A 72089-nucleotide genomic window follows, 5' to 3' on the forward strand; every position below is an offset into this window, starting at 1 on the left:
CGGATGCTTGCAACATGGGTTAATCATAAGTGGGATGCTTGTCCAAGGAAGGGCAGTACCCAAGCACCGGTCCACCCACATATCAAATTATCAAAGTACCGAACGCTAATCATATGAACGTGATGAAAACTAGCTTGACGATTATTCCCATGTGTCCTCGGGAGCGCTTTCCTTTATGTAAGAGTTTGTCCAGACTTGTCCTTTGCTACAAAAAGGATTGGGCCATCTTGTTGCACCTTATTTACTTTTATTACTTGTTACCCCATCTTGCTGCATCTTGCTGCCACATGTCGACGTATCATAGGCGCTTTGGGTCCAATGAGTGGATGACATCTATCTCAAAGGTGAGCCGACACGTGTTTCCTCCAGCCAATGATGATTTTACACGTGGAAAATCCCCATTGGTCGGGGCTGTTAACGGGTTATCGGATCCAAAACCGGACCCGATAGCTTAACGGCATTCCGTTACGGTGGATGCCACGTGTCGGTCACCCTTGACGAAAGCACTTCTCTGACGTGCGATTTATCGTCATGGAAGTGGACACTTCTGTGATGATAATTTTGGTAATGTCATGGAACACTTTTACGACAGCACAGGTATGACTATCTTTATTCTATCATAAATTTGTCATGGATGTACATGCATGACAGAAAACGTGACCTACTGTGACAAACAGGTATCATCACGGAAGTGTATTTTTTGTAGTGTATGGCCCCCGGGTCTCTTACTTATTATATTGCATCTCTTTTATTATCGCATCTCATTTACTATTTTGTAATCTTTACTTTTCGAATCTATACAACAAAAATACCAAAAATATTTATCTTATTATCTTTATTAGATCTCATTTTCATAAGTGACCGTGAAGGGATTGACAACCCCTTTATCGCATTGGCTGCAAGGTTCTTGATTGTTTATGCAGGTACTAGGTGACTTGCGTGTTATCTCCTACTGGATTGATACCTTGGTTCTAAAAAACCTGAGGAAAATACTTACACTACTTTGCTGCATCACCCTTTCCTCTTCAAGGGGAAAACCAACACATGCTCAAGAGGTAGCACATAACACTAACACCGGCTCCAAGATCACATAAAGCAGCTTTAATATAGTTTCTTTTAATGGAGCATGGTATAGTTGGTACTCCTGGATCTCCTAGTTTCTTAAGTATTCCACCTTTAAAAGTATAATTGGCAAGCATGGTGGAAATTTCAGCTTCCGGTATCTTTCTTTTATTTGTAACAATATCTTTCATATACTTAGCATAAGGATTCATTTTAAGCATATCAGTTAAACGCATACGCAAAAAGATAGGTCTAATCATTTCAGCAAAGTGCTCAAAATCCTCAACATCCTTTTTCTTAGATGTCTTAGGAGGAAAAGGCATGGGTTTCTGAACCCATGGTTCTCTTTCTTTATCGTGCTTCCTAGCAACAAAGTCTCTCTTATCATAACGTTGATTCTTTGATTGTGGGTTATCAAGATCAACAGCAGGTTCAATCTCTACATCATTGCTATTGCTAGGTTGAGCATCAACATGAACATCATCATTAACATTATCACAAGGTTCATGTTCATTACCAGATTGTGTTTCAGCATCAAACATAGACATATCATTGGGATTCTCAGGTGTATCAACAATAGGTTCACTAGAAGCATGCAAAGTCCTATCATTTTTCTTTTTCGTCTTCTTAGAAGGACTAGGTGCATCAACACTAGTTCTCTGAGAATCTTGCTCAACTCTCTTAGGGTGGCCCTCAGGATACAAAGGTTCCTGAGTCATTTACCCCCTCTAGTCACAACTCTAACAGCATTATCATTTTTCTTACTATTTAATTCAATAAGAAAATCATCTTGTGCTTTAAGCACTTGTTCTACTTGAGTGGTAACCATAGAAGCATGTTTACTGATAAGTTTAAGGTCGCCTTTAACTCTGGACATATAATCACTCAAGTGTTCAATCATATAAGCATTACGTTTCAATTGTCTACCAACATAAGCATTGAAGTTTTCTTGTTTAACAATAAAATTATCAAACTCATCCAAGCATTAGCTAGCAGACTTATTACGAGGAATATCACCTTCATCAAATCTATAGAGAGAATTTACCTTTATTACATGTGTCGGGATATTAAGACCATGTATTTTTTCAATAGGTGGTAAATTATTAACATCTTCAACTTTAATACCCTTTTCTTTCATAGATTTCTTTGCCTCTTGTATATCTTCGGGGCTGAGAAATAGAATACCCCTTTCTTCGGAGTTGGTTCAGGAAGTGTCCAATCATTATCATTACTCAATATATTATTCAATAGCAATTCAGCTTGCTCAACAGTTCTTTCCCTGAAAACACAACCAGCACAACTATCCAGGTGGTCTCTGGAAGCATCGATTAGTCCATTATAAAAGATATCAAGTATTTCATTTTTCTTGAGAGGATGATCAGGCAAAGCATTAAGTAATCGGAGAAGCCTCCCCAAGCTTGTGGGAGACTCTCTTCTTCATTTTGCACAAAGTTATATATTTCCCTTAAGGCAACTTGTTTCTTATGAGCAGGGAAATATTTAGCAGAGAAGTAATAAATCATACCCTGGGGACTACACACACAACCAGGAGCAAGAGAATTAAACCATGTTTTAGCATCACCCTTTAATGAGAACAGAAATAACTTAAGGATATAGTAGTAACGAGTTTTTTCCTCGTGAGTGGATAGGGTGGCTATATCATTCAATTTAGTAAGATGTGCCACAACAGTTTCAGATTCATAGCCATAAAAAGGATCAGATTCAACCAAAGTAATTAACTCAGGATCAACAGAGAAATCATAATCCTTATCAAAAATACAGATAGGTGAAGTAGCAAAAGTAGGGTCATATTTCATTCTTGCATTCAACGACTTTTCTTTCAGCTTAGCTAACAGTTTCTTAAGATCATATCTATCTTTGTAAGCAAAAAGGTCTCTAGTAGTTTCTTCATCCATAACATAACCCTCAGGCACATCAGGCAATTCATATCTAAGGGGAGAATATTCATCATCACTTTCATCAATATTATCTGTTTCAATAATTTCATTTTCTCTAACCCTAGCAAGTTGTTCATTAAGAAATTCACCTAATGGCACAATATTATCAAGCATAGAAGTAGTTTCGTCATAAGCATCATGCATAGCAGAAGTGGCATCATCAATAACATGCGACATATCAGAATCAATAACAGGTGTAGGTGTCGCAAATTTACTCACAACAGAAGGTGAATCAAGTGCAGAGCTAGATGACAATTCCTTACCTCCCCTCGTAGTTGAGGGAAAAATCTTGGTTCTTTCATCTTTCAAGTTCCTCATAGTGATCAACAGATATAAATCCCAAGTGACTCAAAGAATAGAGCTATGCTCCCCGGCAACGGCGCCAGAAAATGGTCTTGACAACCCACAAGTATAGGGGATCGCAACCGTTTTCGAGGGTAGAGTATTCAACCCAAATTTATTGATTCGACACAAGGGGAGCCAAAGAATATTATCAAGTGTTAGCAGTTGAGTTGTCAATTCAACCACACATGAAAGATTTAATATCTGCAGCAAAGTATTTAGTAGCAAAGTGGTATGGAAGTAATGGTAACAGCGGCAAAAGTAACAGTAGTAGTTTTGGTAGCAATTGTAAAAGTGGCAACGGAAAAGTAACTAAGCAAAGATCAATATGTGAAAAGCTCGTAGGCAATGGATCAATGATGGATAATTATGTCGGATGCGATTCCTCATGCAACAGTTATAACATAGGATGACACAGAACTAGCTCCAGTTCATCAATGTAATGTAGGCATGTATTCCGAATATAGTCATACGTGCTTATGGAAAAGAACTTGCATGACATCTTTTGTCCTACCCTCCCGTGGCAACGGGGTCCTATTGGAAACTAAGGGATATTAAGGCCTCCTTTTAATAGAGTACCGGACCAAAGCATTAACACTTAATGAATACATCAACTCCTCAAACTACGGTCATCACCGGGAGTGGTCCGGATTATTGTCACTTCAGGATTGCCGGATCATAACACATAGTAGGTGACTATTGACTTGCAAGATAGGGTCAATAAATCACATATATTCATGAAAACATAATAGGTTCAGATCTGAAATCATGACACTCGGGCCCTAGTGACAAGCATTAAGCATAGCAAAGTCATAGCAACATCAATCTTAGAACATAATAGATACTAGGGATCAAACCCTAACAAAACTAACTCGATTACATGGTAAATTTCATCCAACCCATCACCGTCCAGCAAGCCTATGACGAGATTACTCACGCACGACGATGAGCGTCATGAAATTGGTGATGGAGGAAGGTTGATGATGACGATGGCGACGGATTCCCCTCTCTGGAGCCCCGAAGGGACTCCAGATCAGCCCTCCCGATGAAGATTAGGGCTTGGCGGCGGCTTCGTATCGTAAAATGCGATGAATCCTTCTCTCTGATTTTTTTTCTCCCGAACGTGAATATATAGAGTTGGAGTTGAGGTCGGTGGAGTCCCAGGGGCCCACGAGGCAGGGGGCGCCCTGCACCCTCGTGGACAGGGTGTGGGCCCCCTGATATTGATTATTTCACCAGTATTCTTTATTAATTCCAAAACATGTCTCTGTGGATTTTCAGGTCATTCTAAGAACTTTTATTTCTGCACAAAAATAACACCATGGCAATTCTGCTGAAAATAGCGTCAGTCCGGGTTAGTTCCATTCAAATCATTCAAGTTAGAGTCCAAAACAGGGGCAAAAGTGTTTGGAAAAGTAGATACGTTAGAGACGTATCAGTCGCATACCTCTCAACACGGGCATGAGCCTGAAATACCAATTTCAGCTCTTGGAACATCTCATATGTTCCATGGCGTTCAAAACGTCTTTGAAACCCTGATTCTAAAGCGTAAAGCATGGCACACTAAACTATTAAGTATTCATCATATCGAGCTTGTCAAATGTTCATAACGTCTCTATCTGCTCCTGCAATAGGTCTGTCACCTAGCGGTGCATCAAGGACATAATTCTTCTCTGCAACAATGAAGATAATTCTCAGATCACGGACCCAATCCGCATTATTGCTACTAATATCTTTCAACTTAGTTTTCTCTAGGAACATAGCAAAAATAGGGGAGCTAAATCACGAGCTATTGATCTACAACATAGATATGCAAAAACTATTAAGACTAAGTTCATGATAAATTAAGTTCAATTAATCAAATTACTAATGAACTCCCACTTAAATTAACATCCCTCAAGTTATCTAAGTGATACATGATACAAATCAACTAACCCACGTCCGATCATCACGTGAGATGGGGTAGTCATCAATGGTGAACATCTCTATGTTGATCATATCACTACTACAGGATGCTGCTAACGCGACACTATGATCAGAGACCCTTTGACGAAACTGTGTGAGATGCATTAATCGCAAATGGTGATGTAAAAAACCGTCAAAAAAGGCTCACAACATTTGCAATGAATGATACCTCAAGCACGGTTCAGATTTTAGATGCGTGTGCGATGCTGGGCATACGGTTGATCCATACGAACCGTTTGTGATGAGACAGAACAACAGAAACGGGCATCCAGATCAAGGTGTGTGCGATATATGGCATACAGTTCGCTCCGATGAACCATTTGCGATGATCAAGGTGAACACAAATGATTCGGCATAACAAGATGTGTGTGGTCATTATAGACAACCCATATGGTCTTTTTTTTGAATTGTGTGCTCGTCAGGACACACAGTTCAACAAACTGATAACCCACAGGTATAGGGTATCGCAACAGTTTTCGATAAGTAAGAGTGTCGAACCCATGAGGAGCTAAAGGTAGAACAAATATCCCTCAAGTTCTATCGACCACCGATACAACTCTACGCACGCTTGACGTTCGCTTTACCTAGAACAAGTATGAAGCTAGAAGTACTTTGTAGGTGTTGTTGGATAGGTTTGCAAGATAATAAAGATTACTGTCGGAACCCCGATTCCGAGTCACATTGATCTAGCCGGTAACACCTCATATCACTTTGCGGCCTCACGCACGGTATTCCCACGGGTGTCGCCTTACCCTGGCCCGGGACCGTTTGCGCCTTTTGGCTCACGTATATGGTTGTGTCGCTAGCATCCATATGACAGAGAACCCGGGCCGACATGGCTAGTCGTGAACCCAGAGCGGCACTAACCTATGGGGACAGGCATACATGATTCACATCGAGCGTGTCGGTCAGCAGGGTGTGAATCCGGGCTGTAGCACTGGGCTAACAGGTCTCCAGGGAACCCGGGCTGTAGCGGGCTAGGCAGGACTCCAGATGTCACCGCATGACATTTCCCCAAAGGGACAGACACAGGAACGAAGTGAAACACATGCCGGCCAGTCAAGTGTCCTGAGCAGTAGTGTTGCGCTAGCAGGACTCTGGTGAACCGGGCTATAGCGGACTACTATGGCTCAAGGAAGCACTAGACTACATTTCCCCATAAGAGAGGCTGCCAAGGATAAACAACTAGATTGTCGGATCCCACACATAGCAATACACGTCACACGTACGCATAACATGCAAGTATGTGTTGTACAACATGGCATCACAACATAACGCAAACTCATATAGACAAAGGCCCAAAAGAGCCACATAGCATTAAATACAAATAGGGGTCACATGACCCATCATTCAGAGCATACAAGCAACGGAAGCATTACATGTCTGAGTATAGACAACTACAAAAGGAAAAGGGCTCAGAAGCCTGACTATCTACAAGACCCTCCCAAGGGTACAAGATCGTAGCTGAGGTAACAAGTTACTCGTCGAAGTCCAAGCGGTACTACTAGTGAGACAGATGTCTCACCTGCAAAACATAAATAAAGCAAACGTGAGTACAAGGTACTCAGCAAGACTTACATCAGATCCTACCATACATGCATTTGTATCAAGAAGGTAATGTGGGGTTTAGTTGCAGCAAGTCAGCTTTGACTCAGTGGCTATCCTATTCTACGACAACGAGAAACTTCTTTGAGATGAGGCAGCGCACACGAGTCCACTAATCACCACATCAATACACTACTATGGATTCATCCTCGTCTCCTTACGAGAAAGCCATCCATAGCACTCACACTTGTCTTGAGCATTTTAGAGTATCCACTTTAAGTTGTCTATGTACCATGTAAGCATCCAAGAAGTCCATAACCGAGGACACGGCTATTCGAATAGATCATGATAACCCTAGAGGGGTGTACTTCTTCACACACGCTCTCACCACTTATCACCATGTACGCGTCATGTATCTCGGCAACCTTCAAGCGGAAGCCTGGCGAGGGTGTCGGCCACGACCTGACTAACCACGCAAGACTCTAGTCCAGGTTTATCGCCTATTCGGGTTCCATCCGCAAGGAGATCCGGCCGGGGTTTCGCTCACGGCCCCAAACGATGTGTACAGGGTTCCCGAGCCCACCATCCGGGTGTCACTCGGTACACCAGGCCACATGTGCCTAGTCTGTCCCAAGTCCACCCTGCCGGGTGCCACTCGGTAGAAAAATAGCACTACCTATAAACACCAAAAACTATTTGCAACTCCTGGACAGAGATCAAGTTGGCTAATAAGACGAGAGGGGTCGAGTTACCGGAACCCAACGTGTGGTAGTAGCTAGTCCTTGGACAACATACACAGAACTCAGTTCTAAGGGACGGTTCCACTGAGACAACCCACCATGTACTCCTACATGGCCTCTCACCGCTACCTTTACCAAATCGTGTTCACACGCTTAACTCTCAACATCAGAACATAGCACTGTACTCTAATTCATTCCCAATGAATCAGACCCGACATACTCTAAGCAATAGCAGGCATGGCATGGCAAGACACAACACGGCTCAAGCAACTCCTACACATGCTAGTGGGTTTTAACTATTTACTGTGGCAATGACAGGTCATGCAGAGGAATGGGTTCATGTTGGAAATATGCCCTAGAGGCAATAATAAAAGTATTATTATTATATTTATTTGTTCATGATAATTGTCTTTATTCATGCTATAACTGTATTATCCGGAAATCGTAATACATGTGTGAATAATAGACACCAACATGTCCCTAGTAAGCCTCTAGTTGACTAGCTCGTTGATCAACAGATAGTCATGGTTTCCTGACTATGGACATTGGATGTCATTGGTAACGAGATCACATCATTAGGAGAATGATGTGATGGACAAGACCCAATCCTAAACATAGCACAAGATCGTATAGTTCGTTTGCTAGAGTTTTCCAATGTCAAGTATCTTTTCCTTAGACCATGAGATCGTGTAACTCCCGGATACCGTAGGAGTGCTTTGGGTGTGCCAAATGTCACAACGTAACTGGGTGACTATAAAGGTATACTACGGGTATCTCCGAAAGTGTCTGTTGGGTTGACATGGATCAAGACGGGGATTTGTCACTCCGTATGACGGAGAGGTATCACTTGGCCCACTCAGTAATGCATCATCATAATGAGCTCAAAGTGACCAAGTGTTTGGTCACGGGATCATGCATTACGGTACGAGTAAAGTGACTTGCTGGTAACGAGATTGAACGAGGTATTGGGATACCGACGATCGGATCTCGAGCAAGTAACATACCGACTGACAAAGGGAATTGTATACGGGGTTGTTTGAATCCTCGACATCGTGGTTCATCCGATGAGATCATCGAGGAGCATGTGGGATCCAACATGGGTATCCAGATCCCGCTATTGGTTATTGACCGGAGAGCGATCTCGGTCATGTCTACACGTCTCCCGAACCCGTAGGGTCTACACACTTAAGGTTCGATGATGCTAGGGTTGTAGGGATATGTATATGCAGTAACCCGAATGTTGTTCGGAGTCCCGGATGAGATCCCGGACGTCACGAGGAGTTCCGGAATGGTCCGGAGGTAAAGAATTATATATAGGAAGTACTATTTCGGCCATCGGGACAAGTTTCGGGGTTATCGGTATTGTACTGGGACCACCGGAAGGGTCCCGGGGGCCCACCGGGTGGGGCCACCTGTCCCGGGGGGCCACATGGGCTGTAGGGGGTGCGCCTTGGCCTACATGGTCCAAGGGCACCAGCCCCAAGAGGCCCATGCGCCTAGGGTTTCAAGGAGGAAGAGTCCTAGGAGGGGAAGGCACCTCCTAGGTGCCTTGGGGAGGAGGGATTCCTCCCCCTTGGCCGCACCCCCTAGGAGATTGGATCTCCTAGGGCCGGCGCCCCCCCCCCTTGGCCCTCCTATATATAGTGGGGGAAGGAGGGCTTTCATCCCACGCCTTTGGTTGCCTCCTTCTCCCTCTCCAACACCTCCTCCTCCTCCATAGCGCTTGGCGAAGCCCTGACGGAGTACTGCAGCTCCATCATCACCACGCCGTCGTGCTGCTGCTGGTGCCATCTCCCTCAACCTCTCCTTCCCCCTTGCTGGATCAAGAAGAAGGAGACGTGGCTGTTCCGTACGTGTGTTGAACACGGAGGTGCCGTCCGTTCGGTGCTAGGATCTTCGGTGATTCGAATCACGTCGAGTATGACTCCCTCATCCACGTTCTTTGAACGCTTCCGCTCGCGATCTACAAGGTACGTAGATGCATCTAATCACTTGTTGCTAGATGAACTCCTAGATGGATCTTGGTGAAACCGTAGAAAAAAAATTTGTTTTCTGCAACGTTCCCCAACAGTTCAACTACCGCAGCATAAAGTAGCAGCTGTATCAATGTTGTCCTAATGCAATAAATGAGAGCAGGAGCGAGAGATTAGGATTGTATCGGAATGAACAAAGGGGGGTTTCTTGCCTGGTAGATCAACACGGGGGCACTGCTCCTCAGACAGGTACTCTCGAACACTCTCCGGAGCAGGACCTATCGAGAAGGAACGGTGTCGGAAATCAAAACACAAGCATATGCAACATTATGATGCATGAACATGGTAATGATGTTATGATTGCAATAATGCATCTAGCAACCATTTAAATGAAGTCCATATGGACCAAGGGTTCATATGCAAACTCCACATTTAGCATTTAAAATGCCATTATCATGTTTTCACTTATACAGTGGTATAAGTTGGTTGAACATGCATGAAAGTGGTACAGATGGATAGATTGAATTTTTCTGATAATTTTTCATATATAAATTATTTCAATCTGAGCTACGGTTGAATTTCTATGAATTTTTGAAGTTTTGAATATATTCTGGAATTTCCTGATTAATTTAAACCAGAAAATGAAATATTGCGTCAGCATTGCGTCATGCCCGTGTCAACGGGTCAACGGAGCTGACCAGGTCAAACCTGATGTGTGGGGTCCACACGTCAGTGACTTAGTTAGTTAACAGAGGAGTTATTCCTAATCTAATTTAGATTAGTGGCTCTGGGGCCCACTGTCAGTGTCAGCGGGTTAGCAAAAATGGTGATTAGCCTTAAGCTAATCACCTGGCAGGTCGGGCCCGCACGTCAGGCCGGCGAGGTCATCGCCGGCGACCTCTGGACGCGGCGGCGTCCACGCTGCAGGGCACGGGGGCGGCGGCTGGGAGCACCGGGGCGTAGCCCGTGCTCTCGCGCATCCAGTGGGGTAGGTAGGTAGGAGGAGGGGTGGCCGGAGCTCACCGGAGCGAAGCTCGAGGCGGTGGCCGGAGCACGGCCAAGTGCGGGCGAGGGCTGCAGTGCATGGGGAAGCGAGCGGAGAGGCTCTACGGCCTCCTGGCGTCACCAGGAGTAGGGTGACGCGCTCGGCTGTGGGCTGCGATGGCCAGGGCAATGGCGGCGACATGGACGGTGGCGGGGCGCTTCAGCCGTGATGGGGAATGAAGCTACGATGCGGGAACGAGGGGGAGAAGAGAGGGGAAACGGGGAGATGCTCACGGCGATCACGCGGAGCAGCACAGCGGGCTCGGGGAAGACCTGGTGACGGCGAATCGACGGCGGCGGACGGCGGAGCCCGAGGAGGAAGACGACGTCGAGGGCAGCTCTGCAGGGCGTCCCGGCTTGCGTGAGTCGTCGGAGAGGTCGAGGAGGACGGCGCGGAGCGTCTGGGCACGGAACGAGGGCGAGGCCGTGACGGTGGGCGCGGCAACGGCGAGCCGTGGCGATGGAGCCGTTCGGGGGGGTGAGAGAGAGGGACCCAGGGGAGGAGGGAGAGCGAGAGGGAGTGAGAGAGGCGGAGGGGAGTGCGTGGCGTCGTCGGGGGCCTCCAGCAGCGAGCGGGGAAGCAGGAGGTGGCCGGTGCGTGCTCGCGCGCGGCGAGCGCGTGCCCCTGTCCTCCTGGCGCGAGGAAGGGGATGACTGGCAGTGCCAGTCGGCTGGGCCGGCCTGCTGGGCCGCTGAGCCAAGCCGGCTGCACAGTGCCAGGCTGCAGGTAAGCACAGATAGGCTTTCCCTTGTTGTTTTCTTTTCTAATTTTCTGACATTTGTTTGGTTTAAAAAAATACTAAACCATTTTATTTTCTTATGCCAATTTTTGCAGGGGCTAATGGTATTATTTTAGAGCTCCTCAACAACTGGCATAATTTTTGGACAATATCTTATATATATAAAAATATTTATCCAATGCAAATAAATACTGGATTAATTCCAAATGCTCAAAATAAATATTTATGAGCTCCTGAAAATATTGATTTGATTTTTACCTCTGACCAATATTTTCAGAGAGTAACATGAACATTTTCTTGGACCTTTTTGGAGAAATTTTTATCTGAATTATTTCCAGAAATGATTTATGAGGGTTTCACGAATCCCCATTTCAAATTTATATGGAATTTAAACATGATGCAAACATGAAGGGCTAGCCTAGGTCATACCAGAAATAGGGATGTGACAATTACGTAAATAAAAACTAAGGGTTGTTGTAAGTAAAGAAGCAATAAAGTAAATATAGCGAGTGTGGAAAAGTGGTGGTAGGAGTTGTGAAATTGCCCCTAAGCAATTGACTACTTTACTAGACCGATAGCAAGTATTATGTGGGAGAGGCCACTGCTAGCATGTCATCCTTGACTTGGAATTCTATGCACTTATGATTGGAACTATTAGCAGGTTTCCGCAACTACTAATGTTCATTAAGGTAAAACCCAACCATAGCATTAAGATATATTGGTCCCCCTTCAATCCCGTATGCATCAATTTCTATGCTAGGTTGAAGCTTCTGTCACTCTTGCCCTCCAATACATAGTCCTATCAACATACAACTAACCCTAGGGTGTGATCCACGTGCGCAATCATATGATGAGCACCAAAGGACAGCAACATAACCACAAGCAAATTAAATCAATCATAGCAATTCATCAACCACCGATAGGACAACGAAAATCTACTCAGACATCATAGGATGGCAACACATCATTGGATAATAATATGAAGCATAAAGCATCATGTTCAAGTAGAGAGTACAGCGGGTTGCGGGAGAGTGGACCGCTGTAGATAGAGGGGGAAAGGTGATGGAGATGTTGGTGAAGATGGCGGAGGTGTTGGTGTAGATCGCGGTGATGATGATGGCCCCCGTGGCACTCTGGTGCCACCGGAAGCGAGGGGGAGAGAGCCCCCCTCCTTCTTCTTCTTCCTTGACCTCCTCCCTAGATGGGAGAAGGGTTTCCCCTCTGGTCCATGGCCTCCATGCCACGGGAGGGGCGAGAGCCCCTCCGAGATTGGATTTGTCTCTCTGTCTCTCTCTGTTTCTACGTTCTCAGATTCTTCCCTTTCACCGTTTCTTATATTCCCGGAGATCCGTAACTCCGATTGGAATGAAACCTTCACCATGATTTTTTTTCGAAAATTAGCTTTCTTGCGGCCGAAGAAGGGCGTCAACCACCTTACAGGTGGGTCACGAGGGTCAGGGGCGCGCCCTAGGGGGGGCGCGCCCCCTAACTCGTGCCCACCTTGGACACTGGTTCACGTTGATTTTTCTTCCAGATTTTCCAAATATTCCGAAAAGTATCTCCGTCCATTTTTATCCCGTTTGGACTCCGTTTGATATGGATATTCTACGAAACCAAAAACATGCAACAGACAGGAACTGGCACTGGGCACTGGATCAATATGTTAGTCCCAAAAATAGTATAAAAGGTTGCCAAAAGTATATGAAAGTTGAATAATATTGGCATGGAACAATAAAAAATTATAGATACGACGGAGACGTATCACAAACCAATCCGTGGGCGATATGTATTACTAACCGTCTGCGATGAGATTCACAGGATAAACAAAGATAACAAATTAATATGAGCGAACGGAAACACAGATATATACAGTCTGCTTAATTTAGTCCTTCTTCTTATTGTTGTTGTTGGATGGCCCCGCGACATCGTCTTGGCGAGGACGCTTCTTGCCGCTGACTGTTGGCTTTTCATCACCGCCGCCATCGTCATCGTCGTTGCTGTCATCGTCGTCCTCCTCCTCTTTCGACCATTCCTCCTCATCATCATCGTCGTCCTCTTCTTCGTCCTCCAATGGTCCTCGTCCATCTGGTTGTCGACTGACGACTCCGAAGACAACGTCCCTTCCATGACCCAGATATAATCGAGGTCTGGGCTCGACGCCGGACTCATGGAAGACGAGCCGGATGATTCCGGTGTTGACCTATCATCGGGCACCAGACTGCTGGCCGAGCTATCGTCCTCGCTGTCGCTCGACATGGCTGCAGAGTGTGTGCTAGTGTGTAGCGCGGCCTGCCAGGGACGATGAAGATGGTGGACACTTAAGCGGGGTATGTAGAGAAGAGGAAATGCCACTTAAAGCAGGGGCAGATGTACTATCCAACCGCTGATATAATCACCCGCAATTATTTGTACCCAGTCGCTTCAAATTTTCGGGGTTGTGCAGGACTCCTATTGGCTGGTTTCTTTTTTCAGGACAAAAACAAAGGAACGAGTTTTGGGATTATGCACCAGTACCAGTAAGAACGAAGTAGGGCAGTTGGCAAGCAATACATTGAGCTCTTCTTATTGAGAAAGCTAGTAATAATCAAACTACAAAGGAAAAGAAAAAAGACAAAGAAAAATATCTGCACGAATCTTCGCGTAACATCAATGGCATAAGACCTAGATGTGCATTACTTAGAGCACATCTAGATGTGCTTTAGCAATACTGTCAAACAAAACCCCTAATCATCTTGCAAACAGGGCATAGAACATGGCTAATGCGACAACCGCAACTACACATGCTAGTTCCTTCTTGTCTCTTGCTTTCATTTGTTGCCTGTGATTGATTCTTTCTTGCTTCATCATACTGATTGTACATTCCTGATACGTCTCCAACGTATCTATAATTTTTGATTGTTCCATGCTATTATATCATCTATTTTGGATGTTTTATATGCATTATTATGCTATTTTATATTATTTTTGGGACTAACCTATTAACCTAGAGCCCAGTGTCAGTTCCTGTTTTTTTTCTTGTTTTTGAGTTTCGCAAAAAAGGAATAGCAAACGGAGTCCAAACGAAATAAAACCGTCGCGATGATTTTTCTTGGACCAGAAGACAACCAGGAGACTTGGAGATGAAGTCGGAGGAGCCACGAGGCGGCCACAAGGTCGGAGGGCGCGCCCCCACCCTTGTGGGCCCGTCGTGCACCTCCTGACCTAATTTCTGCGCCTATATATTCCCACATATCCCCAAACCAACAAAGGCATCCACGAAAACACTTTTCCACCGTCCAAGGAGGAAGACATCGGCGCTGCGCACCCTCCTAGGGAGGTAATGAAGTTTTATTTGTTCTATGTCCGGATGTTTGTACTTCCACAGGAGATCTAACCCTTACTCTCTCACCTCCACAGGGCTGGCTTGAGAAGGCCAAGCAGATCAACGGTCCAGCCCCGCTGCCCGAAGACCCTAGGCCGGCCCTGCTAGGGGAAATGCTGACCGTGGCGCCAGAGAAAAAAGAGAAAAAGAAGCAGAGTTGAGGGAGGCCCGAGAAGGCCTCCTCCCCAAGGAACTGTTGGACAACAAGTCTGGGGATACCCACGCCTCCTCTACTCAGGGGAAGGAGCAAGAAGAGGACGGGGAAGAGATCAGGGGAACAATAGTGCCGCCTGAGCGGTACTACCGCGCCCTCCAGCGGTACTACCGCGTGGAGATGAATAGTAGACAATACCTGCGGTAGTAGAGGAAGGTAGGGCGGTAGTGCTGCCCTAGGCGGTACTACTGCTAGGTACGGCCGCCCTATTGCCGCTCGTGGAACAGACCGCACCAGAACGAGGCAAATAAGCGGTACTCCCCGCGATACTCTCTAGCGGTAGTTCCGCTTAAGTGGTACTACCATGGAGAGCAACGGTACTTCTGCTTAGCTCATCGAAGTCCTATAAATTCGCGGTAGTATAGAGACATTTAGCCCCGTAGTACCGCATGAGCGGTACTACCGTGGCGAACTGCCTCTCTGCTACCGCTCATTTACAGAACCCACGAAAATAGGTGGGAGTAGGAGCCGTACTACACAGCAGCAGTGTCGCTGGAGCGGTACTATCGTTGTGAGAAGCGGTACTACCGCTTAGCCTGTTTTGCCAAGGTTCAAACATAAGGATGAACAAGCTCAAATGCGGGGAAAGGAAACAGGGGGCAAGGAAAGTGCACGTGAAGATTCCACCCAAACCTTTCCGAAGCGGAACCCCTCTTAATAGTACGGTGTTTCTACGACTCAACCACCAAAAAAGAAACGCAAGAAAACATCGTCTTTATAAATCTCCAGAGGGGTTCAAATCGTCTTGTGCCATAAGATAGATGTATGTGAAATGTTCAACGCACACGATTAGACAACAAAAGCATTATCATCAATCATCAAAACCATTAAAAAAGAAATATGCCCTAAACAGTATTTCAATGAAGAAACATGACCCTGCCCCATTGAACTTCATGTGCTACACCCAAGATGGAGACTTTGTTCTCTTTTCATCTGGGCTGTTACATAGAAGAAATTGCAGCATTGCGGTACCAAATAATTATTCACTCATTGGTCAATGAAATTGCTGAAGTGTATGATAGATCTGTGATTTGAAGTATGCATTGTAGCTCGTAACAACGCACGAGCGTTTTACTAGTGGGATATGTGAAGGCCAGATATGATGAAGTTGTACCGTAGGACCAATGACAAAAACCCGGTTGAAAGTCAGGACGGTACTGGCGAAAAAAAAATCGAGACTAGATCAATTTTCGTGACTTTGTTTAATGGGCCTTCGAAAAAGGCCCAACAGGTAAGAAAACAGTCCGGTTCCACCGCGGGCCGGACCGACGCGCACAGAGCCTGAATCGGTGTCCTCCTCGGAAAGCAATCCACGTCCACGAAGGCGACACCGCAAATAAGAACTCCACCCCCCTCCCCACCTTGGATCAGCTTGTTCCCCAACCCGAACCCAACCCTCGACCGCAGCGACTCACAGCGGCGCAACCATGGTGCTCGAGGTCAGTACATCCCGCCGGCCTTCCAGATCGCCTCCGCCAAGCTTCGATTCCTAGCGATTTCTCACCGTTTGTTTGGTTTCCCCTCCTTCTGCAGTCGACGATGATCTGCATAGACAACTCGGAGTGGATGCGGAACGGCGACTACTCGCCGTCCCGCTTCCAGGCGCAGGCCGACGCCGTCAACCTCATCTGCGGCGCCAAGACCCAGGTACCGCGCCCCCTCCGACCCGATGGATCGACCCGGTCCCGTCTCGCTGTGTGTGGGCTAGGGTTTTGTGTTCCGGATCTGACTCGTTTGTCGGTGGCCTCTTGCAGTCGAACCCGGAGAATACGGTGGGCGTCATGACGATGGCCGGCAAGGGCGTGCGCGTGCTTGTCACCCCCACCAGCGACCTCGGCAAGATCCTCGCCTGTATGCACGGTAAGCTCCCGTCAGTACCCCAATTTCCGCCGTTACCCCGTGCTGGCGCAGAAGTTTAGGGTTTCAATGTAACTGTGTAAGCTCGTCGGGCTTGGTGTAGCCTTTTGGATGCCGTTTGTTGGCAGTACGACCCTTAGTAGGCCTTTGTTTCACAAAATATGCTAGCAAAGTAGGAATTGTAGTTCTAATTGATATCCAACAATTCAATGCACAGGGCTGGAAGTTGGAGCTGAAGCAAACTTGGCCGCGGCTATTCAGGTTGCTCAGCTGGCGCTAAAGCATCGCCAGAATAAGAGGCAACAGCAGAGAATTATTGTTTTCATTGGAAGGTATGTTGAGCAAATATGAGCAAGATAACATCCATGGACCCTATTTTGTCTGAATTATAGCTAATTTTGTTGCCCTCATATCTCAGCCCTGTGACATACGACAAGAAGGTCTTGGAGACAATAGGGAAGAAGCTGAAGAAGAATAATGTTGCCCTTGACGTTGTTGATTTTGGTGAAACTGATGATGAAAAGCCTGAGAAACTGGAAGCGCTGATCGCTGCTGTGAACAGCAGTGATAGCAGCCACATCGTCCATGTCCCTCCGGGTGACCATGCCCTTTCTGATGTTCTTATAAGGTAACTAACTTTCTTTCATATCCTTAGGGCTCTAGGTTGATATGACAATGTACTTTGGCTGACCACCTTATAACCCCTACCTGTTTCACAGCACTCCTATCTTTACTGGCGAAGAAGGTGGAAGTGGCTTTGCTGCTTCTGCAGCAGCTGCTGCAGCCACCGGAGCTACTGGATATGATTTTGGCGTGGACCCAAATGTGGACCCAGAGTTGGCACTTGCCCTACGGTTGTCTATGGAGGAAGAGCGAGCTAGGCAAGAGGCTATCGCGAAAAAGGCTGCAGAAGACAACAAGGATCAGCCCTCAAGCTCTACCGATGCTATTATGGCTGAAGCGGAACTTACCTTAAATGCTCCTGCTGATGTTGACGCAGATCTACTCAAGGTATTTTCATCATCCAATGCCTAATTCCAAGTTGGAGTAATACTATATCATAATAAACTAGATCTGTTTTAGCTTCACCATGCTTATGGACTGCCTAGTACAATATTTTATCTGCTAGTAATGGTGCTTCTGTATTTCCTAGTGATCCTACATGTATAACACTATCGCGTAACTTTTTATAGAGAAGCAAAAAAAGTTGATTTGTTTGTTTGTCATTGCACTCATAATCGTAAATACACGTCCAAGTTTTGATTACACATCCATTTAACAATATGCTTTGAAAATGAAGTATCGTTGATGCAACTTCTTACCTAGTTCTTTCTTGGTTTGTAACTACTATAGAACTAGGTTACAACTGTTAATCGCCCCAAAAGAAAATATAGCAATCATTTGGTTTGCTGATAAATCTTGTGGGTGGTATTATTCTGTTTTCAGCTGTATCTTATTCTATTGATATCAGATTGATAATATTGTAACCCACAGGATGATGATGATGCTCAGCTACTACAGCAAGCACTTGCTATGTCAATGGATGAGGGTGCTTCAGGAGCTGCAGCCGTGGCTGATGCTGCTATGGCAGAAGCTGCTGCAGATGACCAGGATTTGGCATTGGGTAGGTCCTTCTATTTCTTATGCCAATTTTGATTATTAAATTTGAAGTTTATTTCATCAGATTTAGGAGAAGAGAAATTACCAATCTCTAGTTTAGAGACATCAGCTTGTCCCATATTTATCCTTCTGTAGGAAAATATTTGCTTATAATGCAATTTCACTGAAACTCATAGACCACACCCTCTGCCTGGCTATTTGCTTGTTTGATGATCGCCAACCAAACTGTACCGAAAAGTTGCACCTGAGCTGAAAGAAAAGAAAAGAACAATTCTTTTGTGAAGAAACCTTGAAGATTAGCATTAACTAACCTTAGCAGTATGCGCTCACGTAAAATATCAGCAAATATTCAAAAGATAAATTTCAGAGATTCCTGCTGCTGTCATATCATCTTTAAAAATGTCCACATATTTCACGTTGAATTTCTCCTGTCCCTTATGTACATATGTATAAATTATGTATAATTATGTCTTTTTCTTAGTTGTTATATAATGCAGACTTGCAGAACTTCTGTCTTAGCCTCAGATCGAAATGTTTACATGTTCTGATGTGTATTTTTCTATGCTGCATGCAGCTCTTCAAATGTCTGTCCAGGACGCTGAGGCTGCTGGTCAATCTGATATGAGCAAAGTGTTTGAAGACAGATCATTTGTGACATCCATCCTTAATTCGGTAAGCCTTCTCATAGAAGTTAAAACTTAAAACCAGTGTCATGTAAACATGAATTTAGCAGTTTCAGTTGCTTATAATTGGTTCCCCATCGCCTCTTATTTCAGCTTCCTGGTGTTGACCCCAATGACCCATCTGTGAAAGATCTACTGGCATCTTTGCATGGCCAAGGAGAGGTAAAGATCTTTACCTCTCTCCTATCCTTATGAGTTCCCCTTTTGTTCTTCTAGTCCAGTGATGGCATGATGTAACACAGTAACAGTGTTCTTGTCCACAGTTTTGAATGCTAGAGTTGTACCCTCGTCATTTGGTTCATGCCATCTTTCATTTGGTATGCCCAAAGGATCTAGTTCTTATGGTGACTGGCAAACAAAACTACCTCCAAAATTCAATAAATAAGTAACAGTTTGTATCATGTCATCTTCAGACAAGGGAAATGCTGAACTTGTTAAAGAGTACAGCTATAGTCATGTCCATAAAAATGGTATCACCGCAATATTTATTAAGCAGCTTAGTAGTAAAATATTGGTTAGTTGATAGATTTATTATGCAATGTGATTTATGTAGTAATCATGATTTCTTTACCATGCATCTATATCTTTTATTGTTTTCTGCACAATCTTTACCAAGTCTGACTAACATTTGTCTGGCAGCAGGAGGAGAAGAAAGATAAGGAGGACAAGCCAGACATTTCTGAAGATGGGAAGAACTGAAGGCAATGAACATCTATTTTCTCGGAAAAGTGCAGGCGCATGAAGTGAAGAAGATTGCCTGCATTAGCTGCTTTTACACTCGGGCTCTATGAATTTACTTAATCCTCTTGTAACTGCGTTGATGATAACTCAAATGCCGAGAGAACTTGTATTATGTCTGCTCTCACGAATGCTCCTTCATGTTTGTCTTAAGTGATTACATGTTGCAAATTCATTTGTACACTTTATGTCTGTTGAAGGTGAAGTTGAACACATTGACAGCTTGTAGCTAGCACCTAGCATCGTTGAAGTAGGGCATTGTTGTATCTGCCCCACTGGTCCCGGTCAGTAGGTTGGGACATGCTAGCTTAGAGCATCTACAACCACAGTGGCCCTGTTTGGATTCATAAGTTAGAGTTAGATTGGACTCAACTAACCCAAAAATATCCAAACAGGAGGGTTAGTTTGGGTTAGATGCATCTAACCCATTCAAAAAATCTAACCCACTCAAGAGGTGCTTATTTGGGTTAGTTTTTTTCGGGATCAACATTTTTTTCTCTTGCTTTCACCACAGCAAATCCCTCTTCAGTTCCTTCCTCTCGCACTGTTCGTGAAGGCGTCTCTAACTGAGTTAGAGTATCCAAACAGGGCCAGTGTCTTATGTTCGTGTCCAGTCTCTCGTTTGCAAACCCTTGAATCCCTCAAAAAGCTTGATTCTACTTCCTCGGTTCCAAATTACTCGCTGCAAAAACGAATGTATCTGAAACTAAAATACATTTAGATACATTCATACCTGCGACAAGTAATTTGGAACGGAAGGAGTAGATTGAAATAATCAATATGTAAAATCGGAACAAGTAATTGAGGAGATTCGTGCCTGAATGTACATGTGCTCTAATCCTTTGAGCTCAGCGGTCTCTATTGGATCTCTTCCTGGATCCATGCAAAACGATCAAGAAGTTCAAAATATGCCCCAAGGGAACATATGGGTGCAAGAACTCCTCGTTCGTGCAGGGGACGGGGTCCTAGTCGACGGATCCGGAGTTGCCAAACTCAGACCGTTGCCCACCATGTCAAAAATGATCAACAATCACCAGAGGAGCTGGGTGGAGTGGACTGGAAGTGGAATGTAATGGTACTCCAAATATGTCTAAGATTTGGTCAGGGGTACAAATATGGACATGATATATGTGGGGTCGAAGTGGGACGGTCTGACGTGGTGGACACCGCCCAGACATCCAAAATCCATCGAATGTATGGACAGGTTTTAGAGGTGTCGGACAATCCATACGTCATACGTTTGGGTTGACTTTGAGGAATCCGATTAGGTGATTTTTTGATCAGACTATTCTAAATGTTTAAAAACAATTTGAGGGGTCAGCTTGTAGATGCCCTTAGTAAACGGGTATATTTTCTTAGAGCATCCAGGGCCTATTGTCGGGCAATATTCCAAAGACATCCCCCTTTGTGGTTTAATTACTAAAACTTAATAATACAAATTCCGTTGTACTATAATTTGTAGGCAGTACTTCCTTCGTTTTAAAATAAATGTCTTAACTTTAATACAATTTGTACTCTCTCTAATCCTTATTACTTGTCGCGGCTTTCAAAAAGTCACTTTGGAGAACAGCTGCATTGGAGCCCTATATGTTGAATAGTGCCAAAATGCTTCTTTGAAGTTTCAAAAAAAAATCTGAAAATGTATCAACACATTTATATGGACATGTATTACACATGTGCAATTTTTTATGCTGAAATATGTAACCATGTGAGTTACACAAAAAAGACAAAATGATGAATTTAGAAAGATGAACAATGCATGCATTATTCACTATTTGGAAATCACCATTTTGTCATTTTTGTATAGCTCACATGTGTACTTATTTCTTCACCAAACTTTACACAGGTGTAATATACATCCATATGATCACGTAGAATTATTTTCGGAATTTTTTTGAAACTTCAAATGTGATTTGTAAAGTAATTAAAATAAGGTCCTCCAATACACCCCGGCTTCAAAAATCCACTCTCTCGCGGCTTTAGCCTATTTGCCTGTATAGTTCCACCGATTGATTGACGAGTCACATCGCCATTTCCAGCACCAATCCATGCAGTCACTGACGCGTCCGCGCCTAATTACAGCACTGCATTTGGACGCTAACCACACGAAGCCAAGCGGGTGCTTCTCCGGCCTTCCCGTCCTCTGATTCCTGTTAGACAAAGCCCCCAAAGCGTCCGCTAGCGACTCTCCGTAGGCAATCACCCTAGGACCCTCTAGCCGGTGCCCCGCCTTTGGCCAGCAAGCGGGTACAGCACTGACAGGAGACCCTCGTCGCGTTTCTCTTGTTCTTCTTCTTCTTCCACTGCGGACCGACGGCGAGACGACGACCCGTCGCTCTCCGGCCCCTTTTCCAGCCAGCGCTGGCGTCCTTTCCGTTCGTCGTCGTCGGCGGCGGCTCGCGCGTGCAGAACCGGCGAGCGTGTCGCGCACTCGCGCCCATGAAGATGAGATTTTCCTGGCCCAGGTAAGCTGTCAGCGTTTGGCCGAGTCTCCTCGTCGGCGAGCGTTGATCCGATCCCCATCTTCATGCCCTCCACGTCACCGGAGCCCTTCTGTCCAGATACTGTGTGCAGACGCAATACCGCATCCGTGTCGGTTTGTATTTGACCCGCGCGTCGGGTGTCTCTGTCGTCCTTCTGTCACCGGGGGTCCTACCGCTGCACGTCTGCATTTATTTAGGGGACGCGGCGTTCTGATCGCGTCCGAATAATAAGTGCGCGCCGTGGTTCAGTCGTTGACGCAACTAAAAATGATTAATTATTACGCAATACGAAATCCTTTTTTTTTGCGAGTGTACGCAATACAAAATCAATTGAATCGTGGGCACAAGTCACAGGAGAAATTGAGAGAAGAAGAAAAGAATTGCGTACAAGCAAAGTAAAATGCGACGGGATCGTGAGACTTTGCTGGGTTAAATTGATTTTGAACCTGAAAATCGTAACTGGCGCTTATTTTCAGTCTGAGAAAACATGATTCCATCTTTTACCCGCGTGGTCTGTGGTGTTTCACATTGACGCGGAATCAACTGAAACGAAAGGAAACATCAGCACTGGAGAGCCGCCTACGACCCGATGGCTCATGAGTGAGCACTCGCGCACGTCAGAGCGCCAAAAGATGATGATTACTCGGAGCAGACATAATAGCAAAGCAGGCTCATCATTTTCAGCCCTGCCTACCTGACTCTAGCGATTCTAGAAAAGGCTGGCTGGCTGGCTGGCTTTAACGAGATTCGTGGTTATCTTCAAAGGAAAATGAAAAACCGGGCTCCATTTAGTTGGCGCAATCCGTATTTACGCAAACAGATTTCCGAGGATCTTCACAACTACGTACTCGTACTCCGTACTGTTTGGCCCGCCGGCCCGCCAGAAAGTAATGCCACCGGTGACCATGCGGCGGTACCACTTCTGCACCTCATAAATCGGCCATCAATCGGGAGGTTGGAGAAACGCAGCCCCGCACGGCCGGTGCGCGACCGCGAGCAGCTTTCAATCTCGCGCCAGCGGGTCTCCTCGTCCCACCTAGAAATAATAATAATAAAAGAGAAAAAAGGGCTCTGTCCTGCGCACCAGCAAATGTGTGAGGTCACCGACGCACACGTGAAACCGAGGAAAAACGGAAAAAGCATCGAGGAGAGGAGTCCCCGTCCCCAGCTGCCGCCGCTTTCTCTTCTTTTCTCGCGGCAAATGGCGAATTGGTTCTCCTCTTTCACCTTTGCCCCCTTCTTCTTCTTCCCTTGGAAGCAAAGAATGGGCACGCACGGGTCATGACGACGAGCCTGCGTAGATGCTAGGCGGGGCGTGCGGTAGCTTCTTCCATGCCCCGCGGTCGCGTACGCCGGTGACCAGCGCGAATCTTGGTGCAGGATCGTCTTGCCGACGGCACCATCATTGATCATTGGTGGTAATTCAGATCGCCATGACGATGATTGCACGCCACTGCGTGCTACTGCTCCTCGCTGTGGCGTGTCACATCTTCGTCATATTAACGGGTGAATGTGATTATGTAAAAGGCGCGCTCATTGGATAAGAACCGATGATTAACGACGACGGTGGAGCAATCTAGGCAGCCAGACTGTTATCTTGAAGGGATATCCATTCACTTGTTCAGATATCTATCCAGTACAAAGTAACAAGAATTCCTTATTTGTAAAAGGGGATAATAATTCTTCTGTATCACAAAAAGTTATCCCTATTTTTTTATTGTTGAGATGAGAAATGGACAGGCAACGCAGCACAAGGAAGGCATGTGTGGGAGGGACGCCCGTACCCCCAGTTGCATTTGCATCCTCGCCTTTTCATTTTGTTTTTTTATATATAATAAAAGGAGGCGAATGGAATTTTGGGCTGCTCGCCACACTTCTTTTGTATAAAGCCGACCCTGCCCCGCCTCACCTAATTGTCAAGAGACAGGCGGACCAAACCCACACCCATACAAGGCCAAGGGGCAGGCAACCCTCCTCAAGCCTCAAGCAACCAACGCGGCGCCAAGGAAGAACCCCTCCCTTCTTCCACCCACCGATCCTTCCCTCCGTTCCTCGTCCTCGCCGGCGACGACCTGCAGCCATGGCAATGGCTTACAAGATGGTAAGGACCCATCCAGGCCTTGGCCGCCGCCGCTTTCCTTCACGTGTCTGAAACGACCGATGGTGCGTGCAGGCGACGGAGGGGATGAACATCAAGGAGGAGTGCAAGCGGTGGTTCACGGAGATGAAGTGGAAGAAGGTGCACCGCTTCGTGGTGTACAAGATCGACGAGCGGACGCGCGCCGTGCTGGTGGACAAGGTGGGTGGCCCCGGGGAGGGGTACGAGGAGCTCGTCGCCGCGCTGCCCGGCGACGACTGCCGCTACGCCGTCTTCGACTTCGACTTCGTCTCCGTCGACAACTGCCAGAAGAGCAAGATCTTCTTCATCGCATGGTAATTCTTCGCCTGGATCCCTCCCTTAATTCCACTCACTCCCTTCTTCTCGTTTGTTCACCGCCGAATCGAGTAAAATCATGGCGGCTGATCTCGGTTATTAGCCATACTGATTACGAATTATAATTATTGATGCGGATACTGCGATGCTGGATGGTTTCTTGGTTCTGGCGGCTAAGCATTCCTTGTAAACAGCTTTGATTGTCCGAACCGTAGGTTTTACATCAATTTCTTGCAAGACATGCAAGTCAAGCCATTCATAAACCACGGCAGCTGCCAGCAAGAAACTAGCCAAGATACCAAATCCTCTTTGGTCCTCTGCACTATATAACGCACTAACGCCAAGTTGGTAGTAATTACATGACGCAGGTGCAAATTACTAGTACATCAATTGACCATAGTCCTACCAACTACTACCAAACAAAATCGCAATCAAGCAACCACACATTGCATCGTCACTGAGACAGAAGCCCAGAATTAAAATTAAGATGATATGGGGGGCATCTCCTCTCAATATGCTCACACCAGACGACCAAGGTAGCCAGAGAAATTGACAGGAAATCTGCAGACCAAATGACTCTGCAATCAGCCCCGTATCCTTATCGCAAAGGAGGAACGCCGAACACGCATCAAGCTTTTTCCATTTTCCACAAAGGTTGGTTGTCTGGCCCATACCCTCCGCTGCCTTGTCAAACTCAAACGCAGGTCTGGTCGAGATCATGACGGGGGCCAAACTTTCTTGGCAGGGCCATCATCATGCTTCTCTTTCTTGCTTTGCTTTGTCCTTGCCGCGGCATCTTTGTTACTGTTGTCTTTAGTACTCTTCGCTGCATTATTTTTCTCTTAACCCCCACAGCTAGGGCGGGCGGGCTCTTTAATCAGATCAGATCTGGAGACCTGTATCCATCTGTTGTGCAGATCTGCCTGTCCTTGTATATTAGATTTATCGCCCCTCATCGAAAGCAGGCACCGCCCATACGAGTAACCTTTTACGATTGTCTTTCAGTCAACATTTCACTGGGAGCGCTTAATCGAAAGTGGGCAGTTTGATCAATCAGTTCCTCCTGTCCTCCTTGGATTATCTTATCAAAAGCAAGCACGATTAAAGCACTTGACAGCAGAACTGGCTATTTAAGTAGTGTTAGGTTAGCAAGCCTGTCGAGTGTCCATTCTCCATTGTCCACCAGCAGCCGGTCTCCTTTTGTTAAAGCGCTCTGGCTTTGTTCGATGGCAACTGCTGCTGGTGCATCGGCCTCACACGAGTACATACAAAGTAGTCTCGTCATAATTCAGTGGGATTAGGATGCATGCATGCATTACTCGATTGGTTGATGACGATGATTTGTTGCTTTGTTTTTCTCTTCATTCAGGTCGCCGGCGGCGTCGAGGATAAGGGCCAAGATCCTGTACGCGACGTCGAAGCAAGGCCTGCGGCGGGTGCTGGAGGGGGTCCACTACGAGGTGCAGGCCACCGAGCGCTCCGAGATGGGCTTCGACGTCATCAGAGAGCGCGCGCAATGAGCGAGCCGCCGCCCAGAGCGAGCTTTACTATGTTGGTGTGCCTGTCGCCGACGATCGCCGGTGTACTATAATCGAACGGACGCTGATTGGGGCTGGCTGGTTGGTTGGCTCGTGTGCTCTGCCAGCAGCCTCGCTCGACGCGATCTGACGAGGGTTTGGGCTTTGATTCAGTAGAAATTACCGATCCGTGGCTTGAGATTGTGCCGTACGTGCGTGTGATGTATAGGGGGAGCTGAGAGAGCGGCAGCGGATTAATGAAACGTCCCATCTCTGCGTGCGACGTGGAAATTCCACTGATGCTGGGGATGCCCCGACTTGGTTTGCTATTGTGCTTCAACCGCTCTTCAAGATGGTACTACAACGGTTGATTGCTCTGGGTTGTCTCTTTGTCTGGTGAAATTGTTCCAGGCGTTCTTCGCCTCTGTTACGCCCAACTCAAAGCAGAACTTGTAAGGACACGAGCGACTCTTCTTCAGATTTTTGTAAGGAACTAGAAGGAGGAGCTGCGCCGTTTTCCCGTGGCAGCGTGTGTTTTTCATGCGCCTCGCTGCGCCAAATCTAAAACATGGGCATCATAGAAACAACATAATGTAACATCCCGATTCTCGGAATGTTTAAGATTTTTTTCCAAAAATCAAGGCGAGAAAATTTCATCTGTTTTTTTAGAAAGCTTAAATTGGACTTTTATAATTTAAAGGATTTAATTTGACTAATACCAACCTAAATTAAAATTGCAGTTTTGTTCTTCTCTTGTAGTTGGGTTTATTTTATTGCCTCTGGCATATTAAATTATGCGTCACTATTTTTTTAAAGTTGTTTGCTATTGCTCCAACTTTAATCCCTTTCTAGATTTTCATTTTCTAAAAGGAAAATCAATTTCTGATTACTTATTCTCTCTATCAAATCCTTCTCTATCAAACCCTGGCCATAATTTTTCAAGGTACAATCTGATTTCTTTCTTTTCTCATTTTCTTTCGCCCGATTGGGCCATGCCCATTTTTATTTTCTTGCTAACTATGTTGGGCTGTGGCAACCCATCCCTCTACCTTATGGGCTGGCCAAACTGGCCCATCTCTCCCGAGCGAACCCCTCTTTTCCTTTCTTTGTAAGTTCAGAGGAAACATCAACATGTAGAAAAGGAAAGGACACAAGGAATTTGCTGCCCTCCTTAATTCCATAAACCCATCGGTTTCTAAAACGGAGAGGCTTACCATGCACCTCCACTTCTTCCACCGCAAGGGCTTCTTCTTCCTCCACCCACATGTACTCGCACGCACACATTACAGAGAAGAAGAAACGTTCAGCCACTCTCATGCCCTCCCCTCAACTCCCATAAATCTCAATCCTTTTCACTTTTGAAGATACCTAGACGTCCACCACGATCTCCTTTCTCATTCCTATGAGTCCTCATGCCCTCTCTATTCCTCCTCTGCCCAAGAACCCTCACTGAACTTTTGAAGCTCCATGGACGCAAGGTTTCGATCCCGGTGACTCAGACCATCTCCATCCATGCCCTTGCGCCAGAAGGTTCCCCTGCACACCATGGTTCCATTCAGGAAAGAAGGAACATGTCCCGTCGATCACACACGAAGAATTCAGCATGTTCGTCTACACTGTTCATCGAGTTCGTCGGATCGATTCGTCGCGCTCGGTGAGCTTCTATCCAATTCCTTTTGTGCGACTTCAAAACATCATTCAAATTATCTCCTAGACATCATAGTTCCTCCTATTTTTATAGTTGGGCGCGTGGATGCTATCCGTCGCATAAATCGTAGGTCATGGTCACATTTCCATCGTTTTTGTTCATCGTTTGATCTCCCAAGAAACGTTTCATATGGCTGTAGCAATCCCGTAGCGGAGTTAGGTTACTTGTTTGGTTAATCGAGTTTTATTATAGATTTTTGGTTGTTTATCGGACTATTTATTAATATGTTATTTTCTTGTGTTCTTGATAGGCGTAGGAGTGTGTGCTAGCTATCTCATAATTTGTGTGTCTCGTATATATATGATTGCTTGATTTATTTATTTTACCAATTATAGTTATTTGATATTTCTTTCATGGGGTATGTAGTCGTATGATTTTACTATGTACAAGTTTCGGCAAATTATTATTATGTGTGGTAGTTGATCAGTAAACTTTTGTGTTGGTTTGATATTTTTTTATATGTTCATGACATGCCTAGGAGTCGCTCATAATTATTTCATAATTTTAGTTGTTAGATGTGGCTGACTAGATTTATTGTAAGGATTTCTTTTACTTACCTATTATATATTTGTAAATTGTCTCATGTGATATTGTTGCATAGCATGTAGCGCTATCTTATGCATGTGTACAATTTTTGTTGAATGTTCGCCATGCTTAAATTCTATAGATTATTCTAGGCTTTGCTTTGTTCATTGAATCATTAATTACTTCATGTCTTGATTAATTTTAATTGTTGCTTAGAATTGGTATATCTTAGATATGGTTCACATGTTCATTTTCATCCATGTCACGTGTTGTTTTATTGGTTTGAAATCATGTCATGCCTATGATAGTTGTTTAGGTATTTATCGTGTGTGATTTTGCATAGTTTTCTTTATGCTAGGTTCTAGATGTTAAATGAAGTGATATGTTAATTTAGAACAATTCCATAATAGTACCTTATGGCATAACACATTTTGTGTAGTTGTTCCTATATGTCACCATTCTAGATTCATGGTTGGTTGCTTTATGACATGGTTCATATTTGTATTGCTATATAGAATTTACTCTTATGGCATATAACCTTTATCATTACTTTTGATAATTGTTTGATGTGTGTTTATTTATCTTAGTTCATTGCCACGCCATGTTAACAATTGCTTCAAGTAGAATGCTTGTTTATTTGTCTCCTACCATGTGTTATAGCACTACTAGTATGGACTACCGTGTGATTGCACATATGGTTAGCCTTCATTGAGACGATTCACATGATACTAGTTTGTTGATTTCGTACTTTTTTTTATCAAATAACTTCTTGCTTGTTCAATACTGTGCCATGTTGTTGTGATTGCATAATTAGATAGCATCATGTGTGTGTACCAATTTTTATGTCGTATGGTGCCTAGTTGTGTACTTTAGGTACTTGCTAGTGTTGGATGAGCTAAATATAGATACATGCCACTTTCTTACTCATGCGAGTATAACACATGTTGAATTGGTAGATGCCATGATCTAGTTATTTACTTGCCTAAATGCAGTATGGTATGCCCATATGCTTATATGACATAACTAGTATGTGTGCTCTTGCCATTTTGGATATTCATGGTAGTTGATATCAACTAAGTTATCCCATTGATGTGGGTTGTATTCTATATATTGGTATCATATTTTGGTATCTCGTGTGATGATCATCCATGCTTAGCATCATATCTGGTCTATCTTACTGTTGCATTTGTGGTATGCGAAATTCTAGACATCAAGTCATGCTAGTCATCTTTCATGTGTTATTATATTCCATGTGGCATAGTTGTACTTGTGTTTCTCATATATGCTTGACTTGTCTCATGTTAGTGTTATGAGTGTTTGGTACATGTTGCATTAGCTCATCACATGATTAGGATAGTTTACCTTTCAATAGTTGAGTTGTGTCTTTCTCATATGCTTAGTGCACATTGTTGCTTTGTTATTAATCATGTTGTGGTAATGTTTTTGCTAGAGGTCATTTGGATATTATTTCTTTCCTTTATTATAAAGAGTGTCCTAGTTTAGTATCTTCTCATGGTCATTCATATGTTTAATGCTTGTGTTATTAGATAAGACCTCTTCATGATTCTATACTCACATGCCTTGTATGATGTGTCTGATTATTTAATTTTTCAATTAGTTTTGTGATAGCATTGGTTTTTCTTTTGTTATAGAAATGCTTGCTAATAGTTGTTATGATTGGTGTTTAGTCTTTGCTTATTGTTAACCATTATAGATATTTGGATACATCCAAGTATTTACTTGTGGTTGATCATTAATCTTAATCATATCATGTATGGATACTTGGATAGTAGTTCACTCTTTTGATCCAGGTCTTGTATAGTTTCTTGTTAATTGTTTGACAAATAAATTGGTTTGTTATAATAGAGTTGATCCTATTTTTTAATAATGTTTTATCGCTAGACCGAGATCAATTCACATGTTGTTGAATGATGTCTTGCTCGTTTAACTATTATGTTTTATAATGTTGCTTTGATTGTCGTATAGAACACTTGTTTGGAGTTATTATAGAGTTAACGTATATGTTTGGATTCTATTGACCATTATAAATATTTAGATTCTATCTAAATATCTAATTGTGGTTAACTATTACCTTTATCATGTCATGTTGTGATTGTGTTGTTAAAATGCATACGTCGGTTCCATTCCATGTGTGTTGATGTTATTGTGTTTGTTATATAGTAGTTCCTTAAGTCGTGATGTGTGGTGGGCACTATTAGTTAATATTAGAACGTTGGTCTTGATCTCCAAGCCTTCCATAGTTGTGTCAACCTAAACCTTGTCACTTCGTTGAATCCTCTCTACTTACCTCCCTATCATGCTATCTCATTTCAGAATCTCCATCTGATCAATATCTCGCTATCCATCCACTCTTAATTTGTTTTGGGATGTTATTTGGATATATTATTGTTTTGGTATTTATTCGTTTTCCATTTGCTATCGTTACGACGAGTAGGGAGTGGCGAGGTTGGACAAGGACAGAAACAGGTTACCGAAGAAGGACTCAACAACGAAGGCATGCCTCCTTCTTTGATCATACTTATCCTATGTTTACAAATTTTCATTGTGTTTTATGGTTACTATATGAATGCTATTTTAATTCTCGTAGCTAGTGTGTCGATTGACACATTACCCTGATCCGCTTGTCGTCTATTCACTTGACACCCGAGTAGAATTATATAGTAATCTGGTAGAGTAGAAATGCTTAGCCATGCTTATTACCCTATAGGTGCTTTGTTGAATGGCCTTTTAGTCATTGACACTTGAAACTTATTTATTGAGCTCGCTAAGCTAGGCAAGTTGGCCTTGTTGATCTCCTCTACTCTCTTCTACTATGGGTGAAACTTACCATCTGAATACTGGCGCGGGCGACAGCTGAATCAAGGATTGAGGGAGCGATTGGCTGCCCTTCACAGGTTGAAGGGGGCAATCAGTCGTCCGTGCCGCTTAAGGCCTAATAAGTCTTGGATTTGAAGATTGTGATAACAGTACAACCACATGCTATATGGGCACTGGCTTGGTCAAGTAAGCTAGTCAGCCTTAGGTGTCGATGTCGCCATACCGTAGATGGGATAGCTGCCCTGCGGGGAGTATCCTCGGCACAGATGGGGGGACCGGTTTGAGGACATACTCTCAGTTCCATGCGCCAGACCCGGTGGGCATGTCACATCTTTGGGGGATCTAGTCCAAAGACCTTGTCACAATCTCCCTGCCGGTATACCAGATGGTGTACTACGCTAGCGACGGCTAGTGGCAACAAGTCAGGATTGTGTCGTGTGGGTAAAGTGTACAACCTCTGCAGAGTGTAAAACTATTCGAATAGCCGTGTCCACGGTCAAGGACAGCACATGAATCTTTCTTGACATACAGGACCTGTCTTGCTTATTCCCTCTTTACCCCTATTCTTGGAACCTATGAAGAGTGTGAGTTGATCGAGGATCCTCACTTTGATGAAAGTTATTCTGGAGATAAAACACATTCTCATCAAAAACAGCTTTTATCCAACTGCTTTATTTGTCAAACAAAATTAGCTTTATGCAAATGAGTCATACAGCCTTCCTTTGAAGCCACATGTAGCTATTAGGTCCTCCCCCGTGGGAGGCATGTTGAGTACGTAATGTACTCATGGCAATAATTTTGTTGACAACAGAGTTGCATGAAGATGAAGGTGATGACTACGATTACTATGGTGATCTATAGAAGTGAGGTCACGTGGACTACATCGACTGCCTGTGGCTGAGATGGAGTCACTATGCATTTTACTTTCCGCTGTTTTCTGATTGTAAATGTCATGAGACATCTCACTAGGTATGTCTTGTGACAAATATACTACTTGTAATGCTTTTACGTATTCTGCAATGATATCATTTCACTGTGTTGTCAACAATGATCCTGGGGCTGACAAATATACACAGGAGGATCTGGAAGTTAATTCCGGGTTCTCACACATAATTTTCTCTCTTGAAGATCTCACGATACATTTATTCGAGGGACAAGGTTTTTCAGACGGAGGGAGTATTTCGAGAAAAATTACAGCGCATTCCTAGGAAAAAAGCATATATCTTTTTTTTTACCCTATAGGTAGATCAACTTCAACACATTTTAGTTGGCGGGAAGAGAAGTTCTGACATTTATCATATTTACTCTAGCATCAAGCAACTTACTGTATCTTAGTAGCTGCAACTCTAGCATACCATTTTTCTTTTTAAAGATCCAGCAGCTGGCTGGCTTGTATTGATCATAGCAGGAAGCACATGGGAAATACAAAAGGTGGATTCTGATCAAGAGATCAAGGAGAAATATATATAAAAAAACTTTGCCACCCGTGCCCAACAAGGTCGTTTTGTTAGGCAGATGACCGAAAAACCTGGCTATCTAGCTGATATCTCTCGGTAAAACCCCAAAGGGTGGCTCAATGTGCTTTGCTCCTGCTTGACACCAAAGATCAAGATCCTTGTTGACGGCCTGAAGTACGTCAACATCCGAAGCAATTTTTACGCTGAAGGTGCACTCGTTTCTTTCCCGCCAAATCCTCCATAAGATGATCATAGTTAGTGTCTCGAGGGCCTTTTTGTGGGAAGGTTGGGCAACTGTGTTTCATGGCCGACAGAATATCCAACAATGATTTCTAGGAGTACCAGTTTTGCTCAGTGAATGAGCTGCATCCAACCCAAAGAGTTGCCTTATTCTAGAAAACTTTGGCAATCTTGCACTCCCAGAACAAGTGGTATGAGGATTCAAGGTTGCGAAGGCAGCATTGGCAAAGATATCCGTTGGGCCAACCTCTTCGTTGTAATCTATCATTGCACCAAAGCCTGTTCTTCTTTTTGAAAGGAACACTCAGCATTCCATTATTAAGCAGTGCTGGCATAATCGCCAGCTACACAGTTTGATACAAAGGATGGAAATTTGTCAAGCCAGATTTCCCATGTACTCCTACTCATGGTTGTGCCATGTGCAGCTAGAGTGTGTGCAGCATGGTTACATTCCCGGTTACAATGTTTAACAGATACATCAGATAAACCAACTCTAAGTTGATATTCGATATCTCTAAAAATAGCACCTAGCTGTGAAAGATCATAAATATTTGTAGCGACCCGATCCCAATGGACCGTAGTCTCTGTGCTTATGTGTCATCCCTGGATCGGTATTGCTGACACACACAGTACTCGAGGATTTATGACAGAGTTCAATCACACACTTATTACATCGAGTGTCTCATAAAGAGTACTTATTACAATAATATGGCTGAATGCCATCTAAATAAGATAACTGCGGAATCTTCGAAGATAAATGAGTCCATCCAATTCCGCGACAAAAACTGAGTGCATGACAACAACCTATCGCACCTTACTCTTCGTCTGAAAATTCTGCAACATAATATGTTCCAGCCGTGTAGGTCAGCACATGGAATATGCTGGCAACATAACACCATAGAGCAATGAACAGATAACATCTATCACTACATCCATATTTGGCTGGTGGAGGCTCTACGGTTATCATTTGCATAAAACTAATTTTTACCTACAACAAAGGATCATATTCTATTTAACTACAAAGTTTATGTCATTATTGAGAAGGTTCCTCCAACTCAATCCCAAAATAGTAATCAATAACCCAACAAATTCATTAAGTAAAGTGATGAGATCAATCAATAATTCAAATACCAGATACTCAAGATGTCCATAACCGGGGACACGACTAACCATGATTAGTTTGTACACTCTGCAGAGGTTTGCACATTTTCCACACAATACTCGACCACATCCATGATCGGATGATCGAGACATAGTCGTTCTGAAGCATTAACTCTTTACTCTGGGTAGACAGTACCACCTACTTTCCCCTACATCTGCTAGCCTACCACTGAAAGAGGTCACACACCTTACTCAACTATGCTAGAGACCATAATGGCTTATGGCTGCACACGGAAGTTTCTGAGCATGAATAACATTATGATCCCTTTGAGCCTGGGTGGCATTCCATAGGATGATCACATGGATACTCCGGGATATCCTAGGACAATACTGGATTGCTCCAGGTGCCTGCAGCCAATCCACCCAGATGTGTGTTAAAGTATCCACCTTAAGTTTCCCTTAGTTAAATATTAACTCTCACATCTTTCATGAATCTCACATACCAATCCATGTCTACGAGCATAGCCAAGTAGTATAAGCATAACGTTTAATACCCGGGGTTTGATATAAGACAATAGGTTCCTACCTCATCAACTACTTCCCAATACCCACATGTTATCAAAACCTACTCATGCAATGTTTGAGGGTTGAGACTAATGCATAAAAACTGGGTAGTAAAAGGATATGATCAAAGTGTTACTTGCCTTCCTGACGATCGGAAAACCCTAGAGATTCGTAGTAGCAAGCTTCGCACTCTGGAAACTCTATCATGAACAAACAATAGCATAATAAGCACTCAAGCATACGATGCAAAGATAAAACCAAAATAAAAGATCTAAATAGAAAGTTCAAGTGAAGAGCTTTGATTTGCAAAAAGAATCAACCGATTCGGAGTTACGAAACACAAACTACCATCAAAAGAAATTTGAATTCAAATCTGCTTGATACCAAATTTTAAATTTTCAAAATCATGTTCAAGTTTATTATCTGGATAGAGGGGAACAAGATGAAGAGTTTGGCGTTGGTTTCACTAGATTTGGATAAACGAGGAAAAAGTAGTGAGAGTCTGAAGATCAGGGACTAATCTATAAGAAAAAATAACCGTGGATAGGTCCCTGGCCGAAAATAAAACTAAAAAGAAAAATCTAAAGAATGAACGTTCGCTAACAGAAACTAACAAACGAATTCATTCGTTAAGAGAACTAAACGGGTGAACTCTCACTAAATAACTTAACCTAAATAATAAACCGATTTAATAAAATAAAATCAAACTAAATAAAAAACCAGGCGGGTTTTAGTGGTTTATACCAGTTCGAAAAAAACCCGGCGGCGACGGCGGCTACTCCGGCGAGGCGAGGCGAGGCGGTGCGACAGCGGCGGTGGGCGGCGACGACGACATTGGCGGGAGGCGGCGAAGCGAGGCGGCGGTGCGGCGCCGGCAGCTGCGAGAGGCGGCGCGGTGTGGTGCGGCTCGGGGCGGCGGCGACTTTGGGACGAGAGGGGGCGAGGTGGGCTATATAAAGGGGGAGATGGTGGCTTGGGGGAGGGGGCGCCGAGGCGGTGGCGGAGTCCGGCCGTACTCGGCGGCAGCGCGCTCGTGCGGGAGCCGGACTCCCGCGGCTTGGGGTCGGTGGCGATGGCCTGGGCCGGCTGGGCTTCGGCCCAGTCGGTCCGAAGTTTTTTTAAATAAATCCGCCACGGAGAAAAATCAAAATCAAAATCAAATAAAAATCCTAAAATTCCAGAAATATTTTTCACGGTTCTCTCCTAATATTTAGGACCAAGTGAACATTTTTCTAGGCTAAAATTAATTTAAAAATGTAATTTTCTCTAATTTAACCGAATACAAATCTCAAATAAAATTCAAATAAAAAATATTTTTATTAAAAATTAAATTTCCATTATTTACTTGCTGTTTTGAAGAAGTCATATTATCTTCTCTCATTATTTTATTCATTTCAAAAAAATTGGAAAAATAATTTCAAAGAAAAAAATCACCTCGATCCAAATTACCAATTTTGAAAATTTAAAAATAGATTTTTGTGAAAACCTCCAACTCTCTCAAATGGTCCTTGAGTTGCTTAAGGTCTCTTGGATCAATATGTCCAAATAAAACAACTTCAAAAATGCTCAAAACATGGATGCATATGATGACCTAATGATTAACATCCAAATAGAAAATTGGGATGTTACAAACCTACCCCCCTTAAGATGAATCTCGCCCTCAAGATTCGGGTTGGCTAGCAAAAAGGTGTGAGTGGTCTTTCCGTAGGTCTTCTTCTCGCTCCCAGGTGGCTTCTTCCTCAGTATGGTGGCTTCACTGAACTTTGCAAAACTTGATGACCTTGCTGTGTGTAACTCGGCTGGCAAACTCGAGAATCTTGACGGGTTTCTCCTTGTAGGTTAGGCCAATCTCCAACTGAATTGCTTTCAGGGGCACTGTATCTCTCAGAGGAATATCGACCATCCCTGCATGGCACTTCTTCTGCTGGGTAACGTGAAACACATCGTGAACTCCTCACTAACCTTTAGGTAACTCCAATTTGTAGGCAACTTCTCCCATACGTTCCAAAACTCGGTATGGTCCTACAAATCTTGGGGCTAACTTTCCCTTGACTCCAAATCGTTTAACTCCTCGAAGTGGTGACACACGAAGATATGCTCTATCTCCGACTTCATAGGCTACCTCCTTGCATTTAGTATCTGCATAACTCTTCTATTTGGACTGAGCTACCTTCAGTCTATCGCGGATAAACTTGACCATCTCTCCAGACACTCTGATTAAATCTGGCCTGAACAATTGTCGGTCTCCAACTTCATCGCACATCAACGGTGTCCTGCACCTTCTTCCATACAAAGCTTTGAAAGGGCCCATCTTCAAATTAGCATGGTAGCTGTTGTTGTACGAGAACTCTGCGTAAGGCAAATTATCATCCCAACTACATTCATAATCTAGCACATAAGCTCTTAACATGTCTTTCAGAATCTGGTTGACTCTCTCGGTCTGTCCATCTGCCTGCAGATGAAAGGTTGTAATGAACTCTAGCCTGGTACCCAAAGTCTGGTGTAATTGATTCCAGAACTTCGAGGTAAACTGTGTTCCTCTATCTGATACGATGGTCCTCGGAACTCCATGCAGACATACGATCCTGGTCATATATATCTTGGCCAACGTCGTGCTTGTATAAGTGGTTTTCACGGGGATAAAGTCAGCCACTTTGGTCAAGCGATCTACTACTACCCAAATGGAATTATATCCTGATCGTGTCCAGGGTAATCCGTGATGAAATCCATGCCAAGCTTATCCCACTTCCATTCGGGTATCGACAAAGGCTAAAGTAATCCTGCTGGCTTCTGGTGTTCTACCTTAACTCTCTGACATACATCGCATACGGCTACATACTCGGCAATATCCTTCTTCATACCTGTCCACCAGAAACGTTCCTTCAAATCCACATACATCTTTGTGTTTCCTGGGTGAATCGAGTATGGAAAGTCATGAGCTTCCTAACATATTAACTTCCTGATCTCTGGGTCATTGGGCACATAAATACGATCCTCAAACCATAAAGTTTTGTGTTCATCCTCACGAAAACCTTTGGCTTTTCCTTTACTCATCTTTTCCTTTATCTCCACAATCTCCTTATCAGTCTTCTGGGCTTCTCGAATCTTTCCCAACAATGTGGACTGAACCTCCAATGCCGCAACAAAACCTCTCGGAACTATCTCTATTCGAAGTTTCCTAAGATCTTCGGCTAACTCCTGAGGTAATCCTCCGGTTATGAGGGTGTTAGCATAAATCTTGCGGCTCAAAGCGTCTGCTACAACATTGGTCTTTCCTGGATGATAAGGCAGCTTCATATCATAATCCTTTATGAGCTCCAACCATCTCCTCTGCCCGAGATTCAACTCCTTCTATGTGAAGATGTATTTCAAACTCTTATGATCCGTGTATACATCACAATGGTTTCCAATAAGAAAATGTCTCCAGGTCTTGAGCGCATGCACTACGGCCGCTAACTTCAAATCACGCGTGGCATAATTCAACTCATGAGGTCGAAGCTGACGTGAGGCATATGAAACAACTCTTCCGTCTTGCATAAGTATGCCTCCAAGTCCCTGGCGAGAAGCATCGCAATAAACTTGGAAATCCTTGCGTATATCTGGAAGAATTAGCACTGGGGCTGTAAGTAAACGTTTATTCAACTCCTGAAAACTGGCCTCACATTCTTCTGTCCATTTGAACTTGGTATCCTTCTTCAATAACTCCGTCATGGGCTTCGCGATCTTGGAAAAATTCTAAATGAATCTTCGATAATATCCTGCGAGTCCAAGAAAACTGTGTATCTCTCCAATTGAGGTGGGTGCCAACCACTCAGTGAGACTGAACCTTGGTAGGGTCTATTGCTATACCTTCTTTAGATATAACATGTCCGAGAAATCCGACTTCCTTCAACCAAAACTCACATTTGCTGAACCTGGCATATAATTGATGTTCCCTGAGCTTCTCGAGAACCAAGCGCAAATATTCTTTGTGTTCTTCTTCATTCTTCAAGTACACCAATATGTCATCAATGAACACGACGACAAACTTATCCAAGAACTCCATGAACACCTTATTCATCATACTCATAAAGTAGGCAGGGGCGTTAGTCAAACCAAAAGACATGACCATGTACTCATATAGCCCATACATTATGGTAAAAGCTGTCTTAGGTATATCCTGTTCTCGAATCTTTAGCTGGTGGTATCCTGATCGAAGATCGATCTTGGACAATACTTTAGCTCCCTGCAGCTGGTCAAACAAATCATTGATCATTGGCAGTGGGTATTTGTTCTTGATCCTCACCTCATTCAATGCACGATAATCAACATCCATTCTCTGATCCATCCTTCTTCTCAAATAAGAGCACTGGGCTCCCCATGGTGATGAACTTGGTCGAATATAACCTTTATCCAATAACTCCTTAATATGCTTCTTAATCTCCTGTAGATCATTTGCGGGCATTCAATACGGTCTCTTAGATATTGGTCCGGTGCCTGGTAACAGCTTGATAAAAAACTCTATGTCTCGGTTTGGTGGCATGCCTGGTAATTCCTTCGGGAATACATTTGGATAATCCTTCACCACTGGCACTTCCTCTTGAACAACCCTTGAGAGTGAATTTACTCGAGTCCTCCTTGGCGCATGCCTAGACACATACTTGATCCGTTTACGTTTTGGGTGGTGAGGAGAATTGACTTACTAGCACAATCGATGTTTCCTCCATACTTCGATAGCCAATCCATGCCTAGTATTATATCCAATCCTTGTGACTCCAAAATAATAAGGTCCGAGGGGAAAACATGCTTACCAATGGTTAATGGCAACTGATCACACCATCGGCTGGCCATATACTCCGCTCCTGGTGAGCTTACTAACATGGGTGACCTAAGGGCTAAGGTTGGCAATTTAAACTTGTCCACAAATCCCCTTGATATGTATGAATGCGATGCACCAGCGTCAAAAAGTACAAGGGCGGTAAATGACTTAATCAAAGACTTACCAATCACTACATCAGGCTGCTCTTCAACTTCCTCCACGTTGATGTGGTTCACCTGACCTCTGGTGAAGGGATTTGGCTTCTTCCCTGAGCTTCCATTGCCATTTCCATTCTTTGCTTCAGGACACTCGGTGGCATAGTGTCCAGTCTTCCCGCACTTCAAACAAGTGATGTGGCTTAGATCCTTCTTGGCGGGTGTAGCGGGATTGGAACGGTTCTGACTGGTGTTTCCTCCATTCCCATTCCCATTCTTAGGGCCACTGTGGTTGTGTGAACTTCCTCCATTGTGGGAATGGCTTGCATGGTTATGATGGGTGTGTCCTCCCGAGTACGGGCTAAAACGAGGCTTCTGTTGGGATCTAGAGTTGTACTTCCCCTGTCCATACTTTCGTTTGCGGTTCTCTATCTGCTGCTGCTTGCCTTCAATCATGAGAGCCCCATTACACAACTACACCAGGACCAAGTTTCACATGCAACATCTACAACCTGTCGAAATTAGCATCATAAACGGTACATAGACAAATGTATCTCATCTGGAAAACTGCTAAAGCAGAAGGCGAATATTGAGCCTTCATTGATGTTGAAGGTCTTTGTAATTTTAGGCCAGTGCCTGTGGATGATTGACCGTCTATCCTTCGTCCTCTTCAGGAACATTTCAATATTGAACCGTGGGTATTGTATGAATACCTTTCTTGCCTCCTGACCATACAGGTGGTTTGAGAGGTAATCATCTGTGAACTGCTTTGGAAAGGCCTGAAAACAAGGATGTGCATAAATATCTTCTCTATATTGGAAATGGGGCAAAGGAATAAAAAAAGGCAAGGTATAATAGTTAGTACCATCCTGTAGTGAACTGATGTCTTCTCCATTGTGCAGACAAAGACCTTGTTGTTTTTTGTCGCTAATTTCTTTATCCTAACAATCTTTCTGAGTTTCTTGACTTGACTGATATTCATTGACAACTCATTTCCCCAGATGCAAAAAGGGTCGAACAGTGGGTCAAAACCTCTAACAGCAGGACCTACATGTGCAAGACCAAATTGTTAAAAACCTAAATATTAGAATGGTTCCTGCAATTGCACAATAATGTGCTATTAAACAACGGGCCATGCATGTGCTAACCTCGATTGTAAACCTCAGTGCTTCCCATTGTTTCCCCGCAACACATATAAGGTAGTTAGTCATCAGGTTAAGTAAGGGTTCGCATGCTATTAGTAAAATATGTTGATGAAAAGTAAGCACATTGCAGATTCATCAGATTAATTGAAGCCACACGGAAAACCCATTTATCCAAACCAAGCATGATTAAGAACTAGGAAATATAACACTTGTATATGTTTCTCATGTATTAAGTGCAGCCAAATTCGATTTATTCCTCACATGCACAACAATACAAAATTCTACCCACGGCAATTGGACATCGCATTGCAGAATTGAACCAAGCAGTTAACTAAACACCACAACAAATTAATCAAAATTAACTGAGTACCACATTGCACAATATAACATACTCCTAATAGAAGATCAGACAGTTAACCAAACAGTTAACTACAGCCAATTGTAGAAATTGTATTTGTTTCTCATGTATTTATTACAGCCAAATTCAATTTATTCCTCACATGGTATACAATAACAGAATGCACCCACAACTATTGAACATCGCATTCCAGAATTGAACCAAACAGTTAACTAAACACCACAATACAAAAGAACCAAACGTTAAGTGAGCACCACATTGCACAATGTATAACCAAACCAAGCATGCTCGACAACTTGGAAATATAGCAATTGTATTTGTTTCTCATGTATTTTGTAAAGATAAATTCGATTTATTTCTCACATGGAAGACAATAAAAAATTGCATCCTGAAGAATTGAACATCACATTTGTAGAATTGAGCCAAACAGTTAACTGAAGACGACAACTAATTAACAAAACATTTAATAAGTGAGCACCACACCGCACGACATATAGAACATATACACTAGAGCAACAGATTGCATGGTGAAATTAGATAGCACAATTCACTAGAATTTGTGAAGGAAAGGTAGGAGCATCATACACAACGGGTAAACCGAGCATGCTTAACCGGCGTAGCTAGGAAATGGCAAGGTGCTCCTTCAAGATCTGGGGGTCGACATGAATGGCAGCCATCGCAACCTCATCCACGTGTGCGGCCGCGATTTGATTCTCCGCTGCCAAATGCTCCTTGAGGTCCTGGCTATACTGCGTGCACCATGGCTTAGGCCGGCGCTTATTTGGTGGAGGGGTCAGTGATTTGGGTGAAAGGTGTCGCGCTCGCGCCGGTGGTCGGGGCATGTGGGATGTGTAAGGAAGAGGAGGATGGGGGTCGGGTGTGGATTACCTGTCTGGATAGGCGAGGCCGAGCAGCGTGAAGGAGGGTCGCCGACGAGGAGGCGGCGGCGCTGCAAGCAAGGAGTGAAGGTTTCAACTTGGAAAAGAAGGCAGAAATAGGGGAAATGTGGCTTTTGGTAAGGGGGAGGGATTGGGGAGGTAGATATTTCCGCGGAAGCCGAAAATTTGGAATCGCTTCAGCCAAAAAACTGGTGTGCAAAGTGTCATCAGATACGCTCCCTTATTCAAAAATGGTTCAAAGATATTTTGTGCTGCATCTCACACGGTTGGTTATAATAAACTGTGTGAGATCTACTTGATTTTTCGTCTTGATTTGAATTACATAATGGGGTCACAGCGGCCATGGACGGTGTCTCAATTGCTAGAACTTTTATCTGCAGTGAGCATGCAACTATAGGTGTGTGGTCAAAAAATTGGAATTATTCAGGGCTCGTTTGGACATTTTTATATATTAACTGGGTTATCTAGGCATTTTATGCGCATAATTCAAATTTGAACTACATGCACATGCTCCAGTGCATATAAACTGGTTGAAAAATCAAATATGTGTCCTTGGTTGCATGCTTAGGTCCCATGCAAGAAATAGGAATGAATTTCAAACACCCTACCACCGTCAGTCGGCCGCACATATTGAGATACCTGGTTTTCAAATTCTAGTAAATCCAAAACTCGTCTGAAATTCATGAAACTTGGCATGCTATCATGAAGCGACATCAACATGTCGTGGTAAATTTTTTATCCCATTTGGGGCATGTTTGGGTATAAGCTTCTCACAAACCAGCGCTTCTCACAACAAGCATCATGATTTCGGTAGGGAACGTGCCACGTTTTGGGACGAGACGATATCCGTTGCCTCTTATTGCTTTCAAATTTTTTCTAGTGTCAACATAGAACGACAAGAGTGCTGTGTTTAATTTTGGAATTTTTTGGGGTTCGTTTGGACAATTTTATACATTAACTGGGTTTTCCAGGCATTTTTGTGCATAATTAAAATTTGAACTACATGCACATTCTCCAGTGCATATAAACTGGTGGAAAAAATCAAATATGTGTCTGATACGTCTCCAACGTATCTATAATTTTTGATTGCTCCATGCTATATTATCTACTATTTTGGGCAATATTGGGCTTTATTATCCACTTTTATATTACTTTTGGGACTAACCTATTAACCGGAGGCCCAGCCCAGATTTGCTGTTTTATGCCTATTTCAGTGTTTTGAAGAAAATGAATATCAGACGGAGTCGAAACGGAACGAAATCAACTGGAGAAGTTAATTTTGGAAGGAAACACACCTGATGGACTTGGACCCCACGTCAGAAAATATGGGAGCTGCCCACGAGGGTGGGGGGCGCCCCCCCTAGGGCGCGCCCCTACCTCATGGGGCCCCCGTGGCTCCTCTGACGTGCTTCTTCTGCCTATATAACTCCGTATACCCTAAAACTTCCAGAACGCAGATTAAATCGGGAGTTCCGCCGCCAGAAGCCTCCGTAGCCACCGAAACCCAATCTAGACCCGTTCCGGCACCCTGCTGGAGGGGGCAATCCTTCTCCGGTGGCCATCTTCATCATCCCGGTGCTCTCCATGACGAGGAGGGAGTAGTTCTCCCTCGGGGTTGAGGGTATGTACCAGTAGCCATGTGTTTGATCTCTGTCTCTCGTGTTCTTGATTTGGCACGATCTTCATGTATTGCGAGCTTTGCTATTATAGTTGGATCCTATGTTTCTCCTCCCCCTCTTCTCTCTTGTAATGAATTGAGTTTCCCCTTTGAAGTAATCTTATCGAATTGAGTCTTTAAAGACTTGAGAACACTTGATGTATGTCTTGCCATGGATATCTGTGGTGACAATGGGATACCACGTGCCACTTGATGTATGTTAAGGTGATCAACTTGCGGGTTTCGTGACATTGGGAACCTATGCATAGGGGTTGGCACACGTTTTCGTCGTGATTCTCTGGTAGAACTTTGGGGCACTCTTTGAGGTCCTTTGTGTTGGTTGAACAGATGAATCTAAGATTGTGTGATGCATATCGTATAATCATACCCACGGATACTTGAGGTGACATTGGAGTATCTAGGTGACATTAGGGTTTTGGTTGATTTGTGTCTTAAGGTGTTATTCTAGTACGAACTCTAGGGCTGTTTGTGACACTTATAGGAATAGCCCAACGGATTGATTGGGAAGAATAACTTTGAGGTGGTTTCGTACCCTACCATAATCTCTTCGTTTGTTTTCCACTATTAGTGACTTTGGAGTGACTCTTTGTTGCATGTTGAGGGATAGTTATGTGATCCAATTATGTTAGTATTGTTGAGAGGACTTACATTAGTGAAAGTATGAACCCTAGGCCTTGTTTCCTAGCATTGCAATACCATTTACGCTCACTTTTATCACTTGCTACCTTGCTGTTTTTATTATTTCAGATTACAAATACCATTATCTACCATCCATATACCACTTGTATCACCATCTCTTCGCCGAACTAGTGCACCTATACAATTTACCATTGTATTGGGTGTGTTGGGGACACAAGAGACTCTTTGTTATTTGGTTGCAGGGTTGGTTGAGAGAGACCATCTTCATCCTACGCCTCCTACGGATTGATAAACCTTAGGTCATCCACTTGAGGGAAATTTGCTACTGTCCTACAAACCTCTGCATTTGGAGGCCCAACAACGTCTACAAGAAGAAGGTTGTGTAGTAGACATCAGGCTCTTTTCTGGTGCCGTTGCCGGGGAGGTTAGCGCTTGAAGGTATATCTTTAGATCTTGCAATCGAATCTTTTAGTTTCTTGTTTTATCACTAGTTTAGTTTATAAAAGAAAACTATAAAAAATGGAATTAAGTTTGTCTCAAACACTTCACCTTTTTAATATATTTTGTGAGTATGATGGAAAGGATAATTGTGCTCAAGTGCTAGAAGAAGAAATCTATAAAATGTTAGGCACTAAATATTTGAATGATGAGCATGATTGCAATGTTGTTAGTATGAATTCCTTGAATATCCATGATGCTAATGATATGCAAAGCCACAAGCTTGGGGAAGCTATGTTTGATGAAGATGATAATTTTTGTCCCCCAAGCTTTGATGAGCAAATTTACTATGATGAAAGCATGCCTCCTATTTATGATGATTATATTGATGAAAGTGGAACTGGAGAGGTCATGACTTTATTTTGTGATGAATCCAATATTCCGGAAGAGGTTCCAATTGATTATGAGAACAAAGTTGCTATCTATGATGATTATTGTGATGACTTGTATGCTATAAATAATAATGATATCCATGAAACTTGTCATCATGATTTTAGTTTTTGATTGGATTATGCCTCACATGATAATTATTTTGTTGAGTTTGCTCCCACTATTATTCATGAGAAGAATTTTGCTTGTGTGGAGAGTAATAAAATTTCTATGCTTGTAGATCATGTAAAGAATGCTTTAGGTGCTGGCTATATTGTTGAATTCATTCATGATGCTACTGGAAATTATTATGAGGGAGGAATATATGCTTGTAGGAATTGCAATAATATCAAGTTTCCTACCTATGTGCTTAAAGTTTTGAAGTTATGCTTGTTTTACCTCCCTATGCTAGTTGATTATTGTTCCCATAAGTTGTTTGCTCACAAAATCCCTATGCATAGGAAATATGTTAGAATTAAATGTGCTGGTCATATTCTTCATGATGCTCTTTTTATGTTACAATTCTTATCTTTTATGTGAGCATCATTGAAATCATCATGCCTAGCTAGGGGCGTTAAACGATAGCGCTTGTTGGGAGGCAACCCAATTTTATTTTGTTCCTTGCTTTTTGTTCCTGTGTAGTAATAAATAATTCATCTAGCCTCTGTTTAGATGAGGTTTTATGATTTTAGTTAGTGTTTGTGCCAAGTAGAACCTTTGGGAAGACTTGGGGAAAGTCTTGTTGCTCATGCTGTAAAAAAACAGAAACTTTAGCGCTCACGAGAATTGCTGCCATTTTTATTTGGAGAGTGATATTTAGTTAATTCTTTTTTAATATGATTAATAGATAAATTACTCAGGTCAAGCAATTTATTTGAGAATTTTATGAGTTCCAGAAGTATACGTTTGATCCAGATTACTACAGACTCTTCTGTTTTTGACAGATTCTGTTTTTGATGTGTTGTTTGCTTATTTTGATGAACCTATGAGTAGTATCGGAGGGTATGAACCATAGATAAGTTGGAATACAGTAGATATTAAACCAATATGAATTTAGAATGAGTTCATTACAGTACCTTATGATGGTGATTTGCTTTATTATACTAACGGAGCTTACGAGTTTTCTGTTAAGTTTTGTGTTGTGAAGTTTTCAAGTTTTGGGTAAGGATTCGATGGACTATGAAATAAGGAGTGGCAAGATCCTAAGCTTGGGGATGCCCAAGTCACCCCAAGGTAATATTCAAGGATATCCAAGAGCCTAAGCTTGGGGATGCCCCGGAAGGCATCCCCTCTTTCGTCTTCGTTCATCGGTAACTTTACTTGGAGCTATATTTTTATTCAGCACATGATATGTGTTTTTCTTGGAGCGTCAATTTATTTTGTTAGGATTTGCTTGCTATTATTTAGAACAATGTTTTGCATCTTTTATTTCAATAAAAGTGGCATTAATAGTCTTTACTATGCCTATGTTACAAGTATACATGTTGCTGTTTGAAAACAGAAAGTTTACCGCTGTTGCAATAATTCCCTAGAAAAGTCAGAATGTGATAAAATGTTGAAACCTTTTGCATATTAAGCTCTGATAAATTTACTACAGTGGGAATTTTCTTTAATAATTTTTGGAGCTAGGGAAGTATGGATGTTGCAGCATTCTTTACAGACTATCCTGTTTAGGCAGATTGCTGTTATGTTTGCATTGTTTGCATATGTTTGCTTCTTTAATGATTCTATTTGAGGATAGGACTATTAAATATGCAGAGGAATTTAGTATGCAATGTTGAATAATAATTTTAGTGATTTGCTACAGTAGAGTTTGATTAGGTTTTGCAATGGTTTATACTAACTTATCTCACGAGTCCTTGTTGAGTTTTGTGTGGATGAAGCTTTTGAGATTTAGGGAGACCGTGATATGAGGGGAATTAAGGAGACACAAAAGCTCAAGCTTGGGGATGCCCAAGGCACCCCAAGATAATATTTCAAGAAGTATCAAGCGTCTAAGCTTGGGGATGCCCCGGTTGGCATCCCACCTTTCTTCTTCAACAACTATCGGTTAGTATCGGTTGATCCTAAGTTTTTGCTTCTTCACATGATGTTTGCTATTCTTAGAATGTCACTTTCTTTTGCTTTGCTTGCTGTTTGAATAGAATACCAAGATCTTAAATTATTAAATGTTAGAGAGTCTTCACATAGTTGCATAATTATTCGACTACTCATTGATCTTCACTTATATCTTTTGGAGTAGTTTGTCATTTGCTCTAGTGCTTCACTTATATCTTTTAGAGCATGATGGTAGTTTTAGTTTGAAGAAATAGATGAACTCTCATGCTTCACTTAGATTATTTTGAGAGTCTTAAATAGCATGGTAATTTGCTTAAAATCCTAATATGCTAGGTATTCAAGAATAATAAAATTCTCTTATGACTGTGTTGAATACTAAGAGAAGTTTGATACTTGATGATTGTTTTGAGATATGAGGATGGTAATATTAGAGTCATGCTAGTTGAGTAGTTGTGAATTTGAGAAATACTTGTGTTGAAGTTTGTGATTCCCTTAGCATGCACGTATGGTGAACCGTTATGTGACGAAGTCGGAGCATGATTTATTTATTGATTGTCTTCCTTATGAGTGGCGGTCGGGGACGAGCGATGGTCTTTTCCTACCAATCTATCCCCCTAGGAGCATGCACGTAGTACTTTGCTTTGATAACTTCTAAATTTTTGCAATAAGTATATGAGTTCTTTATGACTAATGTTGAGTCCATGGATTATACGCACTCTCACCCTTCCACCTTTGCTAGCCTCTCTAATACCGCGCACCTTTCGCCGGTAACATACACCTACCATATACCTTCCTCAAAACAGCCACCATACCTACCTATTATGGCATTTCCATAGCCATTCCAAGATATATTGCCATGCAACTTTCCACCATCTAGTTCATCATGACACATTCATCATTGTCATATTGGTTAGCATGATCATGTAGTTGACATAGTATTTGTGGCAAAGCCACCATTCATAATTTCTTCATACTTGTCACTCTTGATTCATTGCATATCCCGGTACACCGCCGGAGGCATCCATATAGAGTCATACTTTGTTTTAGAATCGAGTTGTAATCATTGAGTTGTAAATAAATAAAAATGTGATGATCATCATTCAATAGAGCATTGTCCTAATTGAAAAAAAGAGAAAGTCCAAAGAAAAAAAAGAAGGCACAAAAAATAAAAAAATAAAAAGGGGCAATGCTACTATCCTTTTTTCCACACTTGTGCTTCAAAGTAGCACCATGATATAGCGAGTCTCATATATTGTGCTTCAAAGTAGCACCATGTTCTTCATATAGAGAGTCTCATATGTTGTCACTTCCATATACTAGTGGGAATCTTTCATTATAGAACTTGGCTTGTATATTCCAATGATGGGCTTCCTCAAATTGCCCTAGGTCTTCATGAGCAAGCAAGTTGGATGCACACCCACTTAGTTTCTTTTTGAGCTTTCATACATTTATAGCTCTAGTGCATCCGTTGCATGGCAATCCCTACTCACTCACATTGATATCTATTGATGGGCATCTCCATAGCCCGTTGATACGCCTAGTTGATGTGAGACTATCTTCTCCCTTTTTGTCTTCTCCACAACCACCATTCTATTCCACCTATAGTGCTATGTCCATGGCTCACGCTCATGTATTGCGTGAAGATTGAAAAAGTTTGAGAACACCAAAAGTATGAAACAATTGCTTGGTTTGTCATCGGGGTTGTGCATGATTTTAATATGTTGTGTGGTGAAGATGGAGCATAGCCAGACTATATGATTTTGTAGGGATAGCTTTCTTTGGCCATGTTATTTTGAGAAAACATAATTGCTTAGTTAGTATGCTTGAAGTATTATTGTTTTTATGTCAATATTAAACTTTTGTCTTGAATTTTATGGATCTGAATATTCATGCCACAATAAAGAAGAATTACATTGAAATTATGCCAACTAGCATTCCACATCAAAAATTATCTTTTTCATCATTTACCTACTCGAGGACGAGCAGGAATTAAGCTTGGGGGTGCTTGATACGTCTCCAACGTATCTATAATTTTTTATTGCTCCATGCTATATTATCTACTATTTTGGGCAATATTGGGCTTTATTATCCACTTTTATATTATTTTTGGGACTAACCTATTAACCGGAGGCCCAACCCAGATTTGCTGTTTTATGCCTATTTCAGTGTTTTGAAGAAAAGGAATATCAGACGGAGTCGAAACGGAACGAAATCAACTGGAGAAGTTAATTTTGGAAGGAAACACACCTGATGGACTTGGACCCCACGTCAGAAGATACGGGAGCTGCCCACGAGGGTGGGGGCGCCCCCCCCCTAGGGCGCGCCCCCCGCCTCGTGGGGCCCCCGTGGCTCCTCTGACGTGCTTCTTCTGCCTATATAACTCCGTATACCCTAAAACTTCCAGAACACAGATTAGATCGGGAGTTCCGCCGCCAGAAGCCTCCGTAGCCACCGAAAAACAATCTAGACCCATTCCGGCACCCTGCCAGAGGGGGCAATCCTTCTCCGGTGGCCATCTTCATCATCCCGGTGCTCTCCATGATGAGGAGGGAGTAGTTCTCCCTCGGGGCTGAGGGTATGTACCAGTAGCTATGTGTTTGATCTCTCTCTCTCTCGTGTTCTTGATTTGGCACGATCTTGATGTATAGCGAGCTTTGCTATTATAGTTGGATCCTATGTTTCTCCCCCCCTCTTCTCTCTTGTAATGAATTGAGTTTCCCCTTTGAAGTAATCTTATCGGATTGAGTCTTTAAAGACTTGATAACACTTGATGTATGTCTTGTCGTGGATATCTGTGGTGACAATGGGATACCACGTGCCACTTGATGTATGTTAAGGTGATCAACTTGCGGGTTTCGTTACATTGGGAACCTATGCATAGGGGTTGGCACACGTTTTCGTCGTGATTCTTCGGTAGAACTTTGGGGCACTCTTTGAGGTCCTTTGTGTTGGTTGAATAGATGAATCTGAGATTGTGTGATGCATATCGTATAATCATACCCACGGATACTTGAGGTGACATTGGAGTATCTAGGTGACATTAGGGTTTTGGTTGATTTGTGTCTTAAGGTGTTATTCTAGTACGAAGAACTCTAGGGCTGTTTGTGACACTTATAGGAATAGCCCAATGGATTGATTGGAAAGAATAACTTTGAGGTGGTTTCGTACCCTACCATAATCTCTTCGTTTGTTCTCCGCTATTAGTGACTTTGGAGTGACTCTTTGTTGCATGTTGAGGGATAGTTATGTGATCCAATTATGTTAGTATTGTTGAGAGGACTTACACTAGTGAAAGTATGAACCCTAGGCCTTCTTTCCTAGCATTGCAATACCGTTTACGCTCACTTTTATCACTTGCTACCTTGCTGTTTTTATTATTTCAGATTACAAATACCATTATCTACCATCCATATACCACTTGTATCACCATCTCTTCGCCGAACTAGTGCACCTATACAATTTACCATTGTATTGGGTGTGTTGGGGACACAAGAGACTCTTTGTTATTTGGTTGCAGGGTTGGTTAAGAGAGACCATCTTCATCCTACGCCTCCTACAGATTGATAAACCTTAGGTCATCCACTTGAGGGAAATTTGCTACTGTCCTACAAACCTCTGCACTTGGAGGCCCAAAAATGTCTACAAGAAGAAGGTTGTGTAGTAGACATCAAGCTCTTTTTTCTGGTGCCGTTGCCGGGGAGGTTAGCGCTTGAAGGTATATCTTTAGATCTTGCAATCGAGTCTTTTAGTTTCTTGTTTTGTCACTAGTTTAGTTTATAAAAGAAAACTATAAAAAAATGGAATTAAGTTTGTCTCAAACACTTCACCTTTTTAATATCTTTCGTGAGTATGATGGAAAGGATAATTGTGCTCAAGTGCTAGAAGAAGAAATCTATAAAATGTTTGGCACTAAATATTTGAATGATGAGCATGATTGCAATGTTGTTAGTATTAATTCCTTGAATACCCATGATGCTAATGATATGCAAAGCCACAAGCTTGGGGAAGCTATGTTTGATGAAGATGATATTTTTTGTCCCCCAAGCTTGTGGCAACATACATACATCAAAAATATGGAATAGCAAGTAAAGCTTTGGAAATACATGTAACAAGCATAGGCTCCCCTACATGTATGCAATCATGTGAATATGGAATATAGAAGCATGTGAGAGCATAACCATGACAGAGTAGCAATGTGTTACATGTATCTTGGCTATATGCATCAGGGCAAAAGATATGAATATGGGAAATGTACCTTCATGCCCATGAGTCCTTCTTGCAAATAGTATGTACATCAGCAAGAATTTCTCATACACATGACTATGATGCATATACTTACCTTGTGGTCTTGAGTTGGCTAGGATGGGATGAGTCTGCGTAAACAAGGTTAGATAACATAGATGCACCCACTAGCTAGAGAAAACAAAAGAAACCACAAGAGTACCAAGACTGGGATGACATGTAGAGTGAGTACAGAGTACCAATATAGATATTGACATGTCCCCAAAGAGAAAGATATGCAATGAATTTAATAAATTTCTTTCCCTTGGATGTCTTGCTCCCCCTGAATCTAGCATGGGATACTGGGAGAAGATAGGGAACAGAAAAACATAGCTCAAAGAAACAAATGAACAGAGATAATGCAAATAAGCACATATGAACATGTCTTTCCCCCAAGAGGACATGTGGCATCTCTCCTCTTGAACATCAAGCATCTGGGATCCTTGAAGATTACTCTTTCCTGGAGTATTCCCTCCCCCTAGAGATCTCCCCCCTAGAGATATGATTAAGCTTTGATGTGATCTCTCTCTTCCCCTTTGACATCAATTTCTAAGAAGGGCCTTCTGCAATTTGTTGTGAATGGGTTCGGTCCTTGAATCACAGTACAAAGCATTAAGGTGAATGTGATGCTTGCAGAGGAAAAGATTCATTGAGTGGAGCTGGATCAAGAATAAAGCAGGAATAAATGGCAAAATGTTTTTCCTGTAGTGAAATCGGTGTCACCGAGTTGTATGCTTCAGTTGCTCCGAAAATCTTCAGCTAGACCGGAGACATGAAACCGGTGGAACCGAGTTCATCACAAAGAAAAGCACTTGTCACCTCAGCTCACTAGACAAGATCTCACAAAGATTTGCAATGAATTGGATGCAGAAAATGCAGAACAAAAAGCAAAGAAAAGAAACTCAAATATCTAGATGAAGTTTTTTTGAAAGGGGAAACAAATATGCATGAGACAAATGCAAGAACACAGAAAAGAACACAAGAGAACTTCATCTAGAGTTGGGCGGTGACAAAATCACCTATGTTAGAGTATATTGACTTAGGAGTCAAGTGAGATCACTTGATCATAGGTCGTACTCATCGTTTAAGCTCAAAATGGGGTTACCAATTTTCGTTTAAGTATCTTGATGTATTCACATCTTGTCGAGTTGCTTTGACTCATGACTTGGAGTAAAGCTACTCTAAGATGGAATAACATACCTTGGGAGGCGGTGTTGATCTTGATCATGTAGTTGAACTTGTGTGGGTTGCTCAAGGTTGATGTAGCCCATCAAGAGTTGGGAGCACTCTTTGGATTTTGAGTTCATCTACCTACATGGGTTAGTTTTCGCAAGGAAGAGCACTTGTATATCCAACATGACAATCATGAAGCTCGGCATATAATTTGTCAAAGGATATGTTTGAAAGGTTTCGTGCTTCCTTGTCATCAACCACCATTGTGTAGAGACTTGGTGATGTAGAGATTGCTCAAGATGTGAGTGAGCTGCAATATCATAGAATTAGATTCATCCAAGTACCTACAAGGGTTAGATAACATGCAAGATGCAAATTTTCAAGACATAAGATCATCATCATAGGAGAAACATCAAGTGATTAGTCGTAAGCTCAAGTATTTCATGTATCCAATGGAGTTCCTACTCCAAGTTTGAAGCATCAATGATGTTCAATTCACCTCTTAACCTGCAAAACACTTTCTCATCAAGTGTTTTAGTGAATATATCCGCTAATTGCTTATCGGTGCGAACATGCTTAAGGTTTATGTCACCCTCAGCAACGTGATCTTGAATGAAATGATGATGAACTTCAATATGCTTAGTTCGAGAGTGTTGCACGGGATTGTGAGCAATCTTGATAGCACTTTCATTGTCACAAAGTAATGGAACATGTTTCACATATATCCCATAATCTTTAAGAGTTTGGGTCATCCAGAGTAATTGAGCACAACATGAACCAACGGCAATGTATTCCGCTTCGGCGGTGGATAAGGATACCGAGTTTTGTTTCTTGGAAGACCAAGACACAAGAGATCTACCAAGGAATTGACAAGTACCCGAAGTGGACTTTCTATCAACCTTGTCACCGACATAGTCCGAGTCAGAGTAGCCAACAAGATCAAAGGAAGCCCCCTTTAGATACCAAATGCCAAAATTTGGTGTATGTATTAAGTATCTCACTATCCTCTTCACGGCCTTAAGATGACATTCCTTAGGAGCAGCTTGATATCGTGCACACATGCACACACTTAGCATGATATCGGGACGTGAAGCACATAGATATAACAATGAAACAATCATAGAGTGATAAACTTTTTGATCAACCGGTTCACCATCTTTGGTCAAATCAAGATGTCCACTAGTAGGCATGGGTGTAGTCATACCTTTGCATTCTTGCATATTGAACTTCTTGAATAAGTCCTTGGTGTACTTCGTTTGAGATACAAAGGTGCCTTCCTTGGTTTGCTTGATTTGCAAACCAAGAAAGTATTTGAGTTCACTCATCATAGACATCTCAAACTTCTCTGACATTAGCTTCCCAAACTTTTCACTAAAATGAGGGTTAGTTGATCCAAATATAATATCATAGACATAAATTTGGCATACAAATAGTTCTCCATTAACCCTTTTAGTAAAAAGAGTAGAATCTATTTTTCCAATTTCAAAGCCTTTTTCAATAAGGAACTTGGTCAAGCATTTATACCATGCTCTAGGAGCTTGTTTAAGACCATAAAGGGCTTTGTGAATTTTGTAGACATGATTAGGTTTCTTAGGATTGACAAAGCTGGGAGGTTGCTTAACATAAACTTCCTCCTCAATTTCACCATTTAGAAAAGCACTTTTAATGTCTTGGTACAAAGTGATATCGTGGTGATTAGCATAAGCAAGTAAGATGCGAATGGACTCAAGTCTAGCAATGGGAGCATATGTCTCACCATAGTCCATACCTTCGACTTGTGTGTAGCCTTGGGCGACGAGACGTGCTTTGTTGCGAACCACTTGTCCATCTTCATCTTGCTTGTTGCGAAACACCCATTTGGTACCGATGATGTTGTGGTTGTTGCCGGGCTTCTCGACCAATGTCCACACTTGATTTCTCTCAAAGTTGTGTAGCTCTTCATGCATAGCGTTTATCGAGTCTGGATCCTCCAATGCTTCTTCAACCTTCATAGGTTCAATGCTAGAGATGAATGAGTAATGTTCACAAAAGTTAGCCAAACAATTTTTAGAGCGAGTGATTCTCCCGGTTTGGATATCATTGTAGATTTGCTCCACGGGATGATCTTTAGCAATTCTTGCTCGAACTCGTGAAAGCTTTTGCTTGGGTCTTGGTTGAGCATCTTCTTCATCTTGTTCTTCTGCTTGGCCTTCTTCATTGTTAGCGTTGTCATTCTCTTGTCGTGGTGGAGAAGGAGGTTGTTGATGTTCTTCTTGGTGAACTTCCTCGTTTTCTTCATCTTGGTGTGTCCCACTCGTGGATGCTTCCGTATCAACTCTTGGTTCACCTTGTCGTGAGGTAGAAGCTTCCACTTGGATGGACGAGGTACTCTCCTTTATCTCCATTGGACGAATCTTGCCAATAGACAAGTCTTGGATTGCTTCCGAGGGATCTTTGTCTCCTACATTAATTGGCAATTTCTCTACTTGTGAGCCATTAGATTCATCAAACTTCACATCTACCGTTTCTTCAACCTTTTGGGTGAAATAGTTGTAGACATGGTATGTGTGAGAGTTTGAGCCATAACCAAGTAGGAAACCTTCATGAGACTTAGGAGCAAATTTAGAACGACGATGCTTATCAAGAATGTAGCACTTTGAGCCGAATACTCGAAAGTATCCAACTTGGGGTTTGTTACCGGTGAGGAGCTTGTATGCCGTCTTGTCGAGTAGCTTGTGAAGATACAAGCGATTTGTTGCATGACAAGCTGTCTCAACCGCTTCTGCCCAAAAGTGTTTTGGCGTCTTGTACTCATCAAGCATCGTTCTTGCCATCTCGATAAGAGTCCGGTTCTTCCTCTCAACGACTCCATTTTGTTGAGGTGTGTACGTAGCCGAGAACTCATGTGTAATCCCTTCTTCGTCAAGAAAGGTGTCCACATTTGCGTTCTTGAACTCCGTTCCGTTGTCGCTCCGAACCTTCTTGATCTTCACGTCAAATTGATTTTGGGCCTTCCTAGCAAAGTTTTTGAAAATCTTTTGGACCTACTATTTGTCATCAAGAAAGAACACCCACGTAAATCTTGAAAAATCATCAACTATTACTAGACCAAATGAGTTACCACCGAGACTCTTGTAGGCATTTGGACCAAAGAGATCCATGTGAAGTACCTCGAGTGGTCTTCTTGTGGTCATGATGTTCTTAGCGCGATGACTTCCTCCAACTTGTTTCCCTGCTTGACAAGCACTACAAAGTCTATCCTTGTCAAATATGACATTGTTAACGCCAAGGATATGATTTCCTTTAATGAGTTTGTCAAGGTTTCGCATGCCCACATGGCCTAGCCTTCTATGCCACAACCACCCTTTAGAAGATTTAGCAATTAAGCAAGTTCTAGGTTGAGCCTTTTTAGTGAAATCAACAATGTAAAGATCTCCTCTACGTATACCGGTAAAGACCATTTTATGATTATCTCTACGAAACACTTGGCAGTCTACTTCAGTAAATAGGACATTGAAACCGAAATCAGCAAGTCTAGATACTGAAAGTAAGTTGTAGCCAAGAGATTCAACGAGCATGACATTTTGTATGGAGCTATCATGTGAGATGGCCACCTTACCAAGGACAACCACCTTACCCTTTGAGTTATCACCAAAGGTGACATATTTTCGAGGGCCGTCGTTTTCAGCAAGCTCACGAAACATATCTTTATCTCCGGTCATATGATCAGTACATCCACTATCAAGAACCCATTCCTTTCCTCCAGCCATGTAGCCGCGAAGATTTTCCATAAGACCAAAGTGTCTCATCGCATCATCGAGATCATAGTCACTATCCTCATCCTCATCATAGTATCCATGTTCAACATCATCTTGTGATTGATCAATTCCTAGAGAGGGTAATTCATTAGATAAATGATCATTTCTATAGTTATCTTTATGAATTCTAATAGCTCTGGAAATGATATTGCTAATGATTCCAACATCTCCTTTGGCACTCGTAAGATTAGTAAGCTCAAATAAGCAGTCACCAAATTTGGGATCATTGGAACTCATCTTAATCAAGGCAATAGACTTATGGAGGATTTCATCTAGATCTTTCAAGGAATAATTTGGAAAGAGTTCCTCAATAAATTTCCATATGGTGTAGGCACACTTAAGAGTAGGCAAACATCCAATCAAGTTTCTAGGAAAGCCTCTAGTGATAAGATTAACAGTTCTAAGATTGCGAATTATGTCAATTGACTCATCAAGGGTAGGATGCATGGGATCAACGTGAGGTGCACAAGGGCTAGCAATATACTTGCTCAAATGATATTCATTGAAAATCTCAAGCATTTCATTTTTCCAATCATGAAAATATTCTCCATCAAGAATAGGCACTCTATGTCTAAGACTCCCCAAAGTAGACTCATCCATCTTCCTCCAATGGTGTTTAAACCAAGGCAATGGAGACCAAAGCTCTGATACCAATTGAAAGGATCGAGAAGAGGTGTCTAGAGGGGGGGGGGGTGATTAGACACTAAGTACCAAAAGTTGTAGTTTTTAGTTTCTTTAAGTTGAAGTGGAGTTTTGGCACCAGTTTAACAAACACAATACATATCAAGCAGGCATGCAAAGAGTATATGAGCAGCGGAAAGTAAAGCATGCAACTTACAAGAATGTAAAGGGAAGGGTTTGGAGAAATCAAACGCAATTGGAGACATGAATGTTTTTGTCGTGGTTCCGATAGGTGGTGCTATCGGACATCCACGTTGATGGAGACTTCAACTCACAAAGGGTAACGGTTGCGCGAGTCCACGGAGGGCTCCACCCACGAAGGGTCCACGAAGAAGCAACCTTGTCTATCCCATCATGGCCATCGCCCACGAAGGACTTGCCTCACTAGCGGTAGATCTTCACGAAGTAGGCGATCTCCTTGCCCTTACAAACTCCTTGGTTCAACTCCACAATCTTGTCAGAGGCTCCCAAGTGACACCTAGCCAATCTAGGAAACACCACTCTCCAAGAAGTAACAAATGGTGTGTTGATGATGAACTCCTTGCTCTTGTGCTTCAAATGATTGTCTCCCCAACACTCAACTCTCTCTCACAGGATATGGATTTGGTGGAAATAAGATTTGAGTGGAAAGCAACTTGGGGAAGGCTAGAGATCAAGATTCATATGGTGGGAATGGAATATCTTGGCCTCAACACATGAGTAGGTGGTTCTCTCTCAAAAAATGTGTATTGGAAGTGTAGGTATGTTCTGATGGCTCTCTCCACGAATGAAGAGTGGGTGGAGGGGTATATATAGCCTCCACACAAAATCTAACCGTTACACACAATTTACCAATCTCGGTGAGACCGAATTGAGAAACTCGGTCGGACCGATTTAGCAAACCTAGTGACCGTTAGGGTTTTCGGTGGGACCGACTGGATCAACTCGGTAGGATCGATGTGCTAGGGTTAGGGTAAATCCAAAACTCGGTTTGACCAATTACTCAAACTCGGTGGGACCGATTTAGGTAATAAGCGAAACAGAGAGTTGGCCAAGCAAACTCGGTGGGGCTGATTGCATATCTCAGTGGGACCGAAAATGTTGCAACAAGTAACAGAGAGTTTGCAAGCCCATCTCGGTGAGACCGATATCCCATTGGTGAGACTGAACTGATTAGGGTTTCTGGCAGTGGCTATGTCAACTGAACTCGGTGGTTTCAGATAGAAAGAATCGGTGGGGCCGAGTTTGACTTTTGGTTTAGGTCATATATGGATGTGGGAAGGTAGTTGAGGGTTTTGGAGCATATCATTAAGCACTATGAAGCAAGAACCTCATTAAGCAACACCTCATCCCTCCTTGATAGTATTGGCTTTTCCTATAGACTCAATGTGATCTTGGATCACTAAAATAGAAAATGTAGAGTCTTGATCTTGAAGCTTGAGCTAATCCTTTGTCCTTAGCATCTTGAAGGGGTTCCACATCCTTTAGTCCATGCCACTTAATTTGTTGAACTTGTCTGAAATATACTAGGTAAAAGTATTAGTCCAACAAGAGATATGTTGTCATTAATTATCAAAATCACCTAGGGAGCACTTGTGCTTTCACCAGAGCTTCTCACAACAAGCGTGATGGTTTCGGTAGGGAACGTGCCACCTTTGGGGACGAAACGATATTTGTTGCCTCTTATTTCTTTCGAAATTTTTCGAGTGTCAACATAAAACAACAAGAGTGTTGTGTTCAATTTTGGAATTTTTCAGGGTTAGTTTGGACATTTTTACACATTAACTGGGTTTTCGAGGCATTTTATGCGCATAATTCAAATTTGAACTACATGCACATTCTCCAGTGCATATAATGTAACGCCCTCGATTCAATCATACACTAATCATACATGCAAATGTGTACGATCAAGATCAAGGACTCACGGGAAGATATCACAACACAACTCTAGACACAAATAAAAAAATAAAAGCTTTATATTACAAGCCAGGGGCCTCGAGGGCTCGAATACATAAGCTCGAATACACAAGAGTCAGCGGAAGCAACAATATCTGAGTACAGACATGAGTTAAACAAGTTTTCCTTAAGAAGGCTAGCACAAAAGCAACATTGATCGAAAAGGCAAGGCCTCCTGCCTGGGAGCCTCCTAACTACTCCAGGTCATCAGCGGCCATCACGTAGTAGGCACCCTCGGGGTAGTAGTAGTCATCAGTGGTGTCGTCTGGCTCCTGGGATCCGTCACCTGGTCGCAACAACCAGGTATAGGGGAAAAACTGGTAGCAAAGCAACCATGAGTACTCATCCAAAGTACTCGCAATACTTACATTAGATCTAAACTAAGTATGCATCTGTATCAAAGGAAAAGGGATGTATCTATGGACTAAACTACAGAATGCCAGAAGAGAAGGGAAAAGCCTAGCCTATCGAAGACTAGCATCTTCAAGCATCTTGCAACATATAGAAGAGTACAAACCAACATAATGTAAAGTAGTAGTAGTGTTATCAACCTCGGCCAGAGATCCTTTCTCGACTCCCTGCGAGAAAGCAGTCCCAGAGCCATACTATCCAGTTATCACCTCAAGTATCTAGTTCTAGTTGTATCAATCGGGATACAACTCCAAGTGTCCATTACCGTAGGACAGGCTATCGATAGATGTTTTCTTCCCTGCAGGGGTGCACCAACTTACCCACCACGCTCGATTAACTCCGGCCGGACACACTTTCCTGGGTCATGCCCGGCCTCGGCCAAACAATACATCGCAACCCGACCTAGGCTTAATAGAGAGGTCAGCACGCCGAACTAAGCCTATGCCCCCAGGGGTCATGGGCCATATCCCCAGGAACTCCTGCACGTTTACGCGGCTGGTGAGCAGACCTAGCTACCTCCTTAAACAAGGCAGGAGCTTACCAGTCCAACCCGGCGTGTGCCGCTCAGTCACTGACGTCTATTAAGCTTCGGCTGATGTATACGACGCAGAACGCCCATACTATGCCCACGTGATGGTTAGTGCTATCAGGCCAGAGGCCCCTCAGATCAAATATCCAAACCATTAGTGCGTTGGTAGTGCGGTCACGAGCAGAGACTCATGAAAGATGTGACCCCGTCGCCCCATCTCGAGTACTTGCGAAAAGGGCTAAGAATGCCCGGCCACGCCTTGTGTTCAACTCTCGGGTACCCTCCAGGTCAACCCGTCTCCACATCACTCATGGGTACCCCTCAGGGTCGACCCGCCTTTCCATGTAACAGCTGTAAAGTCCAAGTATCCGTGTGTCCAAACATCAAGGGGAAAACCCGAGGAATCACCCCCGGTGAATTCCACTCGATGTAATCATCAAGGTGAACATAAGAGGATCCACCCTTGAGGTTCACACTTGAGGGGTTTCACGACTGTCGGGTGGTTGGTGCGACATATGCCAATGGATGGCTTATCATTATGGGAGCCAATAAAACATCGCCGGTGCCTAGAAACGGGATAAGGCGAAGACATGCACGCCGGCGAATCTTACCTAGCTTCAGGGCTCTCCGTGGAGATAACACCCCTAATGCTGCTCTGCGGGGTCTCCGCATGATCACTAGCTCGAAGGGTAGCTACAGGATGCTCCTTGAGCTGTTCGGTGAAAGGATGAAGGAGGGCAAGGCCAGCCCGCTCCTCTTCTCCTTGTGGTGTCTAAAACTATCGAAAGAGAGATCTCCCTGCATGGGTGTCCTGGGGGGTTTATATAGGCCTACCCCCAGGGGTACAATGGTAATCCGACTGGCGTGGGCCCTAGCCGTCTGTGTCTATGCCCACCGGCTTGTTCCCCGACTGGTGGGCCCCGCCGGCTGCTGATCCTCTGGTCGACAGGCCGGCCCCACCGCTCGAGGGCTTTGTCGGGGGCTGGTTACTGTGGCCCCGCCCTTAGTGGCGAGGGCTTCATCTTGGCAAGCATGGCTACAGTGCCACCGTCGGGCGGCTTGTCACTGTAGCCTTACCTCGTCTTATCTCCATAATGGGGCACCTCCTTCGAGGGAGTGGACTGGCCGGTTACTGGGAATTGGCCATACCCCAGGCCGACTAGGGGTGGCCCGGCCGCCTTCGGGTGTCTCCATGACGGATGGGACCCGCCACCCACGGGTCGTACTGACGGCTCGCCGTGGGTGACATCATGGTCAATATGGCAACAGTGCCGCGCTGAACGGGTGATGGCTGCCCGTACGGCGTACCGTGGCCAGGCGTGCTCCGGGATTCGAGGGTGGTAGGTTTCGCTGTAGCCACGCCCCATCTCATCGCCGTTATGTGGGTGCAGATTTTGAGGGCACGATCTGGGCCGCCTACTAGGGGGGGGGGCTTCTTGGAGTCGGCCTTCTTGTGGCCGGCTTCATGGAGCTGGCCCTCTTGGGGCTTTCTTCTTGGAGTTTTTAGGCCTAGGCCGCCTTCGCACAGCCGGCTTGAGGGGCAGTCGGCTGGAGGAAGGCGGCCCCACGTCTTGGAAGCTTGAAGGCTCGATCGGCCTATAATTTTTCTGAAGTGCCAGGGGGAGCCGGCTAGGCTACCCATGGTCATTTACTCCGTCAGTAGTCCCCGAAGCTGGTTGGGCTCCGAGGCAGAAAAAGGAGTCGAGAAGCTCAAACAGCTTCATGTCTTGAGGAGCCGGAGCCGGCTTTGATTAGGTGCGCCGTCTTTTGGAGGGCGTCGAAGTTCGTGGGCGGGAACCAAGTGGCGCGCGAGTTAGGCTGCGGGCTGACCGCCCGCGCGCCATGTGGCACCCAGTGGCTGGACGGGCCTGCCAGCCCACGCGCGCGACAGGACACCGCCGTAGTCAGGGGCCCGCCACTACCGGGCCATGGCCCACGCTCGGATCTTCTGCGGCCCGGCCGGACCGCGCACCTCCCTACGGCGGTTGCCACATGCCGTGGAAACGCAACAAGCGCAGGACGTGGGGGGAGTGGGCGCAGTTAATCCCACGTTCCCCCACGCCTCGCCTCCTCGGCTTCGCCGTACGAGGCTTATAAGTAGGGGGAGGAGGGGGAGCGGCAAACGCTCGCACGCTCGCCCTCGCCCCGCCCCTTCCATTTCTTCTTCTCTGCCGCCACAACTCCCCGCCGCCGCCCGACTCTTCCGCCAACCTCCTTGGCTCGCTGTTGCTTTGCCGCGGCAGGGTCACGTGTCTCTCCATCGCCGCATCTTTCTCGTCGCCGCGCCATTCTCATGGCGCTGTCGAGCTCCTGGGACGGCTCCAATGTCCACGACGACCACGTTGACTTTCTCCGCCGGACACGGCGGCTGCCGGGCGCGGACCACGTGCGGGTCCGTCTCGCGCCGGAGAGGGAGATCTCACCGGCACCGGAAGAGGACGAGCGGGTAATCTTCCGCTCGCATTTCCTGCGCGGCTTTGGCCTGCCGGCGAGTGGGTTCTTCCGCTCCTTCCTCGAATTCTATCATCTCCAGCCGCATCACCTCACTCCCAACGCGGTGATGCTGCTATCGGCCTTCGTCACCCTGTGCGAGGGTTTTCTTGGCGTCCTCCCCACCCTTGAACTGTGGGGAGAGTTCTTCCAGTGCAAGCTTGGCACTATTGTTGCAGGCGTGCCCGCCCCATGCGACGCCTTCATCGCCATGCGGAGGACGGGCGACAACAACCCGTTTCCGTCCATCCCACTGATCCAGTCTGTGAAGCTATGGCAGAAGTCTTACTTCTACGTGAAGAATATCGCTCCGCAAGGCGACTTCGTCAACCTGCCGGCTTACGTAGCTGGCCCGCCGGCTGGGAGGCAGCCTTCATGGTCCTTCCGGTTTTTTTCCTTCCATGGGTGGCATGGTTTTATTTTTGCAAGATGCATGGTTTTGCTTCCATGGAAACAAAATCGTACATCTCATGGAAGCAAAAAAACATGTTTATTTGTGCCAAAAAGTTGGATTTTTTTTCAAAATCCAAGTAAGACTGGTGAAAAATCAAAAAGTATCCGGGCGGGGCCGCCTCCATTGCCCGGCTCCGGGTGATGATCCAGTCGGAGGGTCTATCCGGGGTCGACCTGGTGGCTGCCTTCATGGAGCGCTGGGTGCTTCCGCTCCAGGGCCGACCTCACATGATCGGCCAGATGAGCGGCCGCTTCGACCCGTGCCGGCTAAGCTCCAAGGAGATGCCTCACACCGAGGTGTCTTATATGGTGAATTATATTTCCAACTGCAAGCTCATCGAGGAGTGGCAGTATGGCAAGGAGCCATATTCTCGCGCCAATCCTCCGCCTATGGTAAGCTTCTCTTCTTTTTTTTCTTTGCTTGTTGCCGAGTTCATGGTGGCCGACTCCTGACTAGCCGTCTTTTCTTTGGAAGAACCCCGTGCTTCCGCCAGCAGCCGGGGCCGCGGGGGTGGAACGCCAGTTCCTCCCCGACCATATGATGGACGATGTAGACTACCCGGACCTAGGGGCGGCCGCCATGGAAGACGACGTCGCGGGGGAAGGCGGCGACGCAGGCGGGTCCGTGTTCGGGTCCGCCTTTGAGGACTGGCAAGATGACGACGAGGCCGAAGTCATTCCGCGCCGCTGACCGGCGCCCGATCACCAAGGCGCGGGCCCATCTGCAGGGTCGGCTGCTCATGGAGGCGCGCAGAAGCGCCAGGCCGCGACGACCCACTTCGGCAGTCGGCCGAAGAAGCCCAAGAGTACCGCGGCGACGACCAAGCGGGACGAGGCGGCCGCGAAGGCAGCCCGCTTTCGCAAGGTGGTGAAGCAGCCGCAGGCGGTCTCAGCGTAAGTGTTGCTATTCTCATGCCTTTCTTTTTTCTTCTTCTTCGGTTGATGTTTTTCCAAACCCTTTTTCTCAATTTATCAAACAGGGCCCCTCTTTCCCTTGGGCGGGTCTCGGCTGCCTCCATAGTCGGAGCCGTGGGAGGGTCTTCGAGCTCCCGCCGGGTGGATCCCCGCGCCGACCTCCTAGAGGCGACGGAGCGGAACGCACGGGAAGTGCGGGAGGAGTGGGAGGCGGAGGAGCGGAGGGCGGCTCGAGAGGCGAAGCAGAAGTCGGCGGAGGCGCGAGCCGTCGCGGCTGCCAAGGCCCAGGCGGAGGCCGCAGATGCGGAAGGGGAGGCGGAGGCCCAGCAAAACCAGCCTTCGCAGTTCGTCATTCCCCTCCGCGCCGCGGCTCCCGACACCCCTGTGCCCCCGTTGGAGGAGACCGGCCGTGGCCAGCCGGAGATGGAGAGGGAGGTGGCGCCATCGCCGCCGACTGGAGCGGACCGAGGAAGCCGGCCTGAAGTGCCGCCCGTGCAGCCGGCTGGAGGCGAGCCGGTTGTGGGAGGGGATCTTGTGATCTCGTCGCCGCCTCGCCGGCACATGGGGAAGGCGACTTCAGCGCCGTATGCGCATAAAACCGTGGAGGCCAGCTCGTCGGCCCAGGACCTAGAAGCGGCCAGCGATAGCTCGTCCGGGTGGACGCCGGGCGGCGGGACAACCGTGCTGAATGTGGCGGCGCAGGACGCCCGGAACCGGCTTCAGGCCCAAGCCACCGCGCTAAAGCAGTACACCCAGGAGTTTCTCACGACGCGATCGGTTATTCGGGTGAGTCCTCCTGCTCTTTGTCGATTGCTTTTGATTTCTTCCGTGGGGGCGCGTCAGCGCACCCACTGGGTGTAGTCCCCAAGTTCCGAGCCGGCTGCTGAGCAGGCGGCTTGGAACTTCTTGGAAAGCTTGATTGTCGTCTTGTTCTTACTCGCGTCCCTTGTCTTATCTGGAGGAGTATCACAACCTCCGCGCGGCCGCTTTCAACTCCCAGGCCCAGGAGTTGAATCAGAGGCCACTGATCTGACCGAGAGCTGGAGTAAGTGCTTCGTTTTTCTTTTAAGTGGGGGCGCGTCAGCGCACCCACTGGGTGTAGTCCCTGAGATTTGGGCCAACTACCGAGTAGTCAGGTCGGATCTTTTCCTGATGACTTCTTTCTTCATATTTGCAGGGTCCAATGCTGACTTGAGGAGCCAGCTAAGCGGAGCCCAGTCCTCCCTTCGCGTCAAGGAAGACGAGTGCGCCGCCCTGGCCCAGGAGCGTGATCGCCTGGCCAAGAAGCTGGCCGACCAGGAGGAGAGCCACAAGGCGGCCCTGAAGGCGGCACAGGACAGCGAGGCCGCCCTTAAAGCCGAATATGAGACCGAGGCGACAACTGGGCCGAGACGAGGCATGCGCTGAGCCAAGGCTACAGCCGGGTGGAAGACTTGATTGACGGTAGGCTGCCTTCTTCTTTGCTTCCTTGCCTGCCTCCTACTATCTGATTCATTTTTTGACTTTGTGCCACTGCTTTCCTCTTTGTGCAAATTACTTTCCCGGCTACTCTGCCGCCGCCGCCCAAGCCATCGAGGCCTACCATGACGCGCGACGGCAGGCGGGGGCCGAGATCACGTCGGGTGCCAACCGCTCACTTGAGGAGCAGCTTCTGGGGCTTCAAGCCCACCTGCAGCCGGCCCACCGCATGCTCCGCCGTCTTCAGCGCACCGGGGCGCAAGTGCTGGCCGCCCTCTGGCCTGGCGAGGTGATTCCGCGCACCCCAAGTTGGACTGCCGACTGGCTGGAGGTCGCAGTCGGCCGCTTCGAGGCTTGGAAGGCGTCAGCGGCCCAGTCTGGCGCAGGGCAGGCACTGGAGTTCGTCCGAGCCTGGTATCCAGGGCTGAACTTAGACTAGTTGAGCACCTGGCGGCAGGAGGCTGACGAGGAGCTGGAGGCGGTGCGGCCGACTATCGTCCAGCGCGCCTCGGCGATCACCGAGTACACCGACACCAGTGCCTTTGCCCATGAGATGGATGATGCCGGCGTCGCTCAGCCAGAGGAGTGGTTCAGGCTGAACCCGGCAGAAGGTGAGGACTCGGCGGAGGAGATTGCCTCCAGCGATGAGGGCGAAGGGGAAGAAGGAGAGGATGGTGAAGACGTTGCGCCAGACGGCGAAGCGACAAGCCCGCCTCAGCTTGATCGTGCCTCCAGCAACGATGCTGAGACTCGCCAGCCGGTCACTCCGCCAGCTGGCACTGCCGACTCCACCAACCTGTCCAACTCGCATGTCGTCCCTTTGGCCTGATCCGCTGTCCTTGCTTTCCTGCTTGTTACTCTTTTGAACAATCTTTAAATTTGCGCAGTTCCACCCACTGGGGGTGTATTCAGACTATGTTTAATGCTGGCCTTTCAAAGGTCTTTTGTGTAAATATTATGCATGTGTTTGGCTTCTGTTTATGTTTGCTTTTTATCCTTTGGCCTTTTCCTTTGCCGCCTTCCCTTGGCCGCCGCCTTCCCAGCCGGACAGCTGCTCTGCAGTCTGTGGCCGGAGAAGGACTTGGTCGTTTTCGGAAGGCAAGTACTGGAGCTTTCTCAGATTGCAGCAAGGTGAACGGGAAGCCGGCCAGCCGACTACTTTGGTAGCCGGCTGGCGGGGTGGGAGGCCGGCTCGCGTTATATAAGTTCGTTGGTCCTTACCCATTTTTCGCGTGGGCATCCTTTCCTGCCCTTGGCTCTTGCCAGTCGGACAGTCGATTCTTCGAGCTGCAACTTTTGGCAAGAGGGGGCTTGGGTGCCGGCACACTACTTGTCTGACTGCAGGTGGCACTTCAGATATAACTTGAGGCGGCGAGTCCCCGGGCCGACTGGTCGAACCCGGTGTCGGACGAAGAAAGCAAATGTAGTAACATAATCGTATGCGTGATACTCATCATTCATAGATAAAATAGGGTAATCCCCGAGTGCTCCTCGGGGCACCCCTTGTCTCGTACTTAGTACAAAAGGTAGCGTGCTACGTACTGCTTTTTAACTGTAAAATCTTCGGAGGAGATTGGCGTTCCACGGTCGTTCCGACTCCTTGCCGGAATCATCTCTCTTGCGTGCCTTTGAAAGTGCAACTATCCCTAGGTGGTTTTGGTAATTCATAACAACATATAGCTCATTGAGCTAATGCTATTCCAAGATGACTATTTCAGGAAAGCTCAATGATTGACATGGCATGGATGTGAAAGTGGAACCCTCAAAATGCTAAGTACAAAAGTTTGGCTCAAGCTCAAAAGCTCAAGACTCTTCATTTTATATTTTAGTGATCCAAGATCACAATGAGTCTTTAGGAAAAGCCAATACTATCAAGGAGGGATGAGGTGTTGCTTAATGAGCCTCTTGCTTCATGTGCTTAGTGATAAGCTCCAAAACCCTCAACTACTTTCCCATATCCACATATGACCTAAACCCTAAGCCAAACTCGGTCCTACCGATTCTTTCTATCCGGCGCCACCGAGTTTCACTTGTCATAAGCCACTGCCAAACCCTAGCAATTCGGTTCTACCGATAGGGATCTCGGTCTCACCGAGATGGGATTGCAAACTCTCTGTTTCCCTTTCATAACTTTTCTGTCTCACCGAAAGAGCGAATCAGTCCCACCGAGATTGCAATGTAAATTCAGTGTTTCCTTTTTGTAACTTTTCGGTCTCACCGAAAGAGCAAATCGGTCCCACCGAGTTTGCCTGACCAACTCTCTGGTTAGCTAATTACCAAAATCAGTCTCACCGAGTTTGTGTAATCGGTCTCACCGAGATTACGTTATGCCCAAACCCTAACCATATCGGTCCTACCGAGTTGCATGTCAGTCCCACCGAAAATCTCTAATGGTCACTAGGTTTACCTTTTCGGTCCGACCGAGTTTGTTGATTCGGTCCCATCGAGATTGGAAAAGTGTGTGTAACGGTTGGATTTTGTGTGGAGGCTATATATACCCCTCCACCTCCTCTTCATTCCTAGAGAGAGCCATCAGAACACATACACAATTCCAACTCATATGCTCTGAGAGAGAACCACCTACTCATGTGTTTAGACCAAGATATTCCATTCCTACCATATGAATCTTGATCTCTAGCCTTCCCAAGTTGCTTTCCACTCAAATCTTCTTTCCACAAAATCCAAATCCTATGAGAGAGAGTTGAGTGTTGGGGAGACTATCATTTGAAGCACAAGAGCAAGGAGTTCATTACCTACACACCATTTGTTACTTCTTGGAGAGTGGTGTCTCCTAGATTGGCTAGGTGTCACTTGGGAGCCTCCGACAAGATTGTGGAGTTGAACCAAGGAGTTTGTAAGGGCAAGGAGATCGCCTACTTCGTGAAGATCTACCGCTAGTGAGGCAAGTCCTTCGTGGGCGATGGCCATGGTGGGATAGACAAGGTTGCTACTTCGTGGACCCTTTGTGGGTGGTTGCTTCTTCGTGGACCCTTCGTGGGTGGAGCCCTTCGTGGACTCGCGCAACCGTTACCCTTTGTGGGTGGAGCCCTCCGTGGACTCGCGCAACCGTTACCCTTTATGGGTTGAAGTCTCCATCAACGTGGATGTAGGATAGCACCACCTATCCGAACCACGGGAAAAACATGCGTGTCTCCAATTGCGTTTGAATTCTCCAAACCCTTCCCTTTACATTATTGCAAGTTGCATGCTTTACTTTCCGCTGCCAATATACTCTTTGCATGCTTGCTTGAATTATGTGATGATTGCTTGACTTGTCCTACAATAGCTAAAATCTGCCAAGAACTAAAATTGGGAAAAGGTTAAGTTTTTATTTGGTCAAGTAGTCTAATCACCCCCCCTCTAGACATACTTTCGATCATACAAGTGGTATCAGAGCTTTGGTCTCCATTTGCTTTGATCTCCATAGCTTTTGGTGGTCATAGCCTTGGTTTCACAACCTAGGAGAGTATGGCATCTAGCGAGGGAAATTATCACCGTAGAGGTCCTTACTTTGATGGTAGAAATTTTGCTAGTTGGAAGCATAAAATGAAAATGCATATTCTTGGACATAACCCCGCCGTTTGGGCTATTGTGTGTGTTGGTTTGCAAGGTGACTTCTTTGATGGGAAAGAACCAAACCGTGAAGCTACCGCGGATGAGTTGAAGATGTTGCAATACAATGCTCAAGCTTGTGATATTCTCTTCAACGGATTGTGCCCCGAAGAATTCAACAAAATCAGCCGTCTTGAGAATGCAAAGGAAATTTGGGACACTTTGATTGATATGCACGAAGGTACCGACTCCGTCAAGGAATCCAAGTTGGATGTGCTTCAAAGTCAACTTAACAAGTTCAAAATGAAGGATGGTCAAGGTGTCGCTGAAATGTACTCTAGGCTTGCTCTCATCACAAATGAGATTGCCGGCTTAGGAAGTGAAGAGATGACCGATAGATTCATCATCAAGAAGATTCTAAGAGCCTTGGATGGAAAATATGATACCGTGTGCACATTGATCCAAATGATGCCCAATTACAAAGATCTCAAGCCAACGGAGGTGATTGGAAGAATTGTTGCTCATGAGATGTCACTTAAGGATAAATAGGAACTTCACAACAAATCAAGTGGTGCCTACAAAGCCTCATGTGAAGCCCCTACATCATCAAGTGAGAAACAAAACTTCAATGAAGAATTGAGCTTAATGGTGAAGAACTTCAACAAGTTCTACAAGAGTAGAAGCAAAGATAGAAGCTTCAAGTCAAGGTCCTACAATGACAAAAGATCTTCTAGTCGAGAGCGAAACTGCTACAGTTGTGGAAGACCCAGACACTATTCCAATGAGTGTACGGCTCCCTACAAGAGAAGAGAAGATTCTCCAAAAAGAAGAAGCAAAGAATCACCACCAAGAGAGAGAAGGAGTAGAGATGATCGTTATGAACGAAGATACTCACGGAGAAGCAAGGATTCAGAAAGGAAGGAAAAATCATCAAGAAGCTACACAAAACGAAGACATCAAGCTCATGTTGGTGAATGGGTATCCGGCTCCGACTCCGACAGCCACTCCGACTCCGAAGATACTCAAGATGAAGGTGTTGCCGGTCTAGCACTTGTGTCAACCAACTCCTACGACATATTTGACTCACCAAATGAAGGAATTGGAAGATGCTTCATGGCCAAAGGTCCTAAGGTAACACACCCCGAGTATGTTGATTTCAATAGTGATGAAGATGACTTGTTAGGTGATGATTTGCTTGTTGACAACTCTAGTGATGAATACTATGATGAAACGTCAATTAATCATGCAAATCAAGATAAAACGAATGACAATGATAAGGAGAAGATTGAGGCTCTAACTAAAGAACTAAACACTCTTAAGTTAGCTCATGAAACTATCTTCGAAGATCATCGAGAACTTTTAAGAGCTCATGAGAAATTACGCTTTGAAACGCTCAATCTTGAGCAAGAACATGAGTTCTTAAAAGCAATCAATGATGATCTCCGCAAGAAAAGTTCTTCTTACATTGCCAAGCGTTTACTCTTATCCACTTACATGCCTCAAGTCAAGTCTAGTAACAAGAACAAGAAAGATTCTTCCTCTAGCAGTAACAATGATCATGCTAAATCCAATATTGTTGCTTCTAGTAGTTCTCTTGATTCCACTAATGATTCTCTTAGCCAAGTTACACTTGAGCAAGAAAATAGCTTATTGAAGGGAATTATAGAGAAAGGAGTGTACAAAAGCCTTGCCGGGAGTAAGCAATTCGAGGAAATTGTGCGCAAGCAAGGAATGCACCGGAAGAATCAAGGTGTTGGTTTTGAACGAATGTTCAATGCCAATGGTGTTGAGTGGGAAGAAGATCAATACCCCAAGACAAAGTTTGTTCCTCAACAAGAGAAGTATGATACTTCTTTCAAGGGGACACAAGCTCAAGATGATCTTCCACCACAAGACTACAAGCAAAAAGGCAAGGACAAGCTTCAAGAGGAAATTGATGCATTTGAAGAAGCTCCTAAGACCTTAGTCAAGTGGATTCCCAAGACTACTTCAAGTTCCACTTCATCAAGTACGACTACAACTCCAAGGATTCCCATCAAGATGGTGTGGATCCAAAAGAAGAAGAACTAGAGAGTTCTTGAGGGTGACTCCGCCAACATACTTCACTCTTATCATTTTGGCAAGAACAAGTGCAATCAACTTCCACATCTTGCACTAGTTCAAGGAGTCACAAACCCTCTTGTTGGTAAGACAAGGGACAAGGTAACCTAAAAGTTTTCATGGACATCATCTTGTGTGTGCATCACTCTATGTCTATGGATATCCTTGTTTTTTCCTTGTGGGACTAACCCATGTAGGTATTGAAAGTGCAATTCACTCAAATGGATAGCTCCAAGTGATCTACATCAACATTGAGCATCCACATCTTCAACATCTACATGAAGTCATCATCGACAAAACCCGAGGTTAGTTCATCCCTCTAAGGGGGGATATCACATCTAGGGGGAGCTTTACTCTAAGACTTGAGCTAAAGCAACTCTAAAGATGTGAACACAACAATGCTTTATGTAAAAGTGGTAACCCCACTTGAGCTTAAACGATGAGTATGACCTATGATCAAGTGTTCTCACTTGACTCCTAAGTCAATATACTCATATATAGATGACCTTGTCATCGCAAATTGCTTGATAGATGCTAGAATTGGTTATGCATGCCTTGTCACATATTTCATTTGCCATCTTATTGTGTGAGCATGCTGGTTGCATATTTTACTCATTCGAGGACATCCACTTGTTGTTTTGATTGTTCGGTTTTATTTCCTTTTGCCAAGTGGATGGACAAGAATACCTAAGAACCTCCTCTAGCTATCTATGCTTTTCTCGTCTCAAACTCTATTCATGCTACATCACAAAATTTGATCAAGTCAGATTCGAACCACTCTGTGTGAGGAGCGCTCGGAGTCCCCGATTCGTCATAGACTTAAACTTCCAAAACCTCTTTATGATTCTCGGTCTGACCGATACCCCACTTTCGGTCCTACCGAGATCATTAAGTTGATCTAGGTTTTCGATCTCGGTGCAACCGATTTGAACCTTTCGGTCACACCGAGTTGCAACAACTGTATACAGTTTTGCATCTCGGTGCCACCGAGTCGTTCCACCCGGTCAC

General features: G+C 44.5%; 4 protein-coding genes across 5 annotated transcripts in view; 3 read left to right on the forward strand and 1 right to left on the reverse strand.

Moving 5' to 3' along the window:
• The first annotated feature begins 16227 nt into the window (after positions 1 to 16227).
• Positions 16228 to 20057, forward strand: RPN10 (regulatory particle non-ATPase 10). 2 transcript variants are annotated; one of them, XM_048715795.2, is made up of 10 exons: positions 16228 to 16383; positions 16478 to 16591; positions 16699 to 16804; positions 17019 to 17133; positions 17220 to 17429; positions 17521 to 17812; positions 18296 to 18425; positions 18996 to 19093; positions 19198 to 19266; positions 19744 to 20057. In XM_048715795.2, the coding sequence occupies exons 1-10, from the start codon at positions 16372 to 16374 to the stop codon at positions 19801 to 19803; spliced, it is 1206 nt and encodes a 401-aa protein (XP_048571752.1). In that variant the 5' UTR covers positions 16228 to 16371; the 3' UTR covers positions 19804 to 20057. The 2 variants fall into 2 exon arrangements, with proteins under 2 accessions (XP_048571752.1, XP_048571753.1); XM_048715796.2 differs by having other exon boundaries at positions 19747 to 20057.
• Positions 20058 to 24173: 4116 nt separating this feature from the next.
• Positions 24174 to 26653, forward strand: LOC125552302 (actin-depolymerizing factor 5). The gene is made up of 3 exons (XM_048715797.1): positions 24174 to 24426; positions 24499 to 24758; positions 26129 to 26653. The coding sequence occupies exons 1-3, from the start codon at positions 24406 to 24408 to the stop codon at positions 26277 to 26279; spliced, it is 432 nt and encodes a 143-aa protein (XP_048571754.1). The 5' UTR covers positions 24174 to 24405; the 3' UTR covers positions 26280 to 26653.
• A 35753-nt stretch (positions 26654 to 62406) lies between these two features.
• LOC147976295 (uncharacterized) lies at positions 62407 to 65166 on the forward strand. The gene is made up of 5 exons (XM_087520812.1): positions 62407 to 63002; positions 63158 to 63449; positions 63532 to 63729; positions 64176 to 64757; positions 65149 to 65166. Exons 1-5 carry the CDS (start codon positions 62407 to 62409, stop codon positions 65164 to 65166), a joined length of 1686 nt encoding a protein of 561 aa, XP_087376938.1.
• Positions 65167 to 65859: 693 nt separating this feature from the next.
• LOC147976296 (uncharacterized) overlaps positions 65860 to 72089 on the reverse strand; it is a 13153-nt gene continuing 6923 nt past the window's right edge. The window contains exon 3 of the mRNA XM_087520813.1: positions 65860 to 66300. Within this exon, the coding sequence (XP_087376939.1) occupies positions 65860 to 66300 (441 nt within the window). The remainder of the gene's footprint in view (positions 66301 to 72089) is intronic.

Source organism: Triticum urartu, chromosome 4A (genome assembly GCF_056163025.1).
Source record: "Triticum urartu cultivar PI428250 chromosome 4A, HENAU_Tu73, whole genome shotgun sequence".
Taxonomy (NCBI): domain Eukaryota; kingdom Viridiplantae; phylum Streptophyta; class Magnoliopsida; order Poales; family Poaceae; genus Triticum; species Triticum urartu.

Excerpts from the sequence above, each read along its gene's own strand:
- RPN10 (XM_048715795.2), top strand. Across the intron at positions 17,813-18,295 it reads TTGACGCAGATCTACTCAAG|GATGATGATGATGCTCAGCT; the intron begins GTATTTTCATCA and ends TGTAACCCACAG. Across the intron at positions 19,094-19,197 it reads TGACATCCATCCTTAATTCG|CTTCCTGGTGTTGACCCCAA; the intron begins GTAAGCCTTCTC and ends CTCTTATTTCAG.
- LOC125552302 (XM_048715797.1), top strand. The coding sequence starts at position 24,406 with ATGGCAATGGCTTACAAGATG. Across the intron at positions 24,427-24,498 it reads TGGCAATGGCTTACAAGATG|GCGACGGAGGGGATGAACAT; the intron begins GTAAGGACCCAT and ends TGGTGCGTGCAG. Across the intron at positions 24,759-26,128 it reads AAGATCTTCTTCATCGCATG|GTCGCCGGCGGCGTCGAGGA; the intron begins GTAATTCTTCGC and ends CTCTTCATTCAG.
- LOC147976295 (XM_087520812.1), top strand. The coding sequence starts at position 62,407 with ATGGCGCTGTCGAGCTCCTGGGACGGCTCCAATGTCCACGACGACCAC. Across the intron at positions 63,003-63,157 it reads TCCTTCCGGTTTTTTTCCTT|GTATCCGGGCGGGGCCGCCT; the intron begins CCATGGGTGGCA and ends AAAAATCAAAAA. Across the intron at positions 63,450-63,531 it reads GCGCCAATCCTCCGCCTATG|AACCCCGTGCTTCCGCCAGC; the intron begins GTAAGCTTCTCT and ends TTTCTTTGGAAG.